Source organism: Pantherophis guttatus, chromosome 11 (genome assembly GCF_059756535.1).
Source record: "Pantherophis guttatus breed Tessera chromosome 11, ASM5975653v1, whole genome shotgun sequence".
Classification (NCBI taxonomy): domain Eukaryota; kingdom Metazoa; phylum Chordata; class Lepidosauria; order Squamata; family Colubridae; genus Pantherophis; species Pantherophis guttatus.
Window position 1 is genome coordinate 3789575 of NC_142073.1, and position 71745 is coordinate 3861319.

At 42.6% G+C, this 71745-nt stretch overlaps 2 protein-coding genes and 1 long non-coding RNA gene across 3 annotated transcripts; 2 read left to right on the forward strand and 1 right to left on the reverse strand.

Moving 5' to 3' along the window:
• Window positions 1–3675: 3675 nt before the first annotated feature.
• On the forward strand, window positions 3676–13741 carry LOC148112259 (uncharacterized). Its single transcript, XR_015729643.1, has 3 exons — window positions 3676–4156; window positions 5032–5094; window positions 13397–13741. It is a non-coding gene; the product is annotated as an uncharacterized LOC148112259 (long non-coding RNA).
• A 4765-nt stretch (window positions 13742–18506) lies between these two features.
• Window positions 18507–32776, reverse strand: HSD17B2 (hydroxysteroid 17-beta dehydrogenase 2). The gene is made up of 5 exons (XM_034426530.3): window positions 31973–32776; window positions 28238–28450; window positions 26022–26207; window positions 23700–23837; window positions 18507–22053 (listed from the first exon to the last, which is right to left on the reverse strand). The coding sequence occupies exons 1-5, from the start codon at window positions 32256–32258 to the stop codon at window positions 21692–21694; spliced, it is 1185 nt and encodes a 394-aa protein (XP_034282421.2). The 5' UTR covers window positions 32259–32776; the 3' UTR covers window positions 18507–21691.
• A 14680-nt stretch (window positions 32777–47456) lies between these two features.
• Window positions 47457–51580, forward strand: SDR42E1 (short chain dehydrogenase/reductase family 42E, member 1). Its single transcript, XM_034426528.3, has 3 exons — window positions 47457–47843; window positions 48720–48808; window positions 49632–51580. Exons 2-3 carry the CDS (start codon window positions 48741–48743, stop codon window positions 50737–50739), a joined length of 1176 nt encoding a protein of 391 aa, XP_034282419.2. The 5' UTR covers window positions 47457–47843; window positions 48720–48740; the 3' UTR covers window positions 50740–51580.
• The last annotated feature ends 20165 nt before the right edge of the window (window positions 51581–71745 follow it).

A 71745-nucleotide genomic window follows, 5' to 3' on the forward strand; every position in this document is an offset into this window, starting at 1 on the left:
GATGAGAAGCGAAACGTCTTTAAAGAAAAAACAAGAAAGTCCGGTTGCCTCCTAAAAAAGCACCTTTGGGACAACCATGACCTGGAGGACTGAGAATCTCTACAGACTTTCCTCTAACGTTGGCCAAGAAAGTTGCTTCCTGATTGACCGGTCATCCTTGGATCATCTTCTACCACTCCGCTAGAGTGAAGGATAGCGCCCAACTGAGTCTACTTGATCCGGTGGTTGTAGCCGTTGCCTGAATCAGTGCTTGAACTTTTTTTTTCTTTTTTTGAACAATTATCTGTTTGTTTTCCAACCGCCTACACACTCATTAATATAATTAGCCATTGTGGCATGGATTTTAAAATTTAAATACCAGGTGTGCAAGCAAGTGTGTGAACTGTTATCAGATTACAATGTGGGGGAAGGTTTAATTAAACCATCTCTCCCCAGACATTTGGGGAAGGGGCAGGGAAATCAACAGCTGTGCCCCATTATATCTAGGAATTCATGTTAAGAGAGAAAAGTCCAATTGGCGTCTATGGAAGGTAAGGGTTTGGTGTGTTGTTTTTTTTCCTCCTCGTTTTAATTGCTACTTAGAGAGGGCAGATTGCCCAAAGAACGTAGCTGGGGAGAAAAAAATTTAAACTGTCTCCTTCCTCCTGCTGAACTGTTAATAATAATACTTGCATGTTCCTAGTGTTTCAGCTTTTAGAAAGTTCTATAACATGAATGTTAATTATATTGTTGAAAGAATATAGCTTCCAGGCAATGGTAGTAAATATTTATATATTTCCTCCCATTGCACCTGGGGGCATTTTGAGGGGCCTAATGTGGAGATCAAAGAGCATACAATCACCCACAGCCACTGCCTCCCCTGTGTTCCTTTGCTAGAAGGAAGCAACGAAAATTCTTCCACCCTACTATCTTCTCTAGGGTCACTGGAAGAAAAGGAGAAGGTCTCCAAGGGTTCTGATAAACATCATTGAGTTTCTGCTGCTAACTGTGAAGGCAAAGGTAAAGGTCCAGTCATGTCCAGCTCTAGGGGTAGTACTCATCTCCGTTTCTTAGCCGAGGGAGCCAGCATTGTCCAAAACATTTTCCATGGTCATGTGGCTGGCATAACTGTATGCCGAGGCAAACGGGAATGCTGTTCCCTTTCCACCAAAGTGGTACCTATTTATCTACTCGCATTTGCATGCTTTCGAACTGTTAGGCAGGCAAGGAGCTGGAGCAAGTAACGGTAGCTCACCCGTTGCACAGCTCTTGGGTCTCGAACCTGGGCGATCAGCTTTCCAGTGGACACACTTGGCGCCACACTGTAAAACCTCCAAAATCTGACCTTGCGCTACAATGTAAACAGACATGGATTGGAAGAGTACTTGGGTTCTTGAGCTGCCTTACTCAAAACAATTCAACATATGCTGAGAATAACAATACTCTTGAGCCTTTGAAAATGTCATACTCTACAACAATTGTCTCTTCAGATGAGCACTAAGCATGGAACTCCACTTTTGCTTCTCCACGTTATCCATGATTCTTCTTTCTCCATGAAGTTGGAGAACAACAGAATGGCAATCCCTGTTTTGAAGTCTCGGGAAGCAGGCAGGTTATAAAGGGCTTCCAGAGTGACCTGCGAACCAAGTCCTGGTTTGAAGATGACTTGGAAAGAAGGTTGGACATCAATATTGTAAATTCAAAGCTTGCCTGGGGAGACAGTTCAAATTCGTACTCAGCCAAGGAGGTCCCTGAGCTGCAGAATTTCTCACTCGCCTTGTAAAGTTATTGTGTTCCTTTTTCTTTCCTTACTTGTGTTGTCATGTTAATTTGTTTTGTTAAAATGTTAATATTTCTTTCGCTTGATTTTCAGTCACAGGTTCTGAGTTTTGGAAGTGGTCATGTGTAGTAAAAAGCCATAAAAATAATTTACAGATGAATCCTGGGAGACTTTTCTGCCATCTTAAATTGTCCGTTTTTCATCATCATCTTCCTCATTTCCCTCACCTTTAGATGACTACTACTACTAGTAGTAGTAGTACTACTACTACTACTACTTCTCCTCCTCTTCCTCCTCCATTATTATCATCATCATCAATCATCATCATCATGATCATAGCCTACCAACTTGATTTAGTATTCTTGATTATAGGATACTACCCAAGAATCTAGGAGTGGTTAAAGACATTGTCTATAAATAGGTATGGATGCTGTTATTCCCATTTTGTAATATTGATGTAATGCAGATTTTTGTAATTGATGAGTTGAGATTCCATCCATTCATATTGTGCCTAAGTACTTTTCTAGATTTGCTTTCATACAGCACCAAGCACACCAATCACAACAGGTATCACGTTGTTATTTATTTATGGCAGATTGATTTCCGCAAATGAATTGAAGTCACAAATCCCATATGTAGAGAAAGCTATGCCCAGAGTACTAAATGTTCCATGGGAGTGTTCAGTCTATCAATCAAAATATGTTTGTGATCCAAGATCACACGTAGGATATGTTCTTCTTCTCTTCGGTTCCTGCTTAAGGGCTTCCCAGAGTTCCCAGAACAAAGGTTGGCAAAACTTCTTCTAGGCACTTTGGGCGTGTATATGATTTTCATTCTTGTTACTTTTTTGGTTGAGGGTAGAAAAACTTTAAATATGTTCAAAACTCATTTATCACTTTAAGTTGCAGGTATGCACACATTACAATTAGCTCTTACATTCAGTCAGCTTTTCTCTCTCGCTCTCTCTCTCTCTTAAGGGACCCTGGCTGTCCAAATTCATTGCCCTGATCTGCTGAAATAACTGCCTGGACCAAAACTTTGCAGTAAGACAGTGTAGACCGAACCAGTAATACTGCATAATTTACTCATTGATACTCTCCCTCTCCCTCTCCCCCTCCCTCCCTCATCTCTCTCTCTCCCTCCCTCCCTCCCTCCCTCATCTCTCTCTCTCTCTCCCTCTTCCCTAAATAACTCAGTCCTAGGCTGCATTAACAGAGGGATAGAATCAAGATCATGTGAGGTGTTAATACCACTTTATAATGCCTTGGTAAGACCAGACGTGGGACATTGCATCCAGTTTTGATGGCCACAAGATAAAAAGATGTCGAGACTCTAGAAAGAGTGCAGAGAAGGGCAACAGAGATGATTAGGGAACTGGAGGCTAAAACATACAATGAACAGTTTTGGGAACTGGGTATGTCTAGTTTAATGAAAAGAAGGACTAGGGGTGATATGATAGCAGTCTTCCAGTATCTAAGGGGTCTCCACAAAGAAGAGGGAGTCAAGTTATTCTCCAAATCAGCAGGATAAGAAGCAATGGATGGAAATTAATCAAGGAGAGAAGCAACCTAGAACTAAGAAGAAATTTCCTGATAGTGAGCACAATTAACCAGTGGAACGACTTGCCTCCAGAAGTTCTGGGTGCTCCACCATCACTGGAGGCTTTTAAGAATGGATTGGACAACCATTTGTCTGGAATGGTATAGAGGGTCTCCTGTTTGAGCAGGGGGTTGGACTAGAAGATCTCCAAAGTCTCTTCCAACTCGGGGGGTGAGGTGGGTTTGTTTTGTTTTGTTTTTTGTTTTCTTGTTATTCTGTTAAGATGGTAATGGAAAGAAAATAAGACAAGGAATTATGGCCAAACAAGAAACTGGGCCAAATTTTCTGGAATGAATGGCCTGGTGGGCTGGATGAAGTCCGTTGAGTAGATATTTTCTAAATCAAGGGCTATCTTGAGCCATGGTAGCACAATAGTTAGAGTGCAGTACTGCAGGTTACTTCTGCTGACTGCTAGTTGCCTGCAATTTGGCAGTTCAAATCTCACCAGGCTCAAGGTTGATTCGACCTTCCATCCTTCTGAGGTGGGTAAAATTGGATCCAGGGTAAAATAGGACCCAGACTGTTGGGGGCAAGAGGCTGACTCTGTAAACCACTTAGAGAGGGCTGTAAAAGCACTGTGAAGTGGTATATAAGTCTAAGTGCTATTGCTGGTCCTTCCTTCCTTCCTTCCTTCCTTCCTTCCTTCCTTCCTTCCTTCCTTCCTTCCTTCCTTCCTTCCTTCCTTCCTTCCTTCCTTCCTTGTTGGCACAGTGGTAAGAATGCCATATTGCAGGTTAGCTCTGCTAGGAGTTCGATTCTGACCGGCTCAAGGTTGACTCAATTTTTCATCCTTCCAAGGTGGGTAAAATGAGGACCCAAATTGTTGGGGGCAAGATGCTGACTCTGTAAACCACTTGGAGAGGGCTGTAAAGCACTGTAAAGTGCTATATTTAATTTAATTTAATTTAATTTAATTTAATTTAATTTAATTTAATTTAATTTAATTTAATTTAATTTAATTTAATTTAATTTAATTTAATCAATTTATATGCCACCCCTCTCCGAAGACTCAGGGCGGCTATATAAGTCTAAGTGCTATTGGTATTGCTATCTGTAGCAAGGAAGAAAATAGACATCTGCTCTTCTTTTACACTTACATACGTTTATAGAAAACTTCAAACTCAACGCATTTTTTTATAATGTATGTTCTCTTAACACATCCCCGGGACATTTTGTTGCTGAGGTCAAAGTGGCCGTCCTTGAACAAAGGGTATTGTTTCAATCTGATATTGCCGAGTTGGGATTACGATCACACTATTGACTTACCTTCTCAATGATTAAACAGGGACCAAAGTTCCTTATCACCCAGTCAACCCTCCAATGAATACAAAACGATGTCAAACCCAACAACCCTCTTGCAAATAACAGTTTCCACTCTTTGAACACTCAGTATTGCTTTCTTCTTTCGTTATTCCCTTTCTGGGGTTTATTTGAAAGTTTGGGAAAATATTGACTTCATAGCCTGGTTGACCACAATAATAATATTCAGGATTAAGTCTGCTCGTCATTTTGCAGGATTCGAGTCCCGATTTTTTCTTTTCTGGATTATTTCATGAATTATGCCTCTTGTCCATTACAATTCTGAATGCATGAATGTTGCTGGGAGGGGCAGAAAATCCTTTAAATATATATATATATATGTCTTTCATTCAATCCCATTCCTTTTGCTTCAGTTCTCCGCTGTCACGACAATTAAGAAATACGGATCAATTGAGAGCCTCTCCATCTGCATATAGGTAAGTGGGAACCAGCCCCATTTTTTTTTGTAGGTTCCGGAAATAAACGGGCTGCCATGCGACATGGGGTTAATCATAATGATACAATTCAACTTGGATCAGTGGTGGGTTTCTACTGGTTTGCCCCAGTTCAGGAGGCTCCGTTCACCCGCCCAGATGTCATCATGGATGCTCTGTGCATGTGCAGAAGATTCTGCACATGCACAGAAGTGCCACGCGTGAGCAAAGCGTGTGCACACGCTCACAGTTCCGAACTGGTAGCGAAGGTAAGTGAAACCCACTACTGGCTTGGATCCTTAGGAATTCAGACCCAGTTTGCCTTTCTAAGTTTGACTCACACAGTATACTCATCCTCAAATCCACCCGATGGATTTGAATCTGTCTGGTTGGGTGAACTCTTCCCTTATTCTTAAAGTTTAATCTGGTAGCCATCCTGTGAATCCAGTTCAGCTAGGAACTGTCCCCCTGATTTAAAAAAAAAACAAAAACAAAATTGATCTAATCCGTATCCGTCTGGGTATAGGAAAAGATCATTTAAACAAGAATTCCATTCCAATTTGCAAACCGATGCACGAAAAAGTAGCGAACGCAGAAATGCCCGACATTCTCTGAACCGATGGAGGAGCTGATCACAATCAAACCATACGATTCTTACATAATTATTCGAAGCGCCTGTTCAGAGCACTGGCTTAATTCAGAGCCAAACAAATTGCATTTAAGTCCGAATCTTCCTTACTGCCTGACCTGAAAAATTACGACCCCCGTTAACCCTAGATAATAAGGTTGATCCAATGCAGCAGCGTTCCCATTTTTCTGGCGCTCTCCGTTAATCTTCTGATACGCATGCATACCCTGAAGTCTGACGGGCAGCTAAAACCGTCCGTGCAAGCTGGGTGAAACGATTCCACAGATGGGTTCAGTCAGCAGTGCTCAAAATGCCACATTAATTCATATCATGTGTTCCTGCACCATCCTGGCCTCTCCTTGGCCATGTGAAAGGATTGCATGTATGAATTGTGCTCTGGTTTTGCCGATGCCTGTGTTCTCTCAAAAAATACACCAATGGCTTGGAAATGGACCGAAAAACTTAGCTCCCTTTGAAGGGTCCTTGGTGGTCTCTGAGTTTGGGGTGTTTTTTATTTTTCAATCACAGACGTTTCATTGCCATACTAGGTAACATCCTCAGTGAAATGTCTATAAGAAACCAACGAAGCTCAGAAAGCACCAAGGACCCCTCATTTCAACCCTGAACTACAAAATATTCTCCTTTACCTCCCCTTCTCTGTCTGAAGCAACATTTTATGGCAGGTCATCTTGATGCGAAGAGTCCGTAGAAATTTCACTTACTAAGATATGCTAAATTTACTTTTCCTTTTAAGCAAACCGACTTAAATGCTTGTTTAAAAAATTGCATACACCGGTCAATAGATATAGATATTCATAAATTGCATAACCCCACAATTTTGGCTGTTGAAAGTTTTGAAGTTTTTTCCTCTTTGTTCTTTTACTTTTGTGCATAAAAACCCAACAATTAATAAGAAACGATAAATTACTTCTTAAAACAAGAATTGAATGTAGATTTAAACAACCTTGGTTTGTTTCCCCCCCAAAGGAAACAAAATCCCGACTCTCTTAATTTACCTCTTAAAGGAAGAGAAAGGAGAGATTTAGAAAAGTAAACTCAACAAACCTTAATCTTTGAGGACACCTATACCCGAATCGGTCCTTGTCTCCTCCCGGCTATTTGAACACAAAGTGGGTTTTGCAAAATCAGGAAATTTTAAGAATAGTAGGTGTTGTAGGTGTGGCTTTCTAAAGAGGGGTATTCAGATTGACTAATTAGTACTGCGAATGGTTTAATCCAAGATCTTCCAGATTATGACCAGAGAAGTTATTTAGCATGAAGAACCTTAGTAAGACCACACTTGGAATCAGTGGTGAAATCCAAATCCTTTTACTACCGGTTCTGTGGTGGGCGTGGTGTGGCTTGGTCGGTGTGGCTTGGTGGGCATGGCAGAGGTAGGATATTGCAAAATCTCCATTCCCTCCCCACTCCTGGGGGAAGGATATTGCAAAATCTCCATTCCCACCCCATTCTGGGGCCAGCCAGAAGTGGCATTTGCCAGTTCTCCAGACTACTCAAAATTTCCGCTACCGCTTCTCCAGAACCTGTCAGAACCTGCTGGATTTCACCCCTTCCTGGAATACTGCATCCAGTTTTGGTCATCATGGTATAAGAAAGATGTTGAGACTCTGGACATCATTCAGAGAAGAGCAACCAAGATGATTAGGGGACTGGAGGCTAAAACATATGAAGAACGGTTGCAGGAACTGGGTATGTCTAGTTTAATGAAAATAAGGACTAGGGGTGACATGATAGCAGTGTTGCAATATCTCAGGGGTTGCCACAAAGAAGAGGGAGTCAAGCTATTCTCCAAAGCACCTGAGGGCAGGACAAGAAGCAATGGGTGGAAACTAATCAATGAGAGAACTTATTTTCTCCTTTTTTTTTTTTTTGTTCTTAGCATTTTAAAAAATATTTTCAGATGGAAAAACAGTTCACTGTCAAGATGATAGATTGTGTCTCCTCCTCTCCCCTCCCCTCCCCTTCCCATCCCTATGAAGAATGGTTGCAGCAGGGGTGAAATGCTCCCGGTTCGGACTGGATCACCTGATCCGGTACTCAGCCATAAAGGCCAAGTTTTCTAATATAGGTGTTTCCTTGCAACACTAGAAAACCTATTTAAGTCATCATAAATTAACATTTCACCTCTATGGAATAGGGACAAGTGGCACTTATTCATTTTGCGATGATGGCTTGATGGAACTGTTACCTTATTTTTTGCATGCAATTACTTAAGATCCACAAAGACTTCTTTTTTTAAAATAAGGTGTGCATTATGATTGATATCATTGAAATCGGGAGTGGTTTCTGCACTTGCTTTGGGAAGAATGCCAGTTCACATAGCCATCATGCCAAGTGATTAAAAATAAATAAGGCATGCTTATTCTTCTTTCAGATGATTAAAAATGGTCTTTTCATGCAAGAGGAACAATGGAGGAGGCTTGGCAAACAGACTTGCCTTGTAGGAAACCAACTGCATAACTTTTTCCTTAAAATAATATGAAAGAGCAGGAGTCTCACATCAATCTTACTCTTAATTTTGTATTTACACACACATCCCTTACGAAATCTTAACAAATTCCCTCAGTTGATTTCAGGAGAATCTACTCTGTTCTTAATCTCATATGATAGCTCAGTAAAAACCCAGTGAAGCTGGATCCCGAATGAGGCAATATCCCACGACCAACATCAACAAAAGAAATGTATTGATTAGTCGTCTAACCATATGAAAAAGCTATAAAACCAATACAGAGAAAACTGTAGGACATATCGTGTCCATAATAAATAGCGAAGGCCGAACTGTTCCATATAGACTCGTGATGGTGAACCTATGGCACAGGTGGCACAGATGGCACACAGAGCCCTCTTTGTGGGCACGCCAGCCATCGCCCCAGCCTAGCTCCATCATGCATGCATGCACGCTCCATGCCAAACAGGTGGTCTTTGGGTCTCTGCCGCCCATGCTGGGGGGCAGGGCATATGCAGGGGACGCACGTGCGCATGTGTGGGGACAGGGCGCATGCACGGGAGATGCAGGTTGGTACAGGAGTCTTTCGAAGCCCAAAACATGCCCTGTTTTGGGCCTGGAAAGCCTCCTGCACCAACCTGGAAGCCAAAATGGGGCCGGGGCATATGCGCAGGGGGGCATGCATGCATGCGCAAGGGGACGCTCACATTGCATTTTGGGGGTTCAGGCACACGTGCATGCATTTGTGCATACATGCATGCTTTGGGCACTCGGCACCAAAAAGATTAACCATCACTGATATAGACTGTCCTCTTCATCTCAATAATGAGACCGTCTTGGGGGGTGGGGAATCTAGATCTTTAAGAATCTCTACATCAGGAATTCTCAATCTTGGCAACTTTAATATGGACTTCAACTCCCAGAATTCCCCAGCCACTATAGTGCCCTAATTTTGGCAACCCTGTACAGTGGTCCCTCGGTACTCATCCTTAATTGGTTCCAGGAGGCGCGATAAATACCAAAAATGAGAAGTACCAAATTTTCCCCCATAAGGCATAATATAGTCAGTCACAAGGCAGCCGACACCCACAAATTCTAGTTTATGTGTTGAGTACCAAACAAATGATGAGTACCGGGACAAAATTTTCCCCTCAAAATGCTTTGAGTACCAAATTTGACGAGTTTCAAAGCAGCTGAGTACCCAGTACCACTGTATTCCTGTAGAACGACAAATAGTGAGAAGAACCAAAGAAAGTGGCTTTAAACTGAGGTAATTAATGTGTTGAAACAACACACACTCTGGTGCAATTTTGATAAAGTGCAACTCTGGTTAAACTTTACCTCGGTTCACACACACTGAGTTAAAGAGTAATCACTTGCTATTTTTCACGGGTGGCTATTAATGCCATATTTTATTGTCTTCATCATGAACAAGCACTGCTTGTCTACACAATCCAGGCAATTAGCAGGAAGCAGTCCTTTGTTCAGAAATTTCACAGTACATCTTAGTGTTTCATTAGATTTAGGAACTGTGACATTTGTGCTTGTGCGTGTACGTGCTGTAAATTAGGGCTGGATCAAAAGAGAAAGCAGAAAGAATATCACGAGAGTTTCATTTGTATTAGAACGTTTAGTGCATGTCAAGTTGGGGTAAGACATCAGGACTGGACAAGGATAGGGAAAGCTCGAACAGCATTCTTCAAAATGAAAAAAAAAGATCTTCTGCAGTCACGACATAAGCCTAAGGCTGAAAATGAGGCTTGTCAGATGTTACACTTTTTCGATCCTGCTCTACGGAGTAGAGAGTTGATCTCTGACAAAAAAACCACTTGAAGAAACTAGAAGCATTTGAAATGTGGATTTACAGACGGCTGTTACGTATAAGATGGGTTGACAAAATCACAAATGAGGAGGTGATAAGTCTCTTGGGAAAGCCAAGGGAAATCATCAAAGCCATTCAAAAGCGAAAGTTAGAATATTTCAGACATGTGATGCAACATGCAGAAAAATACGGCATCCTTCACTTAATCCTCCAGGGAAAGATTGAAGGCAAACGAGGTCCAGGCAGAAGAAGAAGAAGATCGTGGCTTCAAAAGCTAAGGGAGTGGTTTGGCACAAAACTCAGCAGCCCTTTTTCGTGCGGCTGTTGACAAAAATAGGATTGCCAACATGATTGCCAACATCCGATGACAGATATGGCACAAGAAGAAGAAAGATCAGGACTGGATTTATCTAAAGATAGTTTCTCCCCTTTGCTCCCTCCTTTACATTAATTTTAATTCCTTACATCATTTATTTCTTTAAACTCTCTCGTCTTTATTCTTTAATCACTTATTCGTAATCTTTGTTCTTTAATCACTTGCCCATATCTGACCATTAGTGTCTTGGTCATGTTGGCGAGACCCTTAATTCTACATATTTCAAGGCCACAAGATTTAAAAAAGTCAGTAATAACTTCATTGTTAAGTCTATCCAACATGCCAGTTCAAAATGCAGCTCGAAGATGATTTGAATCATCTCCAGACTGAATTGTGTGGGTTGTTTTTTTTTCCAGATCAAATCAGAAAATCACGTTTGTTCCATCAGACTCAAAGCCCCTTTAAATTGATTCGGATGAACTTTTGCATAGCATCATATTGCAAGTTGATTTTTATTATGTATTTGTTTTGCAAATTAGCTCTAGAGTTGATAACTTTACAGCGAGCTTTCAAGGTCATAAAAATCCACAGATGTACTGGTTAAGCCAACATTTAGCATTGGGTGTTACAAATTCTCTGCCAAAAATGTTGAAGTTAAATGCAAATCCTGAAGCTAATGTTCTTCCTCAGCAATTAGCAAACACTCTGTCAGGGATGATAAAAAGAGACATCCTTTGGTGAACTCTGTGGGATATGTATTAAATCCAGAAGAGTGGTTACAGATAGTTGTAGACAAGTGAGAAACTGATTTGGATATTTATGTGATTAAGTATGTAATTATTCTTGCATAAGAAGGAATTCATGATTGTACCATGTCTACTTTAGCTCTGAAAGAGGATAGCAATATCAATAGCACTTAAAACTTATATACCGCTTCACAGTGATTTTACAGCCCTCTTTAAGCAGTTTACAGAATCAGTGTATTGCCCTCAACAATCTGGGTCCTCATTTTACCGACCTCGGAAAGACGGAAGGCTGAGTCAACCTTGAGCCGGTTTGGATCGAACTCTTGACTCTGGGCAGAGTCAGCCTGCAATATTCCATTCTAACCACTGTGTCACCACGGCTCTTGGCACAAGGATGTGCCACCATATCAAAGGGTTTACATTTTACAGGTGGTCCTTGTTTAACAGCAGCTATTCAAACTTAGGACTGTGCCGAATCAGTGATAGCTACAACTGGTCCTTGTACTTGTTGTCGTCCTCGTATTCACATGATCACAACACGTGACCTTCCCTGCTCGCTTCCAACAAGCAAAGTCAATGGGGAAGCCAGCAGGAAGTTGCAAGCTACAGTTTTGTGGGCTCCTCACTTAACAATAGCAACTGGAACTGTCAGAACTGTTGTCACTAAGCAGCATCACTAAGCATGTTTTTGAAACGATGACCATATTTGTTCCTTTGCTTCAGGGGTGGGTTCTACTTACCTTTACTACAGGTTTGCATTGCGTCCGCATGCACAGATCACCTATGATGATGTAAGTGGGCGGAGCCTCCCACCAGTTTTACTACCGGTTCTTGCGAACCGGTCCGAACCGGGGGCAACCCACCACTGCTTTGATTGCTTATTTATTAAATTTCTTTGCTGCCCATCTTGCAGAGGTGACTCTGCTTAGTAATTGGGAATTTCTGATTCCAGTTTAGCTCTGTTAAGTGAGAGCAGTTGTATTGCTTTGATACCAGAACATTGGCTAAAGTCCAGTTTTGCAAGTTTTAAAAAAATCAGATTATTTTGCAGCTTGATCTGAGCTTTGACCATATTGACCACCAAAGATCAGCTGCACTCCTTCTTAGTTAAATTCCTCTTTAGTTCTATATTGCTTCTTTCCTTGATTAATTTCCATCCGTTGCCTTCAGATGTTCTGGAAAATAAGTTGACCCCCTCCTCTTCTTTGTGGTAGCCCCTCAAATATTGGAAGATTTATATCATATCACCCCTACTCCTTCTTTTCTCTAGACTAGACATACTCAGTTTCTGCAACCATTTTTCCTATGTTTCAGTCTTTACTTCAGATGTGTCAGTTTTCCCTACTGGCACATGAAGGCAGGATGAAAGTAGCTTCCAGTATTTTTGAATTCAGAGAACGTTCATTTCTTCTCGTGGTTTATGATTATTCTAAGTACTTGAAACTCCTAGACGTGGGACGATACGTTCTTGGCTGCGGTTACTGGTAAGTGAAATTCTCAAATTGCAGGACACGGGATTCCTGTTGAGCTTGTTTGAGACCATGTTCATTTTGCAAGTCAAACAATGCAAGTATTTACTCATAAATACGACATCTAGCACAGTGCTTCCAGAATTACTTCTCTGCAGTTCTGGCCCTGCAGAGAGGATGAGTCAGGCCATAAAAATGTGGCTGAAAAAAAAATGTTTCGGGGAGCATACGCGATCCATCCCTTACCCTGCTTGATGAACACATACGTGACGAGCAGGGGTAGGTTCTATTTACCTTTAATACCGGTTCGCATCACGCCAGCGCGTGCATACGCAGATCACCTATGATGATGTCCGGGTCAGTGGGCGGAGCCTCCTGCCGGTTTTACTACCGGTTCTTGCAAACTGGTCCGAACCGGGGGCAACCCACCACTGGTGACGAGGCTTACTTTTGCAAGTCTTTAAAAAAAGACTTGCTCTGATATTTGCTTGGTACTCAATGCACATTCAGGTAAACAATACCCCAGTCAAGAAACTGCTAAAGAGCCAACAGTAAACAGCCCAACCAAATAATCTCTAAAACCACCCCCACCAACGCTGGCAGGGCAAATCACCAGAATATAAACAGAGAGCAAATCCCACTCCTTACTAGCACTGATGATGTTATATAGTTTGGGCCATGAAACATCTGCCAGAAAGCCACCAAACTCAGAAAGCACCAAGGACCCCTCGTGTCAACCCTGAGCTACAAATATTCTCCTTCATTGATACCTCTTGTCTTCCTCAGCACTGAGTAAACTTTTCTGAAAGTCCCACCACCTTACCAATTCATTCATTCGTTCATTTTCTATTCTTAAGGCCAAGGAAATTAGACAAAGGAGTCTTGGCATGGTGGAGGAAAGAGATGGAATCAGCTTTCTTCTTTTCTGGCAGGTGTTTTCTTACTAAGGTAGGTATCACCATCCATGATCTCTGAAGCCAGGCCCAAGCAGAGCATATTGTAAATAGCCTGTCTGCTACACGTAGTAATTACATTCTTTCCTGGTTTGATAAGGGTGATTATTGTTGTTTTACGTGTACCGTTGCTGCGTGTTCTTGGCTGATTTCCTGTGGATAAAAGGACTTGTTTGCCACATTGAACCAGCTTGGCTGTGGACCTAGGCCACAGGGCATTGCTGGGTCAACAAAACCTACAGGGCAGACTTGTGGGGCAAACACACTTCTGCTTTCCCAGTCTTCATTTCTATTCATCTCCCTCTGCCAAGCAACAGAGCTATCTTGTCCAAGGGGCACTTTCAACCCGCCATACGGCTACCTACTTACCCATATTTTCTGATTTGAAAGAGTCCCACAGCAGAAGGATCTCCTTGATGGTTTTTCATGGCTCCCCATTAAAGGGAATTTTTTTTTTTTTTAAATTTGATTTATATGCCGCCCTTCTCCGAAGACTCAGGGCGGCTTACAATGTGCTCAGCAATAGCCTTCATCCTTTTGTATATTTATACAAAGTTAGCTTATTGCCCCCACAACTGGGTCCTCATTTCACCTACCTTAGAAAGGATGGAAGGCTGAGTCAACCTTGAGCCTTGGCGAGATTCGAACCCTGCAGTAATTGCAGGCAGCTGGTCTTAATAAGCTTAATAACAGGGTGCCTTAAACCCCTGTAGTACCAAGGCTCTTCATTCATATATAAGGTTGGATCTCCAAAGAAGTTGCTTTCATCTCCTTGAATCAGAATGCAGAACTGTTTGAGGTCAGCCTGAGTTAAGGTAGGCTTCCCACTGATCATGTGTTGCTCTCCTTATTACTCATATGTCTGACTAACAGAATAACTGAGTCGGAAGGGACTTTGGAGGTCTTCTAGTCCAATCCACTACTAGAGCAGGAAACCCTATACCATTTTAGACTAACGGCTGTCCAATCTCTTCTTAAAATCTTTTTATTTATTAAAATAACCTACCTACCTGTCTACCTACTTCTCTGTCTGTCTATCATCTGTCTAGCTATCTATCATTATCTATGTATTCATAATCATCTTCTCTAGCTATCTCTATCATCTAGCTATCTAGCTATCTAGCTAGCTATCATCTAGCTATCTTCATCTATTCATAATCATCTCTCTAGCTATCTCTATCATCTATCTATCTATCTATCTATCTATCTATCTATCTATCTTCATCTATTCATAATAATCTCTCTAGCTATCTCTAGCTATCTGTCTGTCTGTCTGTCTATCAGCTATCTAGCTATCTAGCTATCTAGCTATCTAGCTATCATCATATCTATTCATAATCATCTTCTCTAGCTATCTCTATCACCTCTATTATATACCTACCTACCTGCCTACATCTATTCATAATCATATCTATCTATCTATCTATCTATCTATCTATCTATCATCTATCTAGCTATCTAGCTATCTATCATCATTATCTAGCTATCTATTCATAATCATCTTCTCTAGCTATCTCTATCATCTATCTACCTACCTACCTACCTACCTACATCTATTCATAATCATGTCTGTCTGTCTGTCTGTCTATCTATCTTCATCATCATCATTATCTGTCTGTGTATCTGTCCGTTTGTTTGTTTTTGCCCCTCCTCCAGAGATGAAGCCAGTTTGCCCATGACAAAGAAATATGTTCCTCCACAGACTCAGGAAAAAGGTTAGGAAACCCAGATGCCTTCTGTTTGCAGCTCCTCTGAAATGCCAACTTCGCGCTTTCTAACCACTCATCTTCCCAAATAGGAAGAGACAATCCATCAGCAAGGAAGGAAAAGATCTCATTTCTGCGCTGCTCACTTTGTAATTTCCAAGAGCCCCTTTTTAACTTTTCATGTCTACCTGAGCTGGTAAATTCACTACTTGATCTGACAGAGACTGTAATTACTCTGTACAGTAGAAAATGAAGTGCCACTAAAGTTGTCGCTTTAAAAACAAAACAAAAAACAAAACAAAGCTCTCTTTTCTGGTTCTCAGTCTCTATCTGCTTTTCACAGTGAAAATGAAGAGTGGATAACTAGATTTAAGACCATTCATCATTCCTTTCAGTTCAAGGTTTATACCAGCACTTGGGATTCAAAAGCACTTTGATGCATTAGGGTAGATGTCTACAGCTTATTAAAGCAGCTACCTCTTTTCCTTCAGTTCTTCAGAAGAAGCTTCTTGGACGAGAAGCTAAACGTCTTCAAAGAAAAGTCCAGTTGCCTCTTGAAAAAGCACCTTTGGGACAACCATGACCTGGAGGACCGAGAATCTCCATAGACAAGAAAGGAACTGATAAGCGCCAGATAGGTTTAGCTCTCAAGATTATTCTTTATTGGCTCGAAAGCTAAATTGTCTCTTAATTTATGGGGCAGGTTTCTCAAAAGGAGGTTTCCCCAAGGATACCCTTGAAAAACTGCTTCACTGCTGTGGGATATTCTGAGATGGTACAAGCAGAGCAATCTAACAAAATGTACAATACTGCATGCTCACCACATCTCTTTTGTTCCATTGCATCTCGTGTGTGTGTGTGTGTGTGTGTGTGTGTGTGTGTGTGTGTGTGTGTGTTTAGGCCAAATGGTGGGCCATCATAAGTCCCCTTTGTCTCCTGCAGCCTATGTAAAAGTATGTTTTTAGGCCAAGCTCTTCCATTTTAATGGGACCCAGTGAAGGGACATGGTGGCCCAGTGGCTAAGACGCTGAGCTTGTCAATCGAAAGGTCGACAGTTCAGCGGTTCGAATCCCTAGTGCCGCATAATAGGGTGAGCTCCCGTTACTTGTCCCAGCTTCTGCCAGCCTAGCAGTTCGAAAGCATGTAAAAAAATGCAAGTAGGAAAATACCTTTGGTGGGAAGGGAACAGCGCTCCGTGCGCCTTTGGTGTTGAGTCATGCCGGCAACATGACCACGGAGACATCTTCGGACAGTGTTGGCTCTTCGGCTTTGAAACAGAGATGAGCACTGCCCCCTAGAGTCAGGAACGACTAGCACATATGTGCGAAGGGAACCTTTACCTTTACATCCATTTTATTTTTGGAAGCTAGTTTCCAGTTTACCTAGAGGACTTCTTTGTTTGAATCAGTCAACAAGTGACAATAATTGTTAGGGCTATTTCTTCAACCCTGTTTATGTCCCAGTTGCCCCCATGTCACTTTCCTGCTTCTGATCGTGCCGGTGGCGCCATTTATTTAGACTTGCATCATGGCAAACTGGAAAAAAAACCCTATGTTAAAATCCAGGGAAATTTAAAAAATAACAACAACAACAAACTAAAACTTTGTTTTATAGAAGTCTGTAGAGATTCTCCATCATTCAGGTCATAGTTGTCCCAAAGGTGATTTTTCAGGAGGCAACTGGACTTCCTTGTTTTTTTTTCCTTTTGAAGACGTTTCGCTTCTCATCCAAGAAGCTTCGTCAGCTCTAACATGATAGTGGGGAATGGAAGGATTGATATTCCTTGCAGACAGCTGGTCATTTGCATCCTTTTAGAGGGTCATTGAAGCACTTGGAAGTTTATCTTTGGGTCACCTGAGTAGTGCTCCTGGTTCCTATAGTCTACATTTTTTTCCTCCAGAAATCTCACACCATTCCAAGGGTGTTCATCCCAAATTGTATAGCTAAAAGTCTGTAGAGATTCTCCGTCATCCAGGTCACGGTTGTCTTTTATAGAGTTGGTGAAATATTTACTACTGCTTTCATGGGCTGTTGTCTTTAATGGGAACTTCTAAAGTTTGGACAGTAAACAGAATCCGGTTTCTCAATTTACGATTCCAAAGAAAGGCATGGAAGACCTACAAAAAATAGAATGGGAAACTGGATAGAAAAAAGTTTGGAGCTCATCGGGAGCATTTGTTGGAAACAAGGTAAACCAAGACAACTTCCTTGCTCATATCAGCACATGTGAGCAATGGAAGAGACTCGTGACCTAAGAAAACGGAATTTTCCTTCAAATTTGGCCGTCTCTGGCTCCAGGCAACACTTGGTGAACTTTCCAAAGCCTGCTAATATGTTGATATTTATGTTACATATTTTATCAGGAACCAATCTTCTTCCTTGATCCTTGCTGGCACCATAAGCACACCATGGCCTGTATTTTTTATATATTCATCTACATTACATATCAGGTCAAACTGACCTAAATTCTCCCCCCTCCCCCTTCGTCTCTTTGATCCTTTATTTCTATGACTTCACTTTTACCTGCGCCAACACTACCAACAATTTAAAAATGCAGTTAAGTATGCAGTATTTGCTCTGCTTTGTTCATGCTGCCTTAAGATATTATTTAATTAAAAATTATTTTGCGGTAGCTTTTTTCGGTTTTTTAACCAACTCTACTGCTGACTTTTACTAAAAATTATGGGGTTGATTTCCTTCAATTTCCTTAAACCAGTTAAATATGAGCCAGTAGTGTGCAGCAGCAGTTGAAAAAGCCTACACAATCCTAAGAGGGATTCAATCAAGATCAAGTGAGGTACTAATACCACTCTATAAAGCCTTAGTAAGACCACACCTAGAATACTGCATCCAATTAGCATCTCAAAATTGTGAGAATCGGAGATGTTCCTATGGCCCACTCTGCTTAAAATCAAACTTGATTCCCTCTTTCACACACCTGTTTGTCTCTCCCAATCTCTTTTGTGTTGTGTGGTTTAAAGTTGGCTGGCAAAGGGCTGTAGGACTTGCTGTTACCTCTCAAGAAGCTGAAGATCAAATTAAAAGAGCCTGGATAGCTCTGCAGACAAGGCACTGTAATTTAACACCAGCTGTCTGCAATTAAAGTAAGTTCGAATCTCGCCAGACTCAAGGTTGATTCAGCCTTCCATCCTTTCTAAGGTAGGTAAAATGAGGACCCAGTTTGTGGGGGCAATAAGCTGACTTTGTATAAAAATATACAAAAGTATGAAGGCTATTGCTTAACGCACTGTAAGCCGCCCTGAGTCTCCGGAGAAGGGCGGCATATAAATAATTTTTTTTAAAAAAAATGTAATAAATATATGTTTATTATGATACAGACCAAGGGGATTCTTGTTGTGGGGGCCTCTTGCTTTTCTTTTACATCGTCTCATTCCATACAACCTTACAAATATTTGGCATAACCCAAACGAATGGACAATAACCCAAACAACAGAAGCGTTGTACCAACTCTAGCTTTGTAGACACGCAAACGTCTCAATATTTAATCCAGGTTACAATTAGAATTGTGGATACAAAGACTTTGCCAATGGAGCATTCACAGACATTCTCTGAGCAAATTTGGAAAGCTCTTAAAGTTGAGTAATATTTATTTACGCATACATGATTTGAACAGAGGAGGGACACAAAAGTACATGTGATGGCTGACACCTCCTGTCGACATCAGAGGTGGTCCTTGGTGCTCTCTGAGCTTGGTGGCTTTCTTGCAGACGTTTCATTACCCAACTAGGTAACATCATCAGTGCTGCTGGTGTTACCTAGTTTGGGCCATGGAATGACTGCAAGAAAATCACTAACCTCAGAGAGCACCAAGGAACCCTCATTTCAACCCTTGAGCTACAAATATTCTCCTTTATTGAGATCCAAGGTGGGCAGCGTCCCAAATACATTGCAAATTCTATATTCACTCTCAAGTTTTTCTTTCTGCCTTTCTCCTCGTCTTCTGTTTCGTTCATTGCTTCTTTTCATAAATGATCCGTTTTGGCTCTTTGCGACTGGCCAGAAGGCTGTGGAATTCTGATGAGTCATTATTGACCAAGCATCCTTGAGTAATTAATGCCGTAATTGTTGACACAGCCTGTCAACAATTGTGCTAAAACCCAGTGCTCAGCATGCTAGAATGGGCTAGAATATTTATTTATTTAGTGGAGAGTGGAAGGAGGGGCTTGTTTTGTGTCCCCCCCCTTTTCCAGCAGCTGGGAATCACATGGGTCAGGCTAACAATGTTGTGATATCACAAAAGATGCTGAGTTTTCCTTTTCCTTCCTTTCTTCCTGTTGTGGCCTGCCAGTGGCCTGCACAGCTTGTGGCTGATCCCGACGACGAGGAGGCTGGTGTAATGTTGCGCCAGCACCTTGTGCAGCCGGCGCTCGCGTCGGACAGCGAGGAGGCTGAAGAGAATGTGGTGCCAGAGGCAGAGACTCAGTCAGGGCCTTCAGAGTCTCCAGAGGCTCCTTCAAGTGCAGAGAGTAAAGTGGAGGAGCCTCTCCTCAATGCTCGAGCATGCAGAGCTGCCAGAAGGCAGGAGTGGCTACTCGGGAGGAGGAGGTCTCGTCGAGAATAAGGCTTGGGACTAATTGGCCACTCCCTTAGCCTATTTAAGTCACACGCAGTTAGCAATTGCTGCTGGAAACAACGTTTAATTATTACGCAGAGCATTTTGGAGAGTGAGTTTCTTATCACATCTTGGTTTCTGGGCTGGTTGCCAACCTTTGTCGGACTTTGTTTATTCTTTGTACTTTATAGCAGGCTGATAAGGACATTTGCACTGGAAGCCTGCATTTTGAAAGGGGTCTGTTTGTAATAAACGGAGTTTTTGGAGCTTGGTGTGTGTCACACTCCTTGGGATCCAGAGCTGGGGCAGAACCCTTCCTTCCTTCCTTCCTTCCTTCCTTCCTTCCTTCCTTCCTTCCTTCCTTCCTTCCTTCCTTCCTAAGGTATATTCGACGGCTTGTCCTGATTCTCTCTCTCTCTCTCTCTCTCTCAGAAATCTGTAGGCATTTTCACCAGACCTCAGACACCTGACTTCAGGAGATTCCAGGGGTTGCCATAAATAAATTCATAACCGCAGGAGGAGTCCTTGGGAAGTCCCATCCCCTTCCAGAAATCTGATTGGCAGCCTAAAACTATGACACCTAAAGAGATAACGGTCTGCAACTCCTCTTCCTGTGCAGGAAACCCATTCTTACTAACCACTATTTGCAAAGTAAGTATATCTATGTCTTTCCCCCCCACCCTTTCTTCTCCTCCTTCTTGGCACTCTTGGAACTGGCCCAGGCGGAGTATAACCTTTGACTACAGCTGCTATTACTGTTAATGACAAACTTTTATGATCTCTTAGGTTTATTTCATTTTTGGTTTGGCAATTCCATCAAGTAATTTAGGAATCAGGTCAGATGTCAGTTCTTTCTTCTTTTGATGTCAGGTCAGGTTGATTCAGGGTAGCGCCTTAAGCATGAACTGGCACAAAGGACAAACTAACTGTTATGTCTTAAAAACACAACAAGATGATGCAAATTCATACATATCTGCATAGAATCCATTCACATTCTTCCCCTAAAGTTTTCAGAAGAAGATTCCAGGTGAATACATTTTTTCTTTTCTTTTATATACTCCTGAGCAAAATCATGGGTGGGAATATATATGTGTGTGTGTTTTTTTCTATCAAGACACCTGGTCTACCCCAACATGTGGGAGGAGGCATTATTTCTTTATTTATCAGCAAAATATAAATTAATTATATATATATGTGTGTGTCTTTGGTTATTCGGGTCTTCTCCCACGTAAAATTGGAAGTGTTTTGGCGACGTTTCGACGAAGTCTCATTCGTCATCTTCAGGCTGGTGTTCTCGGCTTCGTGCTTCCAGGAGCAATGTGAGATCGCAGCTGTCTCTTCCTTTTAACAGCTAGTGGGGGTGTGAGCTGATTGGGTGGGAACTTGGCTGTGTTCTGATTGGGTGGAGGTGTGTTCTGATTGGTTAGGGGCTTGGCTGTGCTCTGATTGGATGGGGGGTTGGTTGTGCTCTGATTGGCTGGGGGGGTGTTCTGTTTGGGTATACATATAATAAGTATTGATTGGATGAGGTCAAACAAAAGATCAGGGGAAAAAATATAGATATGAATCTTTGGAAAAGGGAAGACTTTTTTTTCAGCACTGCCCCAAAACACAAAATACAATTCCAGAAAAAGCTAATCTCCATCTCAAAACAAAGGTGAACCTTAGAAGGCGTTATCACAAGATGTTCGCTATTATAAGGTTAAAACCTCTTTCTTCGGTACCATTTTAAAATCTACGCTTATATTCCTATCTACCTCTACCTCCGTTTATGGTTTACTGGTTTCCTAGGTTGCGTAATTTAGCTGAACAACTTATCAAATATAGGGCACAAACCGTCGAAAATGTGAGGGACTACCAACTTCCTCTTTTCTTTTTCTTTTTCTTTTTCTTTTTGAAGGGTGCGTGTGGACTTCTTACTCAATTTACGACCTGCTTTTTTTGCTCTGACATTCGGAGAGCATAAGGCATGTGAGGGTTACATATTATTTTGCTCATGAAAAAGTCATAAAACCAGAGAGGAAAATAACAGAACACGAGAAGCAAGGTGTAGCTATTCTTGCCTGGAGCGTATAAACCTTTTGGTTGCTCAGCCAGTAAAGCATGCAGAACATCAGTGAAGATGGGCGAGAGATCCTCTGAGCAAATCGTATTCATCTGACTGAGGTACGTCCTCAAGTTATGGATGTAATCATCACCATAATCTTTCTTCACGTCTGGAGCGAGGCTCTCCATAATTGTCTGTTCTTCCTTTTTCCAGTCTTCAGGATTCCCCCCGATTGCTAGAAAACCAACGAATTCATTTATTTATTTATTTATTGGAATGTCTAGCCTCTTTGGTTTCTCTTCAGAAGTTATTCCTATAAAAGACTCCCAGTGGATAGTTAAGACTGCGAAAAGAACAATTGCAATCCAGGCGGCCTTCCAGAGAAGACCTGACCTAGGCTCCCTTAACAAGCAGGAGGCAGGAATTACTGGCAAAACCTCTTTTATTTACACGACTGTGAATTATGTTCATTCACAATCAGGAAGGTTTGTCCGAACAGTTTTTCAAAGGAATATTTCTTATCTCGTTTGGCAAGCTGCCACGTAACTTGTTTCCAACCGCAGTACAAGGCAAAACTTGGCACAGAGTCTCTCAGAGTCACGGAATGAGAAAATTGTTTCCTGCAAAAGCCCACTCCCTGTTTGCTCCTCTTTTATTTCCTATGGGAGGGGCAAGGTGTGGCCTTACTCCCGAGTCGACCCTGCTTTCTTAATTGTTCTTGTCTTCTGACAGCTCTGTGCACGCGCATACTGGGAATGGGCTCCAGCTGTTCCTTTGCCTCGCTGTTGACTATCTCCCTCTTTGCCTCTGACGCAGAGCTCTTGTCCGAGCTTTCCCCAGCCCCCAGGACTGGCCCAAGTTCCTCCCCAACCTCCTCACTGTCCGACTCTGCTGCCAGCTCCACTGGCCACCAGCGGCCACAACAAGACTGGTACATTGCAAGGTCAGAAGGAGAGCTGGGAAAATATCTATAGACCCCACACATCCTGGACATAAACTGTTTCAATTTCTCTCCTTGGGATGGCACTATAGGGCATCACATGCCAAAACTACTAGACACAGAGACCATTTTTGCCGTCAGGCCATCCCCCTGCTGGACACCTCATTCTCAGGGTGCTACCTAAAGTCTCTATATACTTACCCATGTAGTATGACTATAGTATTATTATTATCTTTCTTATTTTTACTACCCTCTCTTATTGGTATGATTATGATTGTGATGATGATTATTCCGTGGCTTTGCATGTACGTTGAGAGCTTCTGCACCGGAGACAAATTCCTTGTGTGTCTAACCACACTTTGGCAAATAAAGTATTCTAATTCTAATTATAAATCCGATCAGGATAAATAGAGAGAAGCAGATGGCAGGAGAGCCTACACCGTTCAAGCTTCTTCCATAGGTTGGCGTGGGATATATTGGTGAAGAAGAAGAATTCTGGGGATCAAGTTAAAAGCCCCTAAACCATCTTCCCATGCAAGCATTGGCTCAGCTACATGATGTCAAATTTAGACAGACAGCCTTTCTATAAAAGTACTTTCTAGGAAATTCATCAGAGAAAGGTCTCAGAAGTGGTATTTATGAATCTGAAAAGAATGGCTGGTAGAATTGAATTATGAAAGAATCAATAATCCAAGTCTTCCCTTGGGAAAAGTCAGTTTGCAAACTCTTAGAAAAAATGTGCTTTGCATCTTAGGGTTGAGACTCATGGAATCTTGGATCTTAAAAAGCGAAACCAGGTGCTAGATGACTGACAGCCAATTTCTGATATTGGGTTGAGAGCCTTGGTTCCTCTGGAGGGGACTTTTCTCAAGAGTTGGGAGAAAGAGGGAGTGAAATCTCACGGCATATGTGTTTTGAAGCCTGATGGATAGAGAACTTACATGTTTTGAAGCCTGATGGGTGAAAAAGGGCAACTTTGATGCCCCACTTGGACAGCTCCTGCCTCATAACACCAGAAAACATGGAAAGAGCTGCCTTGGAGGCACCGTAGGCAGCAAACAGTGGCATTGGGATTCCTCCTATGAGACAAATCAAAACAGTGACTTATTGATGGAGAACTAAAATCTTCAAGAAAAGCTAAACGTTAAGCCGATGTTAAATACAAGATTCTTAGCAGCAAACAAGTTAAAGGTCTAAGTTCTTGCTGGCTAAATATAGTTATGAAATGCTTGTCTTCTTTTTTATATTTATATTGACGGTTTCCTAATATGATTTTATTGCTTATTTGTTCCCTATGACTATTATTAAGTGTTGTACCTTATGATTCTTGACGAATGTATCTTTTCTTTTATGTACACTGAGAGTGTATGCTCCAAGACATATTCCTTGTGTGTCCAATCACACTTGGCCAATAAATAATTCTATTCTATTCTATTCTATTCTATTCTATTCTATTCTATTCTATTCTATTCTATTCTATTCTATTCTATTCTATTCTATTCTATTCTATTCTATTCTATTCTATTTCCTCTCCTCTTCCTTTTCCTTAAAGGATATTGGAAAAAAAAATATTGCCAGGTTTTAAGTACCCCATGCCTTCAAGAAATTAGTCAGTTATTCAGTGTTTTGGACCATCACAGGACTTCTAATATTTATCCGCTTACAATTTTGATGGTTTGCAATTGTCCATTATTGTTGTTCTGCCTTCAGGTGGGTTGGAAAATAGCTTGACCCCCTCTTCTTTGTGGCAGCCCCACAAATATTGGAAGCCTACTATCATGTCACCCCTAGTCCTTCTTTTCACTAGACTAGATATACCCAATCCCTTCAACTGTTCCTCATATGTTTTAGCCTCCAGTCCCCTAATCATCTTTGTTGCTCTTTTCTCCACGATTTCCAGAGTCTCAACATCGTTTTTTACATTGTGGCGACCAAAACTGGATGCAGTATTCCAAGTGGTCTTACTAAGGCTTTGTAAAGTGGTATTAACACTTCACTTGATCTTTATTCTATCCCTCGGTTAATGCAGCCTAGGATTGTGTTGGCTTTTTTGGCTATTGCCGCACACTTCTGGCTCAGATTTAGATGATTGTCCACTAAGACTCCAAGATCTCACAGATACTGTTATTGAACAAGGTTTCTCTCTCTCTCTCTCTCCCTCTCTCTCTCTTTCTCTCTCTCTCCCTCCCTCCCTCTCTCTCTCTTTCTCTCTCTCTCTCTCTCTTTTAATAAAAAAACAAGTTTGCTATTCCTATTGCCTCATTTTTTTACTCTGATTCATCCATCCCAACTGTCTGAAACTCTGGTAGCTGGATTTAAAAAAAAAACAACAACCCACAATTCTTTAGCTACCAGACAAAAGAGCCTCAAGCAATTCATGTTCCTCCTGTAAGAAATACTTTTCACAGTATGGGGAATGAGAATATCACATCATATCATGTCCTTCGGGAGAAGGGCGGTATAGAAATAAAATAATAATAATAATAATAATAATAATAATAATAATAATAATAATAATATTATTATTATTATTATTATTATTATTATTATTATTATTATTATTATTGCATTATCCCATCTTTTGTTTGAGACTTTCTGAAGATGGCATTTAATAGACAAGGAAAAAGAAGTCCCATTTTAATTGACAGATTTGATCCGAAGGCTGCATTGTGTTTATTAGAAATCTAGAGGGAAATCATATGTGATGTTAACACCAATAAAATGCAATTCTGTACATTCTTTTTGTGAATAAGTAAATAACCGCACGCTTTTCTTTAACGCATGTTTTATTTTGGCCTTAGGCAAGCTCCATTGCAATACTCGGAGAAGTACAAATTTCGAAAGATAAGGGAGCTGTTGGTTTGCATAGTAGCAAAACACACAAGCAGACAAGTGTATGTGTACACACACACACACACACACACACACACACACACACACACACACACACAAATAGGCCAGTCCATATTTCCCCTGCATTTTTGGCCTTGGCATGGCTATAAATACTTGGAGCTTAGAAATGTGATAGTGCCCCATTCCTAACGTGCCAGACTAAATCTTCTTGAACATTAGATAGCTCAATTGTTTAGCGTTGACATATCTGCTTTTTCCTGCCGTCTGATCGTTAGATTCGTGATTCATTTGGCAGCCTCCCATGCGACAGCTCCGAAAGGTTCAGAAAAGTGGCCGCTAAGGGAACAGAATCCAACCCAGGTGACGGTCTATAAATTTACAACTTGCTGGAAAACACGAGCATAACTCACCTGCCAGGCTCGAGATGTTAATAATCCTTCCCTTGGATTTCCGGAGCAACGGTAAGAACACTTTGGATATTTCAACAGGGCCAAAGAAATTTACATCCATGCACTGCTTGTAAGAACTCAAGGGGAGCAGTTCTCCATCAGCTACGTACCCCAGGATTCCTGCATTGTTGATAACAGCCCAAAGCTCTGGCAAGGAGAAAGGAAAGGCTAACAAGTGAAATAATGAATTCCCGTGGCAGGAAGGAAGCTATCCCAGAACTTTGCCTTGCCCTGCCCCTGCCCCTGCCCCTACCCTCTTGCCTTCCTTCCTCTTTCTTTCCTTCCTTCCTTGTCTGTTTTTTCTTCTTTTCTTCCTTCCCTCTGTCCCTCCGTCCCTCCGTTTTTCTTTCTTTCTTTCCTTCCTTCCTTCCCTCCCTCCCTGTATTTCCTTCCTTCCTCTTTTCTTCCTTCCTTCCTTGTCTATTTTTCCCTCCTTTATTCCTTTCCTCTGTCCCTCCCTCCCTGTTTTTCCTTCTTTCCTTCCTTCCCTCCCTCCCTGTTTTTCCTTCCTTCCTCTTTTCTTCCTTCCTTGTCTATTTTTCCTTCCTTTATTCCTTTCCTCTGTCCCTCCCTCCCTGTTTTTCCTTCCTTTCTTCCTTCCCTCCCTCCCTCCATTTTTCCTTCCTCCTTTCCTTCCTTCTTCCTTCCCTCCCCTCCATCCTTTTTTCCTTCCTTTCCTTCCTCCCTGTTTTTCCTTCCTTCCTTCCTCCCTCTCCATTTTTCTCCCTTTCTTCCTTCCTGCCCTCCTCCCTCCTCTTTTTTCCTTCCTTCCTTCCTTCCTTCCTTCCCTCCCTCCTCCCCTCCATTCCCTCCCCTTCCTTCTTTCCTCCCTTCCTTCTTCATTTCCTTCTTCCCTTCCTTCCTTGCTTTGCATGCATATCTTACCAAACTCTTCTCTTTTGCCTACTTTTTAAAGCAAATGAACAAAATCAGACATCTCAGGATTCCTGAGAAGTAGCAACTTTTAGATTTTCCAGCAGCCAAATGAACTGTTTGTCAATTAAAGCCAAGAGGAATGTTATAAAGTGCTCGTTCTAAATACTGTTAATAAGCAATAACTCTCTGGAACGTAAACGGTTACAAACAGACATAACTCAGAGACTTGTAAACAACAGAGCCTTTCTGAGATGGAAGGAAGGAACGGGGGGGGGACCCATAAATGAGATCTTTACCCCCAAAACCTCATGCCTGACAAGTAGGGTTGATTGCATTTCAGACATTAGATAAGACAATTGATTTTTTTCTCTTTTTTTTAATAGCAGCATTTGGATGTCACAGTGCTGAGATCTGACAATATTTGTGTCAGCATTCCAGGAAAACCCCAACTCCAAGTAAAGACGTGGAAGCAAGCATTTTCCAAAGTTCTCTTTACTAGAATAGGTAAACTGGCACATCTGGGAAAACCCAAATCTGAAAAGCCGGGGTTTTCCTTCAGTAAGTCAAAGCTCCCAAAACCATCCCCTTTTCCACCCCGTCGGTCACATGCTCCAATCAACATCTGTTCCATCCCGATCCAGCCCCCTGACCACTCCTTCTCCAGATGCTGGATCGCCCTGATCTTGACCGACAGGAAGAATGCTATTATGTCTACTAACCCCCTCTCCTAAATCCCCCCTCCTACGGAGGCAGCACTGGAGCCTCCGGCCTAATATGGCCAAGGCTGACAGGCTTCCCCCCCTGCAAAAAGAACCACCTCCTCCAGGCAAAACACAAAAGAAGGGGTTAACACCTAGCACCAATCCCCTTAACCCCCTCTCCCCCCCCCCACAGGGGGACATTTCAGTTTCTCAGGAAATTGCACTACCAAAGGAGGGGGTGGAGCAGCTGCCAAAGCTGACAATTTGATGGATAACTGTGTGTGGTTTTTCATTATCTAGACTGCAAATATTGGGCAACGGTCAGCAGCGGGCAATCGTCCAGCTTGTAGCCACCACCGTTAAGTTGACTACATGCAGCTGCGTTAAGATAGATCTTTTATCTCAATTCTGTTTATTCCATCAGCCTCTAAAAGGAGGTAAACATTGATGTCAGCCTCTGATTTTGAAAGATGATTAGGCTGCTCAGGCCAATATCAACAGGCCTTCTCCTTTCTGGACCTTTGCAAAAAAATAAATAAATGTAACATCGGCAAGAACGAGGATCACAGAGGGGCGGGAGAAGTGCAAACAAAGCCATACCTTCGTTTTGCAACTTCCGTCTTGTTTCAAGATAAGCCTCCTTGATTTGCACAGAACTGGTGATATCCAGCTGCAGGATGGAAAGCCTTTCGGAGCAGGTCTCCTTCAGCGTTTTGGCACCGGGCCCCGTTGCGTTTAACACGCCGGCAAAGACAGTAAACCCTAAACTGTCAAGGTACTTGGCGAGCTCATGGCCGATTCCACTGTCGGTTCCTATCAAAGAAGCCATTAAAAATATAAGTATATGTGTATGTGTATGTGTATGTGTATGTGTATGTGTATGTGTATGTGTATATATGCGTGCATGTATATATATATACCTATATATATATATAGGTCTTTGGTTATTCGGGTCTTCTCCCACGTAAAATTGGCGTCTTGGCGACGCCATGTCACATTGCTCCTGGAAGCACGAAGCCGAGAACACCAGCCTGAAGATGACGAATGAGACTTCGTCAAAACGTCGCCAAGACACTTCCAATTTTACGTGGAAGAAGACCCGAATAACCAAAGACCTACATACAAACACCAGTTTGAAGAACCGGTAGCGGAAATTTTGAGTAGTTCAGAGAACCAGCAAATACCACCTCTGGCTGGCCCCAGAGTGGTGTGTGAATGGAGATTTTGCAATATTCTTCCCCCAGGAGTGGGGAGGGAATGGGGATTTTGCCGTATCCTTTCCCTGCCACTCCCACCAAGCTACACCCACCAAGCCACGCTGACAGAACCGGTAGTAAAAAAGTTCAGATTACACCACTGGTATAACCTCCTTGGTACCAGCCCAATGCCTTAATCACTACATCTGTGGTGTTGAAATAAGTCACATTCACCGTCTAATTCTACCTGGGTTTTTTTAATTATTATTATTACTTGGGCTGATACCGACACAACAGCATAATTTGCAGCTCAGGGTTGAATTCGGGGTTCTTGGTGCTCTCTGAGCTTGGTTGTTTTCTTACAGACATTTCATTATCAAATTAGGTGACATCTTCACTGCTCTCTCTGAGTTTGGTTGTTTTCTTACAGACATTTCATTAGCAAACTAGGTGATATCTTCACTGCTCTCTCTGAGCTTGGTTGTTTGGTTGTAGGCACATCATTACCAAACTAGGCACTGAGGGTGTTGCCTAGTTTGGTAACGAGATGCCTGTAACCAAACAAAGCAAGCTCAGAGAAGGGCCCCACAAAGGGTATCCCCCAAAGGATGGGAGCCTAACTGCCACCTGAAAGGCTCTAGGGAGAAGAGTCCATCCCACATCTGGATAATGGAATCCAAGGTTAGATTTAGGATTGAGATCTCTTCCCACCGTGTAGCCAAATCTGTCTCTGTGAAACTTAACCCAGCCTGCGTCAATCAACCTAAAGAAGAGGGCAAGTCAACGTTTTTGACCAGAACAGCTGCCAAAGTGTGGTTTGCTTCCCTTTGCTGGGAATGAGCCATCCTGCTAATGCAGGGGTCTCCAACCTTGGCAACTTTAAGGCTTGTGAACTTCAACTCCCAGAGTTCCTCAGCCAGCAAAGCTGAGGAACGTAAAGGAACAAAAATAAATAAAAGAATAAGGGAGCGGGGGAGGACTTTTGGCCATGACTGGTATTTATTTGGCTGTAAGGTATGTGAGCAGGAGTCCTTGTGGAATGTGGGAATGGAAATGGCACATGTCTGTCTCGACGTTCTTTTGCAAAAATTTCAAGTGACACATGAAATGGCTGAGGTTTCTTCCATGGGGGCAAAATAGGACCATTTCTTTTTTTTTAAAATGTGGACATGAGAACTTTTGGTAGTGTCAATCCAGTTGTTCTCCAACACTCATCATGCAAACCGCATGTTTTTTCCATTTCCAATGGCTAATAGACAATATGGGAGAAAGAGAGAGAGAGGGAGGGAGGGAGAGAGAGAGAGAGAGAGAGAGAGAAGGAGGGGGAGAGAGAGGGAGGGAGAGAGGGAGAGGGAGGGAGGGAAAGAGAATGAGAGGGGGGAGGGAGAGAGAGGGAGGGAGGGAGGCAGGGAGAGAGGGAAGGAGGGAGAGAATGAGAGAGGGGATGGGAGGGAAGCAGGGAGAGGGAGGGAGGCAGAGAGAATGAGAGAGAGAGAGAGAGAGAGAGAGAGAGAAAAGTACATCTAAACTTTCAGCACAGCACCAAAAGGAAAGAAAACGGGGCACAAAAGTACCAATGCAACGGTGATCAACCTTCTATGGTTTTAGGTTTTCTGTTTCTCTGTCTCTCATTCTCATTTTGGGTTGCGTGAGAGAGAAAGAAAGAGAGAGAGTTGGAGAGAAAGAGACAGAAAGAGAAAAAGAGAGAAAGAAAGATGCAGAGAAAGAGTGAGAGTGAGCAAGAGAGAGATAGAGAGAGAGAAGGACAAAGTGGGAGAGACAGATTGAGAGGAGAGCGCATGAGGGTAAAACAGGGATATATATAGAGAGAGAGAGAAAGAAGGAGGGAGAGGGAGGGAGGGAGGAGAGAGAAAAAGGAAGAAACATTGAGAGGAGAGAGACAGAAAGAGAGATATTGAGAGAGAAAGAGATTTACTATTATTTTCAGAGTCCATTGAGGAATTTTTTTCCCTTGCTCCATCCCGCCTGTGACATGCTCTTCTTGGCAAGGTGCTGTACCAGCAATTAAGCAATTTGTGTCAAGGTGCTATCCACACCCACCGCCACCCATTCCTGGACTTGGTCTGTTGCCATTTATCACCGACTGTTAAAAGCCACCTGTCAGATGTGAAGAGCTGCGCTAGTTAACCTTTCCAAAAAAGAGGATTAGGAAAAGGCTGCCCATTCCCTTTTTGCATGGGAAGAAAAGGGAGAAAAGGCCAGGTGACAGACTCAGAAGATCCCTAAATTATTTCACAGTTTACAATCAATAAAGGAGAACATTTGTAGCCCAGGGTTGAAATGAGGTGCTCTCTGAGCTTGGTGGTTTTCTGGCAGACGTTTCATGACCCAACTAGGGAACATTGTCAGTGCTAGAAGGGAAGGGGATTTGCAGAGAGGAAGAGGAGGAGGATGGTGGGGTCCTCAGTGCTTGTTGAGCTTGGTGGTTTTCTGGCAGATGTTTCATGACCCAACTAGGGAACATTGTCAGTGCTAGAAGGGAAGGGGATTTGCAGAGAGGAAGAGGAGGAGGAGGATGGTGGGGTCCTCAGTGCTTGTTGAGCTTGGTGGTTTTCTGGCAGACGTTTCATGACCCAACTAGGGAACATTGTCAGTGCTAGAAGGGAAGGGGATTTGCAGAGAGGAAGAGGAGGAGGAGGATGGTGGGATCCTCGGTGCTCGCTGAGCTTGGTGGTTTTCTTGCAGACGTTTCATGACTCAACTAGGGAACATCATCAGTGCTAGTTCTTCATCATCATCTAGCACTGATGATGTGCCCTAGTTGGGTCATGAAACATCTGCGAGGAAACCACCAAGCTCAGTAAGTACCAAGGACACCTCACCATTTACAGCTCCTGCATCAGAAAGCATCCTTACCCCAAAAACCCATGCCAACCTTCACACATGTCCAAAGTATCCTCAAAGTATTTCAATCTGAGGAGCGGGGAAAAATACATCCTTATTTCTACATCAGGCAAAGCAGATCAATCCACCTTCATGAAAGAAAAGACGTTAGCTAAGGAAAACCCAAGCCCTCTAGAAAAGTTCTTTGAGAGAAGACGGCGCCAATTCCAACTTGGCCATTCCACTCGAGAAGGTGGGACAGCCAGCCCATCCTTAGACATTCCATCTCCCTTACCTGTGATCAGCACCGCTTTATGGCTGACGGGCAGCATCGCTTGCGCAGGAGTGTACCACCAAAACACGAGGCACGCCAGGGAGAAGAGACCCAAGCCCAGGGAATTTCTCAAGGTGGTGAAGCAGAGGACTTCCAGGGTCAAAAGCAACAGGAGTCCCCAGAGGAAAGGAGGGGCTTTCTCCACTCGGTTCTTCTTCGCTCGATAAAAAATCGTGCCACCGTAAAGCACCGTGGCTCCCATGTAGAAGAGCAGAGAATGATCAAGTTCAGCCTGGTACAAAACCATGACAGAACGGCTCAGACAGGCACTGAAAAGGAAAAAAAAAAAACAAAAAACAAAAGGAAAGACAAAAAGGAAAGAAAAAGGGGGGAGGAAAAAAAGATCCTTGGTATTAAAAAAGTAGATTTAAAAAGGAAAGTTCCTAGGACGATTCACAGCCCAGGCAAAGGTGTCTGATGTCTCCAAGCAGGAAAGAAGCATCTGAAAAAGGACTTGACAGGCAGTGAAACAGCAAATCTTGAAACTGGGGTGGGTTTTATCTGTTCTGGCCGGCTTTGCCACGCCAGGGTGATAGTGGGGGAAACTTCGGATATTTGCCTTCACTTCATTTTAAGTTGTTGTCCCCCCACCTCTTTTTATTGCAGGAGGGCTCCACCTTCAGAAGGATATACACACGCACACACGCGTGCGTGCAGAGAGAGAGAGAGGGTGGGAAAGAGAGAGAGAGAATCAGAGGCAAAGAACAAGCTTTGGATAATGTTTGACAGAGCCAAGACCCAGCAAGAAGCAGCAAGTTTTGTCCTAAGGGAAGTTAGAAAGGGTGACATAATTGACAGGTTTGCAGCTGAGGCACTTCAGGGAAAAGTGTGTGTGTGTGTGTGTGTGTGTGTGCACGTGTGTGTGCCACCGCACTCTGGAGCTGACCTGTTCCCTTTGATGTGCAGCCTTCCAACTGCCCACGGATTTAATGAGGGCACACGCTTCTCTTTCATCAACTCGTTGTTAGCTGGAACCGAGGAACTTAATTAGCACAAACGAACACACTCCAAAGCACAACTTCATTGGAAGGGCAATACCACAAACCTTCCACTTTGACGGGGGGCGGGGGGGAGATCTTTATAAAGTTGCCTAGGTTACGGAGAAGGTGCATAGTTGTTGTTGTTGTTGTTTGTCATCTCCCCGCATCTCCTGCGGTTCTAGAATTCGCAGGTGATCCCATGAAGGTGATTGTTGATAGACAGACAGACAGGCAGACATGGAGGGTGGGAGATGTTTAGAAGGAAAACGAAGAAGAAAAAGAAATCCTTACTCAGCAATAAATTTATGGGTTAATGTGAAATACAATCGCTGTCTCTCTACTGGACAGTGGAGGAAACTCCACTGGGGAGGCTAAGGCTATGGTGGGTTACCATAAATTGTCCGGTTTTCCATTTGGACTTCATTTATTTTCTTTATTTCAACTCCCCCCCCTCCCCCAATTGAGGCACACGACGTGACTTCTGTCCACAACTGCCCCAACCTTACATTTTCCCTAATCCAAAGACTAGATAAGTTTAATGGAAGCTTCAGAGCAGATAACCAGAACAAGGTGGGCAGAGAGGATTTCGTAGGGATCGTTTAAATGGAGACACCGGCGCTCAGATCTTAGTTAGAAAGGAACACACAGCATACACAGAGCCTCTGTTAACCCACAACAGCTTTATTGGAGTCAGTTTGCTTAAGAGTTACTCCTACAAGTAGATCTTTACTCATGGTTTCCCCCCACTGCAAATTGGGCTGAGAAAGAGCAGATGCCAGAATCCAATCAGAACTTCCAGGAATGGTGAAGTCAATCAAAGTCCCTCAAAGCTTCCCGTTTAATCCCTGACCAGCCTTCCTTTTTATATCTTCTCTGCCTTCTGTTGGCCATTAGATGTTCAGTTGCATGGCAGTTCTTATCTTTAGTGGTTGTCACTCCAAGTCTGTTCTAGATGGATTGCTTCCTGGTGGCCTCCTGCCCAGCCGTTCTTATTTCCAGACCTGATCTGGTTGTCTCCTTGCTTTTCAACTTCCTCTGCAAGTCTATATTTTCCCGCTCAAAATTTCAATAATCTCTCTCCTCCATTTTCTTTTCACAGTATTAGACCTACAGCGAAACCTGGTCCAAAGGACATCCACTCATTGAGAGCCTATTCCTGGGAAGAAACACCGAGAGACAAGACCTTCCTGTCCATAGTCACCTCTGTTTTTCCCAGAAGCTGTTGTTCGAAAGTTGACCTAGATGGACATTTGCTAGAAAGTACTGCCTGTAACAAGCCAAATTCTAGAGAAAGAACAATTTGAGCTCATTGACAGAACAATCAATGTTTTGTTAAACAGAAGCTCAGGGAATGCCTTATTGATGCCTGAACCTCTGGGCAAGTCTGCACTTTTGTCTAATATTTGAACAATGGAGATGGATCCTTGTTTTTAATCTGCAGCTCATAATAACTATGAATAAGAGAAGATTTTTTTAAAAAAAGGAGCACTTCTGGATGGAGAAAAGGGAATTGGCCAAGGCACCACAAAGACATTGGGACAGGAAGGACTGATGTAGAACTAAAGTGGTATCGGGGCTTGGAATGATGGCCTTCAGGATGCCAAAAACTCACCGATTGGTAGAATTCCATCTCTATAGAAAGTTAAAGAAGGGGATGAAACAAAGGATTCGGGGGTACAAATAATGCTCAGCTGCCTTCTTCCCCTCCCCCAAGGGTGTCATCCAGAGGAAATAAGTGACCTGTTCCCACAATTTTGGCTTAATTTCCTGCCTTTGTTCAAAGCTTTCTCCATCGTCAGTCAGTAAAAATGACACAGGAGAATTTACAGGAAAACGAACCCGATTCGAGAGCAATGACAGACATCTTTCTCTCTCAAGGAGCTGCTTGACTCCATGCTTAAAGAGGAATGACTGTTTTCATGAACCGCTGGCATTAACAGTTCTCCGTTGAAGGTCTCTACTTTCATGATACAACCGGCAGCTTCAATTATCTTGAAGTTATTCCAGACAATGTGTCATGACGCAGAGGACTGACGCTGTCTTACCAGCAGAAGAAGAAGAAGAAACCTCCAGCTCTTGAGGTCACGCCTGAAGATGTCCAAGTGAAGGAGGGTTAAATAAAGCCATGTTCCTCCACAAAGGCCAAAAGGGTTATTGGGTTTTTCTTCAAGCAGAGCAGAAAGACGATCAAATGGTTAATCCATCTTGAACCTTGCATGGGAAGGAGCTTCAAGCACGTCAGATGTCTGTGTGGACAAATATTAAAGCCAGAGACCTATCGACCTTCTCCCCGCCCACCCCCCCAAGTTTCAAAGACATGGCTTGCGGTGAGATAAAAACAACATCAAGTCATTTATACTAAATTTAAATGGCGGGAGACAACAGGAACAAAGCACAGTTGTTTCTCCCCAGCTTAATGTTCTTAGGAAAACTTGAAAATGTGATTTTGAGTCTAGCGCTAGGTACATATTTCTGCTTTCTCCCATGTTTACTTCCGTTCAATAGTAACGTTCTCCCACAAAAAAGAGCCTTGGTAGTACAGGGGTTTAAGGCACCCTGTTATTAAGCTTATTAAGACCAGCTGCCTGCAATTACTGCAGGGTTCGAATCTCGCCAAGGCTCAAGGTTGACTCAGCCTTCCATCCTTTCTAAGGTAGGTGAAATGAGGACCCAGTTTGTGGGGGCAATAAGCTGACTTTGTATAAATATACAAAAGGATGAAGGCTATTGCTGAGCACATTGTAAGCCACCCTGAGTCTTCGGAGAAGGGCGGCATATAAATCAAATTAAAAAAAAAAACGTATGAAGGGTTTCTTCAATATTGGGAAGTCTTTGGGGAGGGGGGTGAGGGAAGGAACCAAGCAACATCCTTGCCTTATTGGTAAAAGCCAAACTGAGTAAACTGAGCTACTCTCTGCAGATCTCAGATTAAAAGAGGTGGAAGGGGCCTGGTAGGCCAGCTAGTCAGTTCTAGGCTGCATAAACAGAGGGATAGAATCAAGATCACGTGAAGTGTTAATACCGCTTTATGATGCCTTGGTAAGGCCACACTTGGAATATACTGCATTCAGTTTTGGTTGCCACGATGTAAAAAAGATGTGGAGACTTTAGAAAGAGTGCAGAGAAGAGCAACAAAGAGGATTAGGGGATTGGAGGCTAAAACATATGAAGAACAGATGCAGGAACTGGGTATGTCTAGTCTGATGAAAAGAAGGACTAGGGGAGACATGATAGCAGTCTTCCAATATCTCAGGAGCTGCCACAAAGAAGAGGGAGTCAAGCTATTCTCCAAAGCACCTGAAGGCAGGACAAGAAGCAATGCGTGGAAACTAATCAAGGAAAGAACCAACCTGGAACTAAGGAGAAATTTCCTGACAGTGAGAACAATTAATCAGTGGAACAACTTGCCTCCAGAGGTTGTGAATGCTGCAACACTGGACATTTTTAAGATGAGGTTGGATAACCATTTGTCTGAAGTGATGTAGGGTTTCCTGCCTAAGCAGGGGTTGGACTAGAAGACCTCCAAGGTCCCTTCCAACTCTTGTGTTGCGTTGTGTTGCATTACGTTGCGTTGCATTGCTACCACCAGCTACCAAGCTCCCCCAGGGTTTACAATAAAACATAAAAGCAAAAAATGAAAACCAGAGATATAAAAAAAAAAAAAACAATTCAAGACCACATCTAACATAATTAAAATCAACCATCATAATCCATGCTTTCAACCTGCATTTATGAAACGTGTGTTGGCAGGACATTTTTCCACCCCAAAGCCAAGGAAGGAAAACACAGAAACTTGAGAAGGTTCTGCACAAACTGAAATTTCAACAAGGAAGGCCTCATTGTCAAGTTGGAATTTATTTAAACCTGGAAGATGGCACGTACGTACCATAAGTCATCCCTTCCGGAAGGGATACAGTTGTTATATCCAACAAATGGCTTATTTTGAAAGGTAGAACATAGGAGTGGAAGGGACCTTGGAGGTATTCTAGTTTAACCTCCTGCTCAAGGCAGGAGCCTTATACCATCCCAGTCCAATGGTTGCCTAGACTATTTTTTGTGAAAATCTACAGTGATTCCTACCTATAATTAATGAACCACACATTCTACCACGAGAAATATTTGGCAACCATTCTGATGATTTCAAGGGAAACCATATGTGAGGCTTGGCCTTCTCAGGTGTTGACATGTCCATGAAGAACACTACAAGTTTTCTTTCTGTTAGGATGAGATCTTTTGTGATAACGGTTTTATCTAGAAATACAAAGCAATCAGGATAGGAAAGCATGCAGGCATTCTTCCAAGGCAGTAAATCTCCTAGCTCTTATCTGGTTTCTCTTGGCAGTTTAACTCCCTCTGGTATTTTCCCATTAGTTGTGTAGATGACCAAATAAAGACTCTAAATTACAGGTTGTCCCCTTCCATAGATGGTGAAAACCACATTAAAAATACAAGGACATGGTTTTGATTTTCCAGGAGCATTAACATAATTCTGGGTTTTAATTCTTATCTACTATTTTGTCATATAAATTAACTCCCCACCCCCCGAAACTGTCAGGAAAAAAATCCTTTCTTCCTAGATCTTGGGGATTGGAACATGAGAGAGAGAGGGGGGGTGAGAGAGGGAGCGAGAGAGAGAGAGAGAGCATCCATTATTATTCTTACACATTAGTATGGTTCATCACACAAATATTCAAACTGGATTTGCCATTTTTGTCCACCTATTGGACAAAACCTCGGGTAGGCAGATGTGAATGTTTGATGGTTTTACAAGTCTTTTTGCAAGAGGTAAGCTGTTCCACGTAATTGCCACACAATTGACCAGATGTTTAGACTGGATTTGGCATTTTTATCCCTCTTTCTGAGTCCTTTGCAAGGGCTTGGGATAGGCAGATATGGTGTTAGTGGTATTGTCGCAGGATGTAAGCTGTTCCAAATAAAACTGTCAGTCAAACTTGCAATTGACTGAAGGGTAATTTTGTCAATGCCCATAGTGGTGCTCCCGATGTTTTGGAAAGCCACCCAAGGCACTTATTAACTGTTGGATAGTATCTTTGTTTTCTTTTACACAGTTGTTCTATTTGCAGGTCTTTTTGTTTGCAGGTCTTTAATTGTCTAAGCTTTAGCTTGACCATGTTAAATCAGTGTATTATTGACTGTTGTTATTGACTGTTTTATAGTCATGTCTCCAAATCTGGAATCAGAAGCATTGGGTGAAGCTGTGAAGAAGCTGACAGAGATGCTGAAATCTGGAGACATCCTATACTTACCCATCATACCTTCCCCTTTCAGAGCTATTATGTTAGACAAAGTTCAGAAAAGAGCAAGATGTTGAAAGCCAAAGAAATAAAAGGCAGGAAAGAAGAGAAAAAGAAAAGGGATTACAATTAAAGTACCACTCGTTATATCTTTTCATATCCTTTTGTCCTTATAAACCACCAATGTATCTGTAGGAGGAGAGGCAGAGCCTGGGGGTTGAGTCAAAAGAGGAAGCAGCCTGGAGTCATTACGTTGCCACAAACAATCCAAGTGTTTTAATTCTTATCTAGCGCCAATTTAGTGCTGGCCATTAGTTGACTAAAGTCTTGTGCATAGACATGAGCAATGAATCAGCTTAATTGCAATAAACCAGCTTAGCTGGAAGTTAAGGTGCCTGACAGTATCCATACATCATACCTACATTTGTCCGTTTGAGTATCTGAACTCTTCTTTTCATGTCTTTACCATGTTCTCCAGATTTTGCACTTTTCAAAGGAGAAGGCAATAACAAACGTTGACCAAACTGGTATTGGCTGGTTCGCTTGCCTCTTTGCAGTTGCACCAGTCACAAGATTGGACTAGATGTTCTCCTTCAACATTGAGGTAGAAGACCTGCATTTTTTCCCAAGCCCTTTCATTGCCTCACACAAAAGTAGTGTGACCACGTTGCTCAAAACTATTTTGAAAGCAGGGTTTGCAACATTGCTTCCCTTGGGGGTAAATAAACAGAAGTAAAATAACTAGGGCCATCAGATTAGGATTGCAAAATCTGGAATCACCACCAGATAGCATGAGGGTTTAGTATGTCAACCATCTTGCTGCCCAATAGTTGGTCATGCAGCCCCAAGTAGGCCTTAAAAAAAAAATCACCCAGTTAATAAAACTGCATTGATAGAACTGATTTGGTGATTTCAGTTACTTCTACACATTGTGCAGATATGGTTTTTTACAGATTGCTCCCAGAACTGAAATGATAAATTGATTCCATTTCCCCCCCCCAAATCTAATCAGTTGATCAACCCTATTTTGCCTGATGAACCTACAGTAGGAGTCTTTGGCTCTATCCATGGTACTGATGTGTAGCATCAGTATTGATTTGTTAAAATTATATTTATTTTTATCCCAGCATTATTATTTTTACCAATAAGTCACGGTGGTGAACATATCTGATATTCTTTCCTCCTCTTATTTTCTCCCCAATAATAACCCTGTGAGGTTGGGCTGAAAGGCAATGATTGGCCCAAAGCACCCAGTCGGTTTTCATGGCTAAGGCAGACCTAGAACTCTCCATCTCCTGGTGATTGGCCCAAAGTCATCTAACCAGCTTTCATGCCTAAGGCGGAACTACAATTCACAGTCTCCCAGTTTCTAGCCTAGTGTCTTATCCACTAGACTAAACTGGGTCTCCTTTCTTGGAAACCTCTGGGAGATTTTATTTTTACCCTGCATTTTTATACCCAGCAAGGTAGACAATTGGACTAGCAATTTAATTTCATTCCTTCCTTCTTAACTGCAAATGACATTTGTTTGATTTTTGCTAAGATTCTTTGAACGGCAGAAAAGTGTGACACCTTATGCTTTAAAAAAATTCTGCCCAAAATAAATAAGTACCTCGCCCACTTAGTTATGATTAAAAACCTGTCCACCCACCTGAACGACAAGCAGTGGGTGTGATTATTTATCCTCCCCAATCAGGATATTTACCTTGGCAAGATTAAGAATTTGTTGCGAGGGATTGTTGTAATCAAAGAAATGTCAATAGCACAACTCATGTTCTCCCAGCTGGCAGGAAAGACACGATGTTATTATATCGGCCAGAATGCTTTGTCAAAGTGGAAAGGCAGTCTTTCCATTGCTTTCAAGGTTTCACTTCATACTTGGTCCACTCGGGATCTCGGCTTTCAGTTCCACACTATAAGGGAAGAATTTGCCAAGCTCGATAGATTATCCTGTAGACGTGGTTAGCAGAAAGTTCATAATTTATTTGTTCGTTTGTTTGTCAACAAGTACAAAGAAACAAGTAACAGTATAGACATGTACATGGACACATGAAAAGAATTGGCACAAATAAAAGGATATAAATAGGCAAAACATAGCCATAAACACATAGAATGATGTGTTGATGACATGTAAATGGGGACAGTAGGACAGGGATGGAAGGCCCACTGGTGCGCTTATGCACAGCCCCTTAGGGACCTCTTAAGAATGTGAAAGTTCCGCGGTAGACAGTTTAAGGTAAAAGGTATGGAGGTTAGAGAGACTAACAACAGGATCAGGTAGAGCGTTCCAGAGATTTACTACTCTATTGCAGAAGTCATATTTCCTACAATCAAGATTAGAGCGAATTACATTGAGTTTGAATCTATTGATAGCCCTTGTCTTATTATGGTTGAAATTAAAGTACTCATTTACAGATAGGACTTTTTGGTAAATAATCTTATGAACTAAGCTTAGGTTGGAACGTAGACGGCATAGTTTGAGGTTATCCAGACTTAAAATTTCAAGCCTGGTGGGATAGGGAATTTTATTTCGAGCAGAAGATTTGAGTACTCTTCTAGTAAAATATCTCTGGACCCTCTCTAATGGATTGATGTCTCAAATACAGTGAGGGTTCCAGGCAGGTGAGCAGTATTTAAGAATAGGTCTGGCAAAGGTTTTATATGCCCTAGTTTGTATAGGGCATATACAAGTATAGCATTACCAGAGAAAAAACTTCATCAAATAAGATTGACAACTCTTAATGCCTTTTTTGCAATGATGTTACAATGAGCTCTGGGACTTAGATCTTTTGAAGTGAGTACTCCTAGGTATAATGAAGAGAACTCAACTCCTCCAATTGCCCAGCATATTATTAACATCTGGGATTCCCACCCTGACTCAACGTTCTCCGATGGCTTTCAAAGAGGGCGAGATAAACTAATGAAAAATAAGCCTGCAAGACTTAGAAGATACAGATCTGATGGGCCAGTTTCCTCCAAGTCCTCTTCTCAAACAATAGCCACTAAAATCTTAAAAAGAGTCTCAAATCTAAAAATCTATGGTCAATGCACTACAGCTTTAATGCCACAAAAGGAGGAAAATTAAATACCGTACATAGGGAAATGCACTACAAAGCGGATTTATTGAACCGACTCCCAACTCAATGTAAATGTAAATGAAATCAGATTAGCTTCTGTCAAGACCTCATTCTTTTTTTTTTCCGGTAAAGAGGCCTCCAGATCAAAGGCAGCATCCCATCTCCTGCATCCCACCTGGCTTAGACAACCCTCTCAAAGTAACTTTAACAAGACGGAGGGTTTTTTTAGGTGGTGACCCACAAAGGGTTAAGTATCCCACAATGCACAGAGATGAAAGAAATTTATCCATCTCAACAAATTACTTCCATATGGATTTAATGGTGTGGGAAAAATCTGGCCCGGCCACAAGAAAGAAAGAAAGATGGGGAGGGGTAAATTAATTTATTTGCAAACGATTAAAGATAATATCTCCTCTATCTTCAAACGGCGAATGGATTCCTGCCAGAATATTGTAATCCATCATGAAAAGAACCGAAGACTGCAAAACATTCCAGGAAGCAGCTTACCAAATCTTCAGAGGATGAGCCCATACAAGGGTGAAATCCAGCAGGTTCCGACAGGTTCTGGAGAACCGGTAGTGGAAATTTTGAGTAGTTCGGAGAACCGGCAAATACCACCTCTGGCTGGCCTCAGAGTGGGGTGGGAATGGAGATTTTGCACTATCCTTCCCCTGCCACACCCACTAAGCCACGCCCACAGAACCGGTAGTAAAAAAATTTGGATTTCACCACTGATCCCATATCTTACCTACCTAGGGCTAAGCTCTCAGATGAGTAAACATTGGGTTTATAATTCATTACAGGTAGTCCTGTATCTCCTGCACAACCTGGAGAACGAGCTCCACTCGTTCTCCAGGTTGCGCAGACCCTCAGGGTCCTGGCCTTCGGCTGATGTTATGCAATGCCAGGTCTGTCTCATTTGACAGATGACATCCAGCCTCCCACCGGCCGGTACGCTCTCATAGAGAGGGGCTCCTCCGGGTGCCGTCGGCCAAACAATGTCGACTGGCGGCCCCCAGGGGGAGAGCCTTCTCTGTGGGGGCACCTACTATCTGGAACGAGCTCCCCCCGGAGATACGGAGGATCCCGGATCTGCGCACCTTCCGCCGCGCTCTAAAGACCTTTTTATTCCACAGGCGGGCCTGGCCTAACTTTCTCCCTCTTTTTAAACAATTTTAATAATTTTAATATTTTTAATACTCAAAGTTTCAATTTGTTTTAAATTGATTGGGGTTTTAATTTGTCTGGGCCAAACTATTTAATTCAATTTTATTTCTGCTTTTTAAATTTTGTATATATATATTTTATTGTTGGCTGTTCACCGCCCTGAGTCCTTTCGGGAGTAAGGCGGTATACATATCAAATAACAGTAAAGTAAAGTAAAAGTCCTTGACTTATGACCACAATGGAGTCCAACAATTTCTGTGGCTGAACAAGAAAGCCGTTCAATGAGTTTTGTCCCCTTTTATGACCGTCCTTGCCATGTGTGTGTTCAGTGAATCCCTGCAATTGTTAAGACCGTTGTTCAGCAAATCTGGCTTCCTCATTGACTTTGCTTGTCAAAGGGGATCCTATGACCCCAGGACACTGCAAACCATCATAAATAAGAGTCAATTGCCAAGTGTCTGAGTCTTGGTCACAAGAACATGAAGATGTTGCGATGGTTGTTAAGTGTCAACAACGGTCATTAGTCGCTTTTCTCTTGTGCCACTGTCTCTTTGAGTGGTCCCTAAATGAACTCTTGGACGTGAAGGATTACCTGTAATTGAGAATAATTCCTATCCCGGTTTTGAGTCCTCCTCACCTCTACAGCTATCCTGGAGGCGACTTTCTGATTGATTGATTGATTGATTGATTGATTGATTTATTTATTTATTTATTTATTTATTTATTTATTTATTTATTTATTTATTTATTTATTTATTTATTTTGATGGAAAGGAAGAGGGAAGGAAATGTTATAGCTTAGTGCAGCAGGATAAACAATGATCTCCAAGGTGGAACCAATCCAAATACCACAAAGATTTAAGATCCAAGACAAATATCAGACACCGGTTCTCAAATTAAGCCTAGCTTTGCTTAGTTCAGAAATTCAACGGTTTCTGCAGGGAGTTAGCTTTCTTTTTTTTTGCTTCTTGTCCTGCCCTCAGGTCCTTTGGAGAATAACTTGACTCCCTCTTCTTTGTGGCAGCCCCTGAGATACTGGAAGACTGCTATCATGTCTCCCATAGTCCTTCTTTTTATAAAACTAGACATATCCAGTTCCAGCAACCGTTCTTCATATGTTTTAGCCTCCAGTCTCCTAATCATCTTTGTTGCTCTTCTCTGCACTCTTTCTAGAGTCTCCACATCTTTTTTACATCGTGGCGATCAAAACTGAATGCAGGATTCCATGACCAATTGCGACATCCGGTGGTCACATGATCATGACTTGTGACCTTCTTTGCACATTTCCCATTGGGGAAGCTGGATTCGCTAAACAGCGCCATGATTTGCTTAAGAGCTGCAGTGATTTGCTTTAAGGACCAACAACTGAAAAATTGTGGGAAAATCAGGCCCCAACTGAACTTCACAACTGCATTGTCTTATGATGGAAATGATGGTTCCAATTGTGGATTGAAGTTATGGATCACCTGTGGGTGGGACGGTGTCATGTATGTTCCCACACTTCAACACTATCCTTTCTTACTTTCCACTCTACTCACCGGCTGTTAAATTCTCCTGTGGAAATCCCACAGAAACATGGATCATCTTCAAGAGGCAAAACAAGGCAGATGGGATATGTGGTCATCCAACCCATGTGTTGTTTTTATTCACAAGGTAGGAATTGATAAAGAAAAACCATTGAGAACAGAGGCAAAGGCTAGGGGCTATCTCCAGATACCTGGAGAAATTTTGGATGAGTTGTAAGGAAATCTAAACCTGAAAATCTGGATCATAAGAAACGCTGAGGGCCAAAGAATGTAGGCCTTTGAACTCTGGTGCTGGAGAAGATTCCTGCGAGTCCCTTGGACTGCAAAGTCATCAAACCTAGATCAGTCCTAGAGGAGATCAACCCTGGCTGCTCTTTAGAAGGCCAGATCCTGAAGATGAAACTCAAATCCTTTGGCCACCTAATGAGAATGAAGGACTCACTGGAGAAGAGCCTAATGCTGGGAACGATTGAGGGCAAAAGAAGAAGGGGACGGCAGAGAACGAGGTGGCTGGATGGAATCACTAAAGCAGTCAGTGTGAGCTTAAATGGACTCTGGGGGATGGTAGAGGACAGGAAGGCCTGGAGGAACGTTGTCCATGGGGTCGCGATGGGTCAGACATGACAACAACAACAAACCTGATTTAATAAATCAGGACACGTGCAACAAATAGAGCTGCTAAGGGCCCCATTTTCGAGCCTAGAAGGACAATATTTAGTCTCTTCCTCAGAAATGGAACCTACAACATGTGGAAGGAAGGAAATAAATAAGTAAAATGGCTCTGGAATGCATCACCAATCCATTGAACTGGTTTTATAGGTTTTCTCCCTTCTTGCTATAAATTCATTTATGGAACAGCAACTGGGTCAAGGATAGGATGTTTAGATACGATAAGGGAAGATTGGAAAATAGATCATGAAACACTCCCCCACCCCCCAAAAAAATGGCTACACTGGATGAAGGAAAAAAGATTCACTTATCTCCAATAGAACAAATATTTCCTTTAAAAATGAAACGAAGAAGCTGAAAATCCGCTTCTTCTTTTTATAGATCCAGACCTGGAGGTATCGTGTCTCCCGAGGAGACCAATCAACAGATGTTTCAGAACAGAGGGTGGTCTGGGACGAAGGGAAAAAACCCAAAAGCCCTCGAGATACAACGCAAACCTGAAATTGCTTTTGAAAGCAATTTTGAAATTGCTTTCAAAACAAAGCTTAGAGCACCTTATCCTTTGAAAACAGGGCCTACTCCCCTTTGAGGGGCACCATGAGTCTCTCAAACCAGGAAATAATTCCTCGTAGAATTTGAACCATGCCATCAAAACCATTGCAAAAGGACAGTAACTTTTAAAATGCAAATAAAAGAACTAGTTTTGTTTCATTCCTTGGTGCTTGGTCCTCCAGGGAAAACATTCTAGAGGAGCATTTCTCAGTCTTGGCAACTTTAAGATAGGCGGACTTCAATTCCCAGACTTCCCCAGGCAATTCTAGGAGTTGAAGGCCACCTAAAATTTGTCAGGGTTGAGAAACGCTGTTCTCTACTTGCTTAAAAAAAAAAGAAGAAAAACAAGCAGGTGTGACTTGGTGCAATATCGCCACCTATCGCAAGAAAATATGGGGGGGGGAAGCACATAGAATAGAGTTGAAAGGGACTTTGGAGGTCTTCTAGTCCAACCCCCTGTTTGAGAGGAGAGTCTATACCAGTCTGGACAAATGGGTGTGCAGTCTTCTCGAAAACTTCCAGCAATGGAGCTCCCACATCCTCTGGAACAAGGGTCTCCAACCTTGGCAACTTTAAGACTACTGATTTAAGACTACTGGAAGATCTCTGACCTCCTGGTCTTTCGCTGTGCCCTCAAGACCCTACTGTTCCAACAGGCGGGGCTGTCTAACTGAATGATTTTAAATTGGGTTTTAATATTGGGTTTTTAAAATTTGGTCAAAACTATTTAATGATTTTAATTAATTTTAACTATGATACTGTATATTTATGTTTTTAATCTTGGTTGTACACCGCCCCGGGTCCTTTGGGAGAAGGGCGGTATATAAATAAAATTATTATTATTATTATTATTATTATTATTATTATTATTATTATTATTATTATTGATTTATTGTTCTCACGGTCAGGAAAACAGAAAAGAAAACAGAATAGTAGAGTTGGAAGGGATCTTGGAGGTCTTCTAGTCCAACCTCCTGCTTAGGCAGGAAACCCTATACAATTTCAGACAAAGGGCTGTCCAATCTCTTCTTAAAAACTTCCAGTGTTTGAACATTTACAACTTCTGGAGGCAAGTTGTTCCACTGGTTAATTGTTCTCACTGTCAGGAAATTTCTCCTTAGTTCTAGATTGCTTCTCTCCTTGATTGGTTTCCACCCATTGCTTCTTGTCCTGCCTTCAGGTGCTTTGGAGAATAGCTTGACTCCCTCTTCTTTGTGGCAGCTCCTGAGATATTGGAACAAGGCTATCATGTCACTCCTACTCCTTCTTTTCATTAAATGAGACATACCCAGTTCCAGAAACCGTTCTTCATATATTTTAGCCTCCAGTCCCCTAATCCTCTTTGTTGCTCTTCTCTGCAGTCTTTCTAAAGTCTCCACATCTTTTTTACATCGTGGCGACCAAACCTGGATTCAGAATTCCAAATGTGGCCTTAGCAAGGCATTATAAAGTGGTATTAACACTTCACGTGATCTTGATTCTAGCCATCTGTTTATGCAGCCTAGAACTGTGTTGGCTTCTTTGGCAGCTGCTGCACACTGCTGGCTCATATTTAAATGTTTGCCCACTAGGACTCCAAGGTCCCTCTCACAGTCACCATTATTGAGACAGGTACCACCTATACTGTACCTGTGCATTTTGTTTTTCTTGCCTAAATGTAAAACCTTACTTTTTTCACCTTTGAATTTCTTGATTTCTTTTTTTGTATTCTCTATTCTATTCTTATTCCATTCCACTCCACTCCACTCCACTCCACTCCACTCCATTCCATTCCATTCCATTCCATTCCATTCCATTCCATTCCATTCTATTCTATTCTATTCTATTCTACTCTACTCTATTCTATTCTATTCTATTCTATTCTATTCTATTCTATTCTATTCTATTCTATTCTATTCTATTCTATTCTATTCTATTCTATTCTACTCTATTCTATTCTTAACTCCTACTCCTACTCCATTATTCTATTCTAAAGATTTTGGAGAAGGGTCGAGGGAGGGTGGGAAAATCAACCAGCCTCTTTGAAACGGGCGGGGAGACGGAAGGTGGAAGAATCTTTAGGATGGCAACTCAAGATCGCGAAAGGAACGGAGCCCACGCGGTCTGCGCGCTCTGACATCTTGTTGTACGGAAGGCAACGGCTGGAAGGCGTCATGTCGGAAACCCCCCCCCCCACCCCCCACCCTCCAGGTCCTAAAAAAAACTACTCGGAAAACGAGAGAGAGAGAGTCGGGCGCGCGGAGCCAAGTCTCTTTCTTCCGATGGATCAGCGCCCGCGGGTTTTTTTAACCCGGAGACTTTGCTGCGCTGAAGGCAGAAACGGACTTTGGATGCCCAGCAAAGGGGAATGGGGCTGTCCACAGCCTGTAGCTGGAGATGCGTAATGTGGGGCGAGCGACGGGATCCGCCTCTCATCAGATGATGGGGTGATGGGGCGGAGACAGCGAAGGGAAAGCGAAGAGAAACTTAGGGAAGCCGGCGCTCCCGTTTCACCAAAACGCGCCGGACTGCAACACCTATCATCCGCAGCCAGGGGTGGAGGTAAGAGCCCCAGCATCTTCCAGATGGACTTAGACCACAGGTCCCATCACCTCCAGTGTCCAAAAGGTAAGCAAGTGGTGGTTGACACTGATGATAGAGCTGGAGAAAGAAGATACCTTGATGTTCTCCAGATGTTTTGGGACTTGGCTCCAGCTAGACTGTCAGAGTTGGTGTCATTTCAAAACACTGCGGAGGCACCACGTTGGCTTCTTCTGGCCTACAATGCCTTCCTCCCAAATCAGCGTCTCCAAACGGGCAGCTGGACTACAGCTTCCATCATCCCCAAACCTTCCTGCTTGTGGAGAACAAGAGGAGATCCTGGTTAGGGAGACTCTTCCCCTTTAGGGAAGTCCCATTTTGAATGAATGTTCCTGGGATCCAATTCATTTTAGAAACTCGTCTGTTTTTTGTTTTGGTGAAATGCGAATTGCTTGGCCAAGGACAGAAGAGTTTGGACCCCAAGGTAGATCATTAAACAAGAATGTTTGAAGCACATGCAGAATACCTCCCACCACCCCAGAGATCGATTCATGCACTTGGGGCGTGTAAACATTGAACAGACGAGATGTTATGTAAGCCTAAATAACGTGGCCCACTTTAACGGGAGTCCAGTCCACTTGCAGTTGGGGAAAAGTTGGCTTTTCATCGTCATAAATTACTTAGAAAAGCCTGTTTTATACTAATCTATGGCTACTTAGCAAAATGAGAAAACAAACTGTAAAATCCACACAGAAGAAAACTGCCTCCTTTCTGAGTCTCAGATGTAAGGGCTGGGTTGCAAAAAGTTTTTAAGTCCAGGGAGGTGTTTTACTGCTTGCTGAAAGGCTTTGGATTCAAAAGACGCAATAAGAAAACATAAACCTAAAATAAAATACGAAACACAAGTTACGACTTGCATGTTGTGCGCACTAAGGTTATGTCACGTTTTCTCTTCCTTTATAGTTTAGGACATTGGGCGGGGATATGGAAAGAGAAAATCCCAACAAGGAAGCTGTCCTCATTACGGGCGGAAGTGGATATTTTGGTTTTCGGTTAGTATTTGTTCCATGAAGAATTACACTTGTTTGTTTGCGAATAAATTGCAATGTTGGTAATTACAGCCTTTGGAAAATTGTATTTATGCATCCAAATTGGCTCATGTTCTATACACATACAAACATTATCTATCTGTCTATCTATCTATCTATCTATCTATCTATCTATCTATCTATCTATCTATCATCTCTCTCCCTCCCTCCCCCTCCCTCTTTCTCTCTTCCTCTCCTTCCTTCCCTCCCTCTCTCTCCCTCCCTCTCCCACCCTCCCTCTCTCCCTCTCCATCTCTCCCTCCCTCCATCTCTCTCCTTCTCTCTCCCTTCCTCTCCCTCCCTCCCTCTCTCTTCCTCTCCTTCCTCTCTCCCCCTCTTTCCCTCCCTCTCCTTCCCTCTCTCTCTCTTCCTCTCCTTCCCTCCCTTTCCCTCCCTTTCTCTCCCTCCCTTCCTCTCTCTTCCTCTCCTTCCCTCCCTCTCCATCCCTCTCTCTCCCCCTCCCTCTCTCTCTCTTCCTCTCTTTCCCTCCCTCTCTGTCCCTCTCTCTCCCCCTCCCTCTCTCTCTCTTCCTCTCTTTCCCTCCCTCTCTGTCCCTCTCTCTCTCCGTCCCCCTCTCTCTCCCTCTCTCTCTCTCTTTCCCATTGTGTGTGAGCCTCCATTGGTGTGTGAAGGAGCTTAATAAATGAGAACCACCTCTACTATTTTGGTAGATTTCAGAATAACACACCAGCCCTGCCCCACTGAAGCTTTCGTTGATTGATCTGCTGCTTAAAAGTTGCAACCCTCATTCTTGTCCTCAGCAGCTGTATTTCTTGTTGTATTCCAGGTTGGGTTCAGCTTTAGCCAAGGGCAAAGTGGATGTGATCCTGTTTGATGTTTCCAAGCCTACCCAAGAGATGCCCAAAGGTGTGAAATTTGTGCAAGGTGACATCTGTGTGATCCACGAAGTGGAAGAAGCACTCCAGGGTGTGTCCTGTGTCTTCCATATTGCTTCCTATGGAATGTCTGGCCGGGAGCAGCTCAACCCAAAACGTATAGAAGAGGTGAACGTCAAAGGAACCAACAACATCATTGAATCTTGCAGGAAAGTTGGAATCTCCAAACTTATATACACAAGCACATACAATGTGGTCTTTGGAGGTCAAGTCATAGAAAATGGAGATGAATCTTGGCCTTATCTACCCCTCCATCTTCACCCTGATCATTACTCAAGGACCAAAGCTTTGGCTGAAATGAAAGTTCTGGAGGCCAATGGGACAGTCCTAAGGGATGGTCAGGGAGTTTTGAGAACCTGCGCCATAAGACCTGCTGGCATTTATGGACCAGGAGAGCAGAGGCATCTTCCAAGGATTGTCAACTACATTGAGCAGGGATGGTTCCGGTGTGTGTACGGGAATCCTAGCAGCCTGGTGGACTTTGTGCATGTAGATAACCTGGTGCAAGCTCACATTTTAGCAGCAGAGGCTCTGGGTGCCACCAAAAACCATGCAGCTGCTGGCCAAGCCTATTTCATTTCTGATGGGAGGCCAGTCAATAATTTTGAATTCTTCCGCCCTTTGGTGGAAGGTTTAGGATACACCTACCCCTCTCTCCGCCTCCCCCTGTCACTTGTTTACTTCTTTGCATTTGTTACAGAACTGGTCCATGTTGCAGTGGGACGCCTGTACAACTTTCAGCCCCTCCTCACTCGCACCGAAGTTTACAAAACCGGCGTGACCCATTTTTTCAGCATAGCCAAAGCTAGAAGGGAGCTGGACTACGAACCTCAGCATTACAGCCTGTGCGAAGTGGTGGAGTGGTTCCAAGCCCATGGTCACGGCCAAAGGTTTAGCAAGTCCTCGGAAAAACACATCATCAGAAATGCAGCTCTGGTCTTCCTGGCGGCCGTGATGGTCCTTTTGTGGTTGCCGACATTTTCTTGGAGTTTCTTTTGAAGCTCCTCAAATAAGAAAATACAACAAGCGGCGCGGGTGGCCTAGAGGCGGAGCTCTCGCCTCATACTCAGAAGGCTATGAATTCGATCCTAGGCAGTGGCAGGTGTTTATGAGGAATTCTCTGCTGCAAACTCTGTGTAGGCATTAGGAAGGGCATCCGACCAGTAAATTCCTAAGCTCCATTTCTGACTTCACCCCAATACGAGGGATTACAGAGTCATTAAAAAAAACAAAACAATGCAAAGTTTCTTTGCTGCTCCAGGTGGAAAGAAATTAGAAACAAGGTTGCCCAAGCTCACCTTTTTCCTCTCCCAATGGGGTTCCTTTCATGCTCTATCAAATCTCCCCTTTACTTTTCTGTAGTTCAGTAACGTCTCTGATGTAATGGGATGAGTATGGGATACATCTGGCGGGACCCAGAACAAGGGCCTTCTCCGTGGTGGCTCCCTTCCTTCGGTACATCATCCCTACAGATAATAGACTGGCCTCCATTTTGACACTCTTTCACAAGGCCCTGAAGACCTGGTCCAGAGCAAAAATGGGAGTAGACCAGAGATGGTATTCACTTACCTTCGCTACCGGTTCGCAAATGTGAGTGCATGCGCACAGCGTCAGAAACAGGATGTGATGACATCTGGGTGGGTGGGCGGAGCCTCTCGCCGCCACTACCGGTTCGCCCAAACTGGATAGAACCGGCTGAATACCACCACTGGAGTAGACAAAGTAGCTCAGAAGGGACCCTCCCGTGTTCTTGGGGACATAAAGGCAGGGGAGGGTGGGAGAGCCCTTCAGACATGCAAGATTCTGTTATTGTAACCTTACATTAAAGGTGGTGTTAGTACTTGTGGTTTCGTGTCTGAACTACCTTAAAGGGCTGACTTCTATTGCACTTCAACCTTTTTCTTTTTCAGGAAAAGTCCGGATCGTGAGTTTGTTGCTATTTAATGAATAAAGCACCTGCTTCTTTGTGAACGCTGACACAAGAGGATGGATTCATCATTCAGCCACTCAACTCACAACTGCTGAGTTTCTTCCTGGAACTATTCTTGCAAATAACATTTTCAGATCTATTTTACTGGCGCCCAAGCATAGCATGTGAACATGAAGGCTCTGGGCTTGCTTGTTTTGGTCACCACCCTATAAAAAAGATGTTGAGACTCTAGAAAAAGTGCAGAGAAGAGCAACCAAGATGATGAGGGGACTGGAGGCTCAAATATATGATGAACGGTTGCAGGAACTGGGCATGGCTAGTCTAGTGAAGAGAAGGACCAGGGGAGACATGAGAGCAGTCTTCCAATATTTGAGGGGCTGCCACAGAGAGGAGGAAGGGGGTCAAGCTATTTTCCAAAACACCCGAAGGCCAGACGAGGAAGAATGGATGGAAACTGATCAAGGAGAGATTCCTGGAAATAAGGAGGAATTTTCTTACAGTGAGAACAATCAACCAATGGAACAGAAGTTGCCTACGGAAGTTGTGGGAGCTTCATCACTGGAAACTTTCAAGAAGAGACTGGACTACCATTTATCAGAAATGGTGTAGGGTGTCTCCTGCTTGGGTGGGTGGGTGGGGTGGACTAGATGACTTACAAGGTCCTTCCAACTCTCTTATTCTGTTACGTTTCATTATCTGAACTAGGCAACAGGTTCGAGTCATGCAACATCTTCAAGAAAACAAGCAAGCTCAGAGAGCATCAAGGACCCCTCGTTTCAACCCTGAGCTACTAATATTCCCCTTTGCCACATGAAAGCCCTAGTAAACCATCACCTTCTTTCTCTTGTCCCATGTGGTCTTCAGAGAAGATTTCCATATTATTCCGGGATCTTGAGAAAACCAAGCTGAGAAAGATCAAATGGAAAGCAGCAAGCCGCAGCAGAGAGAAAGGGAAGGAGGGAGGGAGATGGAATGTGTGTTCTTCCTATCATGGGAAGATGTAGAGTGACATCTACTGCTTTAAAGCTGAATCAACTTTTCAAACACGTTTTCCAAGAGCGTATAATGCCAGGTTTCCTTTCATTAATAATGGGCTTATCTCCAAAAGGGGCTTTTCCTTTGAGCTTTGGTTGTAAAAAGATAAAGACCCCGTCAACTTGAGCTCAACTCTTGGTGACTGGGGACACGGCATCAAATTTCGTTGGCTGCGATCCAGAATGGCTTTGGCACTGCTGTCTTTCAAATAGTCCTTTGGCCTCCTTGTCAAAAGCTGTAGAATCCCCTGGTCTCTTCCCAGCATGTTTAGCCTCTGAAGATAGATGTATATATAATTTAGAAGCACTCCTTGGAGAGTTATTTTAAAAAAAAAGCTACCCACACTGTCCTTCCTTGTAGCAGATTTTGGGGTGGTATTTGGTATAAAGCTAATTTTAGAACAGGTTCTAACATCTGTCCCCCAAGGTCATTCTCAAATACCATTATAGTACAGGACAGTGAAGAAAAAGGACAGAACTTGTAGGACACAAGGATTCAGATATAGATACAGATACCGATACAGATTTACAGAGTTGGAAGGGACCTTGTAGGTCATCTAATCCAACCCCCCCGCCCAAACAGGAAACCCTACACCAGGGATGGCTAACCTTTTTGCCATTGCGTGCCAAAAGCAGGGGGAGCACGTGAAGGGGTCGCGCGCACGCGTGCCCACACCCATAATTCTTTTTTTTGCCCCTCTGCATGTGTGCGCATGATCCCCCTCTGTGCTCCCACCGCTTTTGGCATGCAACGGCAAACAGGTTACCGGTGGGCCCGGTAGGCCCATTGTTCGCCCTCCCCAGGCACCAGAGTCTTTCTTGGAGCCTGGGAAGGGCGAAAATGGCCTCCCCCACCCTCCCGGAGGCCGGAAATGGTCGTTTCCCAACTTCCGGTGGGCCCGGAAGGCCTGAAAATCAGCTGGCCGATGCACGCATGTGCACTGGAGCTGAGCTAGGGCAACACTCGCATGCCCACAGATATGGCTCCATGTGCCACCTGTGGCACGCATGCCACAGGTTCGCCATCACGGCCCTACACCGTTTCTGACAAATGGCAGTCCAATCTCTTCTTGAAAGTCTCAAGTGATGAAGCTTCCACAACTCCCAAATGCTCTCTTCTTGATTGTTCTCACTGTCAGAAAATTTCTCCTTATTTCCAGGTTGAATCTCTCCTTGTTCAGTTTCCATCCATTATTCCTTGTCTGGCTTTCGGGTGCTTTGGAAAATCCTCAAAGGGAAGGAAAACAAAGAAGAGCTACATTGATAGCAGTTACACGGATTAGAATTTGGAGGTGAAACTATGACAATGAAAAATCCAAAGACACGATTGGGCCCCATGTTAAAGCTTTCTCTTGGAGCCTTTCTTTTCTTCCAAGAAAACCGGATGCTTATCCCTAGGAAATTTCCAGGAATGGAGTTCAACCTGAGAAGGCTTTTATGTTTTACCTTTCCTTCTGTTGGGACTTAGATGGACCAGGTTGAGGAGTAGGAATTATGATATGGTTCAGGAATATTGTGTCCAGAGGAGGATTTCACATAATTTAACAACCGGTTCACTCAGCACCGAAAATGTGAGTGCGTGCACACATGTGTGTGGCTTTGAAATTGTGGCTAAATAGAACGGCATAGCACCGGGGCACCCAACCGCAGGTTGCCACTAACTGTTGTGACCTAGGCCGAAGTAGGTATTATCAGACACAATCAGTTCTAAACAAACAGAATTTATTAGCAGAATTAACTCATTATCCGCGTAGTCCAAACTAAATCAAAACAAATTCTTCATAACATAATTCTTCAGCCTTATTACCAACCTTGGTCTACTGTGGCAACCTGCCAAAGACTTTTCTTGGCAAAGGTTCAGAAGCAGAAGACGCCAAGAAGAAATAAATGCAGCAAGACAAGAAACAAATCTATCAACGTTGTTTTCCGACAAAGAGCCCAAGAGCCGTTGCTGGTTTTTTAAGCCTTATGGGAGGGGCCAATCATCTCTTGGCCTTACTCCCGAGTCGTCCTTTTTGCTTTAGCTGCTCTTGCCTTCTGGCAGCTCTTCTCATGCGTGCACTAGGAACAGGCTCCTCCTGTTCCTCTGCCTCTCTACTGTCAGCCTCTGGAGGCTCTGGAGTCCACACATCACTCCCCGATGGCCCTGGCCCCATCTCTGCCTCCGACGCAGAGCCCTCCTCTGGGCCTTCCCCAGCCTCCAGGACTGGCCCATGTTCTTCCTCAGCCTCATTGCTGTCCGACTCCGCTGCCAGCTCCACAGGCTGCTGGCGGACCACAACACTAACGGTTCGCCCGAACCAGTTCGAACCGGCTGAATACCACCACTGATTGTGCCTCTTTGGAGATTTACTTCATCATACCATACAGGAAAAATTTGGGGCTGATGGATGCACAAAACATATACATCAGTTCTTTGTGGGGGGGGGGAGAGAGATATTCCCTTTATGCCTGAAAAATTGTTCACCCAATAGATGGACAGAATTAAGGCTCTGCTTTCACCACAAACGAAGCAGTGGCAACCACAATGAAAATTTCATTACCCAAAGGAGGTGACATCATTGTTAAGACAAGACCATGAGACAGAAGCCCATTACAGAAAAAAGAGGATCTGGTTAACAAAGAAAGCTCTTGAATAAGATTGTGCTGATTGTGTGTCACAAGATGGCAGCAGAGATACAAGATTGAAAAACTGAGCTTTGTATCACAACAGTTATAGAATCATAGAAAGGAGCCATTTAAGAAACAGAATCCAACTTTCTGACTAAGGAAGAAATCAAGAGTAAGTATCTCTGGCAGATGACTCCTCTGGTCTTCACTTCCATTCAGTTTAGGGGATTTTACTGTCTTTTCTGCAGATTGGTTGAATTGTCTGTATCATTATGATGTCCTTTCTACCATTTAACCAGAATCTGCTTCCTTGCAAAGGAGAGAGATTGGCGAGGAAGGGATTGTAAGAGAGTAAGCAGGTGCACAATAGAAAATACATTGGAGTGCTCGCATAGTGCATTCTTGGCTGCCGGCATCAGCACATTGTCTTCTATGTGTATTCCTTACTGTGGGTCTATGTACTCTCTTATAATCCTTTCCTCTCCAATAAATGTACATGCAAGCATTATTTCCCTTCTTTTTCATTATCCCAGCTCCGAGGTAAGAATTTGAAATGGTAGGGAGTGGAGAAAAGAAAAGCACAGTCAGGTTCACATGATTTCCCACTTAGTGATTACTTTGCTCAGGGACAGAGCTGCCAATTTCAATTGTGGTTGCTAAATGAGGACTACCTTTATTGCTAAGAAAGGATGGCAGAAGCCCATCATGTAGTATTATCTTCAAGAAACGATAAAACATGGCAAGTAGCTCATGAGTGTTATTAAACAGTTGCACCCAGCACAAAGAAATTGCCTATTTAGATATTAGTATTTTGGTCATCTATTTTACCCCTTCTTCCCTGGGTAGAATTTATATTTTGCACAGCTAGAATCCAAATTAGAAGAAATTGCTCGGATTCCTACAGTGTCACTTTACTGTAATCAAAGACATGTCAGCAACTGCTTTCATCCACAGTGGGTCACGATGATACACAACAATACACAGCGATACTTGTTCTGTCTTTTCAAGCACCGGGATAGGCCTAACAGACCACATGTGCCCAGGGCTCAAAAAGTGCACATTTGTCTGGCTGCCAAGCAGAAAACCTCAAAGGGACCAAGTCTGGCTGGCATGCTTTAAGCAAAATAGCTTACTTCTTGGTAACAAATTCTTATTTTGCTCAACAATCTGGGGGAAAAAAAATAAGTCCAGCCAACAGCAATATAAGATGCACTGTGCGCTGAGTTGCAGACCGAGCATTTGAAATAAGGAAGGAGCGAGCTCTCTGTGAGTTTTGTTATTTGGAGAAAAATCTGAAATCTGATGCTGAAAGCAGTTCTCCATATCTTGCGCCACTGCTAGACAGTTGGAAATAGATGTGCCAGGCACAAACAACCAAAACCATTTATCAATCGCTAAAGTCAGTAGCTTTATTGTCTACCACCTATGTTACAGGAATCTCCTTGGATTGCTTGCCTTCCCCTTGCTTCATGGAGGCCAAGCTTATGTAGCTTGTAGCTGCGCAAGGATTCTAAACTAGACCCTCTCTTAACCCCTCCTTCTAGCCTAGCTGGCAGTTTCCCAACAAGAAATTTAGCTGCATCCTTAACTCCTATTTCTTCAAAGCAGGGGTGAAATTTATTTACCTTCTCTACCGGTTCGGAAATGTGAGCGCGCGCGCCTCCTCCACACATGCCCAGAGCCTTCTGTGCATGCCCAGAGGTTAAAAACAGGACATTATGGTGTCCGGGCGGTTGGGTGGAGCCTCCCGCCGCTGGCGCTACCAGTTTGCCCAAGCTAGATAGAACCAGCTGAATTTCACCACTGCTTCAAAGCAATTCACATTGTTGCTTTGGGTGAGATGACAATTTCTAGGGAAAGGACCACAATAAGAACTTAAGTATGGTTGAACCATAATAAACTCTATTTTTACTTTGTGCTATTGGAACCTATTGGCTCCCTTTTCTATTGCCTATCCTTAATGTCTACTTCTTATTCCTTCCTCTATGGCAGCGGTGTCAAACTTGATTTCATTTAGGGCCGCATCAGGGTTGTGTTTGACCTTGGGGGGGAGGCAGGATGAGTATGGCCAGGGTAGGTGTGGGTCCAGCTTGATGTCACTCGTGTCGGGGGCATGCCTGTGGTGGCCCGAGCACTCAACCAGCGAAAACAGACTCCAGAGGTCCGTTTCAGCTGTGACGGTCTCCTGCAATCCTCTGCCAGCGAAAACGGAGCTCGGGAGGACTGCATGCAGCCCTCCCGAGCTCTGTTTTTGCTGGAAGAGGCACTGTGGGCTGGTCCATTTCTAGGGCACCTCCATGGGCCAGATTTAAGCACCCCGTGGGCCAGATCCAGCCTCCGGGCCTTGAATTTGAAACCCCTGCTCTATGGATTAGATACTCTTTTAGCAGCTAGTTATTTCCTTCTTTTTAATTCGTTAGGCATGAGGACTTTCTTGACATATTTATTGTAAAAACAGAGGCCACCGTTCCCTTGAAACGGCATCGTAACTTCTGCAAATACACGTCTTTCCACCCTTTTAATAGCCAGATTTTTCTTCTGCACGCAAGGCCGAGTTCCAATGGGGCGGCCCTGAAAAACAAATCAGCAATGGCTGCTTAATTATAATTAGTCAGCATATTTAAGGCAATAATTTTATATCTGAATAACACAAAGCACGGCGCAGAAGAGGAAGATTTGCTTTATGCGCCGGAAAATATCAAAAGCAAGCATTAAACAGGCCAGCTTGGGAAGGAGTGCAATGCCTTTGAAGGATCCCAGTTTGGAGAATCATTTTTTTTTTAAAAAAATTATTATAGTCTTTGAACAGTGCTTTTGTTTTATTTCTCCCTGCTAACTCTACTTACCTCCCGCAAACCCACCCCAGTTACTTTGTACTACCATTGTAGTCTCCTCGCTAATGTAACATCACCTTACGTTGAAAGAATAGAATAGAATGGAATGGAATGGAATGGAATGGAATGGAATGGAATAGAATAGAATAGAATAGAATAGAATAGAATAGAATAGAATAGAATAGAATAGAATAGAATAGAATAGAAGGGACCTTGGAGATCTTCCAGTCCAACCCCCTACTTAGGCAGGAAACCCTGCACCACTTCAGACAAGAAGTTATCCAATCTCTTCTTAAAAACTTCCAGTGTTGGAGCATTCACAGCTTCTGGAGGCAAGTTGTTCCACTGGTTAATTGTTCTAACTGTCAGGAATTTTCTCCTTAGTTCTAGGTTGCTTCTCTCCTTGATTAGTTTCCACCCATTGCTTCTTGTCCTGCCTTCAGGTGCTTTGGAGAATAGCTTGACTCCCCTTTCTTTGTGGCAGCCCCTGAGATATTGGTAGACTGCTATCCTGTCACCCCTAGTCCTTCTTTTCATTAATAGTAATAATAATAATAATAATAATAATAATAATAATAATAATAATAATAATAATTAGTTCTAAACTAGACATGCCCAGTTCCTGCAACCATTCTTCATATGTTTTAGCCTCCAGTCCCCTAATCCTCTTGGTTGCTCTTCTCTGCATTCTTTCTAGAGTGTCCGCATCTTTTTTACATAAATAAATTGTCCTTGTTGTTTTTCTTTTATTTCAGGGGCAGAAAAGCTGCAACAGAAAACATTTATTTCCATAAATGCATTCGACCCACCAACCTAAGGGCATTTTCAGCCCATACTAACCATTTTGGTAGATATCTGAACCCTTTCGCTCTGACATTACATGACATTTGCCTACCTTAGGGCTATGCTGGCATTTAATCCCTTCCTATTGACTTATGTGTCATTTATTTAAAATACCAAGCATTTACTTTTTAACTGTGATCACTACAATATACTGTATGAGGTTCCAGTAAGGGAACAATACCAAAGCATCTTGAAACTGTACAGGCCCGATTAACATTATTCCATCTGGGATTTAAACTTTGCCTTTGGGGGAAAGCTTCAAAAGTCAGTTATTTTTAGAGATCCAGAAAGGTGGCTTGGTCACTGTTGACATTCTGAGCCAGGAACTCAAGGGGTTTGTACAACCATAGACAATTTGGTTGTTAGTCCAAGAAAATTTGTTGGGGTCAATAAACAAAGAACATGGAAAATGTTTAGCCAGATCGTGAGATGTTTGTAGGATCAAGAATTTTATGAAGTTGTAAGGACATGTTTTGTTCCATTTAGCGTCAACCTTGTGAACTCTCAAGTTTCCTCTTTCCACTATGTATTCAAAATGGATGGTGATAGATAGACAGACAGTCAGACAGACAGAGACAGAGACAGAGACAGAGACAGAGAAAGAGAAAGAGAAAGAGAAAGAGAAAGAGAAAGAGAAAGAGAAAGAGAAAGAGAAAGAGAAAGAGAAAGAGAAAGAGAAAGAGAAAGAGAAAGAGAAAGAGATGTATGGTGCAGGTATATATTTATGAATGTATATCAGAGGTGGGTTTCAGCAGGTTCTGACCAGTTCTGGAGAACCGGTAGCGGAAATTTTGAGTAGTTCGGAGAACTGGTAGTAAAAATTCTGACTGGCCCCTCCCCCACCTATTCTCTGCCTCCCAAGTCCCAGCTGATTGGAAGGAAATGGGGATTTTGCAGTAACCTTCCCCTGGAGTGCGGTGGGAATGGAGATATATAAAAGGAACCAATAAATAAATAAAACAAAATACTTGTACAGCACAAAACACAAACAGTTTTGAGGATACCTGAATCCAATGACAGACAGATCTGATTTACATCCATCTAAAATTACAGGTTGAAGGGTTGGATCTTGACTACTGTGGCAGTTCAACGTTCTTCTCCGTGTTGGATAATGCAGGTCTCTCCTCCAAAGAAAGAAATAAAATGCATTTTAAAAGCACAATTTGAAATCTCTGATCAACACAGGGACCGGAGGCTGGCATATTTTTGCCTCTGAACCTCTGATCCTTTGTGGGTTGCTAGCATAAACGCCTGAAGAAGCCCGTGATCAAATGACTTAGATTTAGGCTTACTTTAAACATCTCTTACTTCGGTTAAGAAAAAAGAAATAGCGGCAAATTTGGGTTTTTTTAATGTATTGTCTATGTTTCTGTGTTTGGGTGTGCCTGCCTCTTGGATGGCTGGGTTTAGAGCAGTTAACCATTCCTCCATTCCTTTATTTGCGTTTTAAAAATCATTTAGCTGTCCCCGTTGCAATTTTCCTGATACTAGCTAACAAGTGCCCGGCATTTAAAAAAAAAAAAAAAATAGTCAATACTTGTCAACAGCCGCTGCAGAATTTTCACATTTTAATGATCGGTTCAGAAACATTTGTTGAAGTGTGCCATTTAAAAGTTCCTCCAGCAAATTACACAGTGTTTTTAGCCTGCGTTTGTTTTCTTCTGTTTTATGTTTTATGATTTTATGACTGTTTTATGATGTCTTGTGATAACAAAGATAACAAAGAGATAACAAAGAGATAAAAAAGAGAGGGATTTGAAGGGATTATAACCCTTGTTTGAAAGCCAGCCCAATGATATTTTTTTTTAAAAAAAAAAAAGCTCAAGCAAAATAAAATAAATAAAAATAAGCACAGATAAGGCCTGCTGAATTTGAAGAAACTTAACCAGCAGCAGGTAAATATAAGATTAAAACATGAGCCAAGGAATTTGACCATCAATTGTGAAAGTGTTGAGTTGGATTCTACAATATTTCAGCAAAAGAGTTTTCAGTGACGAAAAACATGTGATATGGGCAAAGTGATTGGCTAGTCCAAATGTACTTTATCCAACTTTTTAGCAAATCTCTTTCCCAAAAATGGCAATCCTATATTTGGGAAGAAAAAAAGAAAAGAAAAGAAAAGAAAAGAAAAGAAAAAAGAAAGAAAGAAGGAAGGAAGGAAGGAAGGAAGGAAGGAAGGAAGGAAGGAAGGAAGGAAGGAAGGAAAATAAAAGTGAGAGGGAAAGGCAGAAAGGCAGAAAGGGAGAAAGGGAGAAAGAGAGAGAGAGAGAGAAGGAGAGAGAAGAAGGAGAGAGAAGAAGGAAGGAAGGAAGGAAGGAAGGAAGGAAGGAAGGAAGGAAGGAAGGAAGGAAGGAAGGAATTTGGTGCCAATCCAGACAACAAGTTGGGATACAACCATTATCCTCTGAAGAGAAGCCTAAAATTCTAATTAGAAACTACACAGTAATTTCTTACAAGGCACTTTAGGGCAATGCAACCAGTGTGTTTATAATGTCATTACAATGTATTAAAAAGAATGTTCTTTAGTTGTTTGTGTATCCCTTAAGGGTAAAGAAGCCAGCAGAGCTATCAGCCTTCAAGATTTCAAACATTTTTTTTTTTTTTTAAAAAAGGTGATGTGTAGCCGAGTAATGCTAACTTAACCCTGGTTCCACTTGAAGTCTCTGGAAGCTGATCGTCATTGTAAAACATCAGTGTTATTTAAAGTAAAATAAATATTTAGAAATAAATGGCTTCCAAAGTTTGTCCCCACTCACATGCGTGCCACAGCCATCCTCCCATGGTTCTAGGCAAACCAAAAGGTGTGAAGGGGATCTCTGGCCACCAAAGGATTGTAGACTCCATTATTGTAGAGATCAGTTATAGAGATTGTGACCGCAAGGATTTGATTTTATTAAAGTTTGGGCTTTTGAAAGCTATTGAGTGGAATCACATGGTCAGATTGGAGGCCTTCAAAACTCTTCAGATGATTTGATTTACAGATTAATAGAGTTGGGAGGGACCTTGTAGGTCATCTAGTCCAATCCCCTGCCCAAGCAGGAAACATTATGCCATTTCTGATAAATGGCAATCCAATCTCTTCTTGGAAGCCTCCAGTGATGAAGCTCCCACAACTTCTGAAGGCAACGTCTGTTCCACTGGTTGATAGTTCTCACTGTCAGAAAGTTCCTCCTTATTTCTAGGCTGAATCTCTCCTTGATCAGTTTCCATCCATTATTCCTTGCCTGGCCTTCGGTGCTTTGGAAAATAGCTTGACCCTCCTCCTCTCTGTGGCAGCCCCTCAAATATTGGAAGACTGCTATCATGTCTCCCCTGGTTCTTCTCTTCACTAGACTAACCATGCCCAGGTCCCGCAACTGTTCATTGTATGTTTTAGGCTCCAATCCCCTCATCATCCTGGTTGCTCTTCTCTGCACTCTTTCTAGAGTCTCCACATCTTTTTCATAGTTTGGTGACCAAAACTGGATGCAATATTCTAGGTGTGGTCTTACTAAGGATTTATAGAGTGGTATTTTGGGAAGTAAAGGCTTCCACCTTTGAGCAGAAATGATGTTCCCAGATCAATTCAGATGCCCATAAGTTAGTGATTTGATAAGTCCCTCAGGTCTAAAAAAAATCCAATGATGAGAATGATGGGAATTGAAGCCTTTGGGTTGAAGAACATAATGTAGCCAGAACATCAGAAAGACCTTCCAGCTTTGTGGCACTTACCATCAGTGAGGGAACGGAGTGTCTTTGCCACCGTGAGATGAATTTCATTGAAAAGCAAACCAAGGATCTGGTGTTCATTATTGCTTTCCCATCTATCTGGTTTCGTGCAACTTTATGACTCTTTGTAAATCTTATCACAAGCTTATATTGCATTTGTTAATACAACGTTATGATCCTGGCTTTTAAAATTATGTCTCTAATTTGATTGGGAGAAGGGGAAACCCAATTCTCCTGCCTGAGGCTAAAGAAATGTTGATAAAGTACATCTTATGGAAAACTCTTTTAACCAGAAGGGTGCAGGTTCCAGAAAATGTGAAGAAGCTTTTTCTGGATATTCATTTGTTTGTTTTTTTAATCATCCTCAAGCCAATAAAAAAGTACCTTTATCCCCACCCATCATTTCCAGGAAAAATAAAATGCCAGTCAAATTCTCATAAGGCAAAATGGAGATGCTTTTGGCAGGTGAACACAGGTACCAGTTCTTAAATCTTTTTTTAAATTCTTGCATTGGGTAGACCTCCTGTTACAACTTAGTGTCAGGATGGTGGGTTAATGAGGATAGATAGATAGATAGATAGATAGATAGATAGATAGATAGATAGATAGATGAAGAAGAAGGAGAAGGAGAAGGAGAAGGAGAGAGAGAGAGAGAGAGAGAATATATTGATGGATTGATGGATGGATTGATGGATCGATGATAGAGATTAGATAGATAGATAGATAGATAGATAGATAGATAGATAGATAGATAGATAGGAGATAGAAAGATAGAGATGAGAGAGATTAGAAAGAAAGATGAGAGATGAGAGAGAGAAACAGATGAGAGATAGATAGATAGATAGATAGATAGATAGATAGATAGATAGATAGATAGATGAGAGAGAGAGGAGAGAGCGGGGAGAGGGAAGGAAGGGCAGGAGGGAGGGAGGGAGAGAGAGAGAGAATTTACATATGAATTTCTGCCTATTTTGGGAGAATTTTCCTGCTTGGCAGTAAAAACATATAAACCTTCAACCAGCTCTAGTGATTTGCTATATATGTGGCTCAGGGTTCAGAAGCAAAGACTGATGGTTATCTTTTCATGATAAAGTCATGAGCTAAACTGATCTTTTGGACAGCTTGTTTGGAAAAAGGCCATCTGTATGGCAAGGACCTTTCATAATGCAAACATCCTGGGGAAAAATAACCTTGATTATATTGGCACAAATATATTGCTCTCTAAACATCTGATTTTAGCCCACCGTATCAGTTGTAATTAATGAAATAAAGATAAGAAAACGTTATATATAGTACCTGTTGTGCTTCCACACTAAATATTATGCCATGGATATTTTTATTTTTAAGGAATTTGTGAGAAACTAACCAATGCCAGCCATTGTCCATTTAAAACACAAGTCACTACAAGAATCACATAATGGTGGAATAGGAGTCTAGGACAGCAGAGGGACTGAATGCACTTATCTTCATTCCAGCCAAGATCCAACGTGGAACTAAGGGGAAATTTCCTGACCATGAGAACAAATAGTCAATGGAACAGCTGGCCTCCTGCAGTTGTGGGTGTTCCATCACTGGAAGTTTTCAAAAAAAAAAAAAAAAAGATTGGACAATCATTTGTCTGGGATGGAATAAGGGATCCTGCCTTGTTCAGGGGGTTGGACTAGAAGACCTCCAAGGTTCCCTTCAGACCTATGCTGCTGTTGTGTTAACTTTTGGTTAATGGATATTTTGAACACTCTGGTGAATGTCATTAATTTGTAAGGATTGCATTAGCATATTAGTATTAAGTTTGTTCTCCTTCTCCTTCTCCTTCTCCTTCTCCTTCTCCTTCTCCTTCTCCTTCTCCTTCTCCTTCTCCTCCTCCTCCTCCTCCTCCTCCTCCTCCTCCTCCTCCTCCTCCTCCTCCTCCTCCTCCTCCTCCTTCTTCTTCTTTTTCCCCCCTTGTCTTCGGAGAGGGGCGGCATATAAATTTAATTAATTAAATTAAATTCTTCTTGTTCTTGTTCTTCTTGTCGTTCTTGTTCTCCTCCTCCTCCTCCTCCTCCTCCTCCTCCTCCTCCTCCTCCTCCTCCTCCTCCTCCTCCTCCTCCTCTTCAAACCTCCCTTCCTTCTAGCACTGATGATATTACTTAGTTAGGTAATGAAACATCTACAAGAAAACAACCAAGTTCAGAGAACATCAAGGATCACCTAGTAGTCGTCGTTGTCTTCTTCTTCTTCTTCTTCTTCTTCTTCTTCTTCTTCTTCTTCTTCTTCTTCTTCTTCTTCTTCTTCCTCTTCCTCTTCCTCTTCCTCTTCCTCTTCTTCTTCTTCTTCTTCTTCTTCTTCTTCTTTCCCCCCTCCTCCTCCTCCCCCCAAATTCCATTTTTTGTAGATTTGGGTGTAAAGGCAGGGAGGGGGCAAGATTTCAAACTCCTTGTATTAGCTGCGGTAAACAAAGCACTTAATCCTTTTCCTCTCCCCCAGGCCTTCTTTTGTTAGCAAAATTAACCATTATTTTCAATCAAACACTCCAGAGCAGACGAGAAAGCATTTCATGAAAATCTACATTTGCCACAATGGCTATTCTCAGCCAAAGTGGCCTTTGAAGACGTTTGTTTTTATATAGTCTTAAAATATTCAAATTGGATTAGATTGCAAGGTTTTCTTTGACCAAAGTTGCTTTTAGCTGAGGGATCAGACAGATTAACATCTCGCCAATTCGATTAGCCTCGGAATTGTCTGAATGAGTTTGCGATACAAACACTCTTTTCCTCCCTCGAATTGGATTAAGCCACAACAATTATGCTGAGGTTGGCGATGGCTTTTTCTGACTTTTATTGTTTAACTAAATTTGAAAGAATTTTGTGAGCTCGACCTTTCGGAGCATCTGATCATGGCGAGTCCGGTCAGCAGGAGAGGGGACCGAGTGAAAAAGAATGAAATTGGACAGAGAAAAAGATAAAAATGTCAGGCCTTCTCATGTCTCTTGTCATCTGTAAAGGCAAATTATGTCCAGATTCCAGAAGGCTTTAATACACTCTTGCCTTTTGTTTGATGGTGCTTCTTTCCTCAACTCTTTCATGATAACATCAAGCAACTGAAAACCCATTTTCTTGCTTTGTTTTTATCCATGTGGGTTTGAAATTAACACTATGCTGAAATTTGTTCTCTAGTTCCCTGATTTTTTTTTCTCCACTGTACAAGATATAAGGCGTATATTATTTCATTGTCAAGTATAAGAGAGAGGGAGGGAGAGAGAGAGACAGAGAGAGAGGGGGGGAGGGAGGGAGGGAGGGAGGGATAAATAAAGATAGATAGATGATAGATAGATAGATGATAGATAGATAGATAGATAGATAGATAGATAGATAGATAGATAGAGATAGATAGATGATAGATAGATAGATAGATGATAGATAGATAGATAGATAGATAGATAGATAGATAGATAGATAGATAGATAGACAGAGCACAATATCTTGGACCATGTGTTAGATGAAAGACCTATTGGGACCCTTACATATCATGTAATTCAAAATTGACATATAATCTGGCTCTTTCTGGAATAAAACAATTCAACTTAGATCTACTTATGTGGTTTGGAGCAGGATAAATGGTAGGAGTGATACCAAAACATGATATTGTATGAATTATTCTTTTTGTTTCATCTGTTTCTTGTATTCCACTTTTACATATGGTTTTATTGTGTACATATTATTACATATGTTTTATTCAGTATTTTGAGAGGGCCTCTACAGTGCTATTGTAAAAGAGGTTTCTATTTTACTGCCTCATTCTCAACAGGCTTCAAAATGGTTTAAATATTTTCTGCCCCTTCTCTCTCTCTCTCTCTCTCTCTCTCTCTCTCTCTCTCTCTCTCTCCCTCCCTCCCTCCCTCCCTCCCTCTCTCTTCCTCTTCCTCTTCCTCTCTTTCTAGAATCGAAAGAGAGAGAGAAAGCAAGGCAGAAAGGAAGGAAGGAAGGAAGGTAGGAAGAAAGAAAGAGAAAGAAAATGTCAACCTTTGTTTTGTTTGTGTCTTTTTTTTTATTAATAAAGCTTGCCTGACATTCACCTTCTGTGAAGACAAATAGGCCACATAATAAAATCAACATTTACATTGTGCCCATAAAGCCTGGATAAATAAGAGAACTTTGCTGGAGGCAACAAAGGTAGTGTGAGTTTTCAAGAACAGCTGCAGTGAAGGGACTATCAAACCTAGCCGACCTTTTCAGTGGTGAACCTGGCATGTTATGGGCAACTAATTCTATCTATCAATTTCTTCTGAAACACACACATACCCACCATGCTTTCTAGCTCAGTATTCAGGTTCAAAGCTGGTTTCAACCATGTTCTCTGAAACGTCTCTGGAATCTAGAGAGCTGGTGAGATCTCTTTACTTAAAGGTCCTCAATGGAAGGTAGGCAGCTACCAATCAATCAACAATCAATCAATCAATCAATCAATCAATCAATCAATCAGAAAAGAGCTGGAAGAGACCTTGAAGGTCTCCTAATCCAACCCCCTGATCCAACAGAAGATCCTATACCATTTCAGACAAGTGGCTGTCCAGTCTCTTCTTAAAAACCTCCAGTGCAGAGGTGGTATTCAGCCGGTTCGCACTGGTTCACGTGAACCATTGGTGGAAATTTGGCCAAGGTTGCCGAACCGGTAAGCGATGGCCGGCTGGCCATGCCCCCCAACCAATCCCTCAGTTGCCGGTCGCTCACCCTGCCCACCATATTCGTCACCATCTTGTTCTTCACACACACGCATTCCCATTGCCTTGCAAGTCCAATGGGATGCTCATGCGTGAAGAACATGGCAGCAGCTTTTTCCGCAACCTCCAGTACTTTTTGGCCTTAGGAGGCTTCTTTGTCAGCCACTTTCCAGCAGCGATGGCTGGCTGGGGGCTGCTGAAAACTCTGGTCAGCTTGCCTTCTGGACTCTGGACCAGCCACCGCAGAAGGTAAGCAGCCTGAACAAAGAGGTGGTGGTGGGGGAGGAAGTGGGGCTAGGGCCAGGGCCACTAAAGGAGGGGGAACGGGGGCAACTGGTGAAGGGAGGGCGGAGGTAGATAGGTGGAAATTCCAAAAATTTTCCTACCTTTTCCTGTGGGTGTGGCTTAATGGGGGGTCATGTGAGTGAGTGGGTGTAGACATGAGTGATGTCAAGTTGGCCACGCCCACTCAGTCACATGCCCCCCACCTAGCCACACCCACCAAACCAGTAGCAAAAGTTTTTGAAACCCACCACTGCTCCAATGATGAAGCTCCCACAACTTCTGAAGACAACTGGTTAATTGTTCTCGCTGTTAGGAAGTCTCTCCTTAATTTCAGGTTTCTTCTTTCATTGATTAGTTTCCATCCATTGTTTCTTGTCTTGCCTTCTGGGGCTTTGGAAAATAAGTTGCGCCACCTTTTCTTTGTGGCAGCCCCTCAAATACTGGAATACCGCTATCATGTCATCCCCTAGTCCTTCTTTTCTCTAGATTAGCCAAACCCAAATCCTGCAACCGTTCTTCATACATTTTTGTCTCCAAGCCTTTAATCATCCCAATTGCTCAACTTTGCACTTTTTCCAATGTCTCAACATCTTTTTTGTAATGTGACCAAAACTGAATGCAGATGTTACTAAGAATGTATAAAGAGGTACTAATACTTCACTTGGGTTTGATTCTATGTTTCTGCTTATAAGCCCAAGGATTCTATCAGCTTGTTATTAGCCAGTTGAGAATGCTTCAGTTTTTCTTACTGTGCTAAAGATGGGGTTGACCTACTTTTGAATGGTATTGTTCTAAAAAAAAAACCTCCATGATGATTTTGCTCCAGAGTTTCTTCTTAGCCACCAGATCCCACCAATTTGGTCCCACCAACTTAAGCATTTAGCCCTTAGACTTATCTACCACTTCCTAGTCCTTTTACAGCCCTCTCTAAGCAGTTTACAGAGTCAGCCTCTTGCCCCCAACAATCTGGGTCCTCATTTTACCCACCTCGGAAGGACGGAAGGCTGAGTCAACCTTGAGCCCGGTGAGATTTGAACTGCCAAATTGCAGGCAGCTGGCAGTCAGCAGAAGTAGCCTGCAGTACTGCATTCTAACCACTGCGTCACTGCGTCACCTCGGCTCCGTAAGCAAGTAGCTCTTCCATCCTCTTTGGTACCTGGAGTTATGAAAGTGTTGGAAGCCTTCTTTATTTTTATGCATCTCAGGTGTTTGTTCTTATGGAGGCTTAGTTCAGTGGTGGGTTGCTCCCGGTTCACCCTGGTTCAGGTGAATCGGTAGCAGCGGTAGTGGGAGGCTCCGCCCACCTGCCCAGACATAATCAAGAATGTTCTGTGCATGCACAGAAGCACTGCGGGCTCCCAGGCTCCCAATAGCAAACTGGTAGCACTGGGATTTGAAATCCACTACTGGCTTAGTTGGGAACCATCAGAAAGGAGTTTTCTTATGGGATTTATATTGTTCCCAATGAAAAGAGGCGGGACTCGTATCTTGTGTGAAGCTCAACCGAGAATCGAGGGGTTAGAAAAGATTCTGAAGATCTAGCCGATATGGTGTCTTCATGAAGCTACTTCCAACTACACCATCCTTGGAAGCAACTCGGTTACTCATGAAATCCACTGAGTAAAATAGAGCTCTTCACTTCCTGTGCAGCAGCTGGTTCCTTTGTTAAGTAGCAATTATCATCAGGTCACTTCCTCTAACGATCAGCAAGAATCTACCGCCCTATAATTTCCACCCATGGCTCCTACTCCTGATTGAAAAGATAAAAGAGGTAGCAATGGACAACATTTGGAAAGCAGGGGTATTGTAGCAACCAGACTGTTCCCTTCAATTGGTCATTGAGGATTGACAAAGAATTGTACATAATGGCTTCCCTAGGTGGGGGAGGCCAGGAGAAGTCAGCAAGTGTCAGGCCCATGAGATAGACCAAATTGAGAAATCACATCCACAAGAAAGTTAAAACTTTATTAATAGAGCTGTGGTGGTGCAGTGCTTAGAATGCAGCATTGCAGGCTAACTCTGCCAACTGCCAAGAGTTCAATCCTGATGGGGCTCAAGGCAGTGGTGAAATCCAATTTTTTTTTTTACTACTGGTTCTGTGGGCGTGGCTTGGTGGGCATGGCAGGGGAAGGATACTGCAAAATCTCCATTCCCACCCCACTCCAGGGGAAGGGTATTGCAAAATCTCCATTCCCACCACACTCTGGGGCCAGCCAGAGGTGGTATTTGCCGGTTCTCCAAACTGCTCAAAATTTCCGCTACCGGTTCTCCTGAACCTGTTAGAACCTGCTGGATTTCACCCCTGGCTCAAGGTTGACTCAGCCTTCCATCCTTCCAAGGTCGGTAAAACGAGGACCCTGATTGTTGAGGGACAGAGGCTGACTCTGTATACTGCTCAGAGAATGCTATCAAGCACTTTGAAGCAGTATATAAGTTTAAGTGCTATTTCTACTACTAGAAGGACAAGTAATTTCAATCTAAGATACGAGACGTTTCAATACAAGAGGGAAGAGAACTTCTTCCTGGATCACATATTACATTAAGACATGGTTTGCCTCATCTTAAGGGATAATTAATGAATCTAGAACAGAAGAACAGCAGAATAGTCCTGCTATATCAAGCAAGGCTTGCTTATTTGCTTGGCAGGCCAATAGTGGAAAACAGTCAATCTGTTGAAGCAGCATAAACAGCCAAGGCCTTTAAGCTACCAAATGGGCCAGAATAGAAAGGGCAAATTACTAACTGCATCATTCAAAGTAGCATCATGAACAGTTTAAATGTTCATTGTCGGCCAAGTCCGATCTCTTTATTTAAGTGAATGCATTTATATCATGAGCAGCTGGAAAACACTCCAGGAAAAGTCAGTGGCCGAACACTTCCAAGAAACCTGGAGGATGCATCCATCAAGTCACCAAAGAGCTTGGGCTCCATTTGAATGAAATTTTAACCTTATATTCCCCAAAACCTTTTGGCCTTTTCATGCATTGGATCATAAATCAAAATGACAAGTCTCCATTTACATGTCATTAATCACACCCCAGGAGAAGAACAGCTGTGAAGGAACTAGAGCATTTCAATGGAATGGCCTGAATCAAACCTGCTCATTCTGAACTTGGAGAATTAGGAAATTACCTGTTGTATGTATGTGACACAGGAAGCTGGAATTTAAGTATGGTTTGCAACAACAATTAATTGCTACCATGTTTCCCCGAAAATAAGACCCTGTCTTATATTTTTTTGAACCCCGAAATAAGCGCTTGGCCTTATTTTCGGGGAGGTCTTATTATTTTGGGGCACATAGAGCAAGATGGGGCTCCTCTTGCTGTCTTACCTGATTTCCAGTTCTGCATTTAAATATTTTCAGGGAGGGCTTATTTTCAGGGGGAGGCTTATTTTAGCGCATGCTCTCAAAAGTCCGATTGGGCTTATTATCAGGGGATGTCTTATTTTCGGGGAAACAGGGTACTATCCTTCTCATCTTTCCTGTTACCTTCTCCTAGTATTATCCCTTTGTTGTTTGCATCTTATGATTTATGATTGTATCTTATGACTTATGATTTATGACTTTGTTGTTTGTATGTACGTTGAGAGCTTCTGCACCGAAGACAATTCCCTTATGTGTCCAATCACACACGGCCAATGAAGAATATTCTATCATCTTCCGATCACATTCAGTGTATGAATGTGCCCATCAAGTTGATGTTTTCCAACATTTGTAAGAAACAGATGGATAAGATTGTCCATCTGGGCTTGGAACAAGTCCTTTTGAGGTCAGTATTGACGTAATGCAATGTTTAGGATGACAATGTTATTGATAGTTGCTGTCATTTGTAGCTACATTTTTTCTTCGTCTCTCTCTTCGATCGCTTCTGGTTACATCCCCCAATTCTTTCAGCATCAACAGTACAAAAATTTTATAGACATTTGCTCAAGAGAGATTAAGAAAGCTTTGCACTGTCATGAATGAGATGCATTACGTCAAAATTAGTGCTAAATAGATTTTTTTTCTTCTGAATTCTTTCCACCAATTGTTTTTCAATTTGAGGAAAGACAATTGGTTTT

Coding starts and splice junctions, on each gene's coding strand:
- HSD17B2 (XM_034426530.3), bottom strand. CDS start 32,258: ATGGTTTTGTACCAGGCTGAACTTGATCATTCTCTGCTCTTCTACATG. Junction 28,451..31,972: donor TAAAGCGGTGCTGATCACAG/GTAAGGGAGATG, acceptor CTTCTTTGATAG/GAACCGACAGTGGAATCGGC. Junction 26,208..28,237: donor ACGGAAGTTGCAAAACGAAG/GTATGGCTTTGT, acceptor TCTCCTTGCCAG/AGCTTTGGGCTGTTATCAAC.
- SDR42E1 (XM_034426528.3), top strand. CDS start 48,741: ATGGAAAGAGAAAATCCCAACAAGGAAGCTGTCCTCATTACGGGCGGA. Junction 48,809..49,631: donor AGTGGATATTTTGGTTTTCG/GTTAGTATTTGT, acceptor GTTGTATTCCAG/GTTGGGTTCAGCTTTAGCCA.